Source organism: Denticeps clupeoides, chromosome 7, assembly GCF_900700375.1.
Source record: "Denticeps clupeoides chromosome 7, fDenClu1.1, whole genome shotgun sequence".
NCBI lineage: Eukaryota > Metazoa > Chordata > Actinopteri > Clupeiformes > Denticipitidae > Denticeps > Denticeps clupeoides.
Window position 1 is genome coordinate 12480561 of NC_041713.1, and position 70062 is coordinate 12550622.

Sequence of the window (70062 nt, forward strand, 5' to 3'; positions counted from 1 at the left end):
ATATATACCAGACACTTGAAGGTGCCATTATATTAAATAATAAATGTTATTCACTTCACTGGTCACAATGCTATCACTGATGGGTGTATATTTAAAAAGGAAACCATTGTTAACTGTGCCGTTTTTTCATCAAGATATGAAGGAACTGGTCGCAGATCTGGGTAAAATGCCTATCAGGGCTAGAACCCAAGCCATCCGGACCTTGCCAATGAGTATTGATGACAAGAGGACTGTAAGGTAAACATCATCACAGCTCCAACCAATCGTCCTTAAAGCCACAGTCTTTTTACTGTGATGCTAAATGTACATTTTTTTTGTTCAGGGACCAGGTTCTTGAGGGACCCCCCGTGAAAAAGAGCATCAAGTATTGTTGCACAGACTGCTGGGCACCGATTTTACTGGTGAGGGGGGTCTGTCAGAAAAGCATTATTTGGAGAATTTAAAGCAGATGCGACTTAAACCACTTGCATCAAGCTTTATTGTGTGGGTTTCCCAGTCTTTTTCAAGGTGTCACAGCTCCATGGCGACCTACAGGACCCTGGTGGTTCTGTGGCTCGGGTCCCTAAAGGAAATCCAGGCCAAGTTTGGCACGGCTGTCCTCTCCTACTTTCTCTTCCTGAAGTGGCTGTTAATGTTCAACTTCTTCTCTTTCCTCGTCAACCTGTCCTTCATCGCGGTGCCACAGCTTGTGCACGGCCTGAACAGGACTAGCAGCGTGAGCTTTAGGGGCCTGGAGCTCCTCACCGGAGCTGTGAGTTCCCTTATATATGTGGCCTCAAGCCACTTATTTAAAAAAAAAAGCGAGAAGCTGTGTTTATAAAGCAATAAACCACGTTGCGCGCCTGAAGTGCTGCCTCTCTGCAGGGTTACTTCAACCAGACGGTTCTGTTTTATGGAGGCTATAACGGCGGGGTGATTGAGACGCAGCTTGAGTACAATATGCAGCTTGCATATTTTTTTACAATTGTGACCTATCTGGCGCTGTGTGGAATATTACTCATTTATAGGTAAGATGTGAGCCGCGCCACCGAGCTTCAGCCGCTGCCGTGTGCTGAGACTGTCTCTGTCTTATCTCGTAGCATGGCCCGGTCCTTTCAAAGGAATGTCGTGGAGCTGGGCTCTGTCACCGGCACAGTGTCCCTTCTCTTCTGCAGCTGGGACTTCAGCGTCAGCGACATTAAGGCCATTCAGAGCCACAAGGCCAGACTGCATGTCCAACTAATGGTGCCCATTTTCTTGTTTGCTGTCAAATCGAGGCCTAACTGTTGCTACCGTTGCATCATGTTGTTCCTTACCACATGTCTTCCAGGAGTCCTTGGCAGGGAGGAAACAAACAGCTGTTCTGTCCAGGTCAGACAGAACGAAGCATTTCTCCCTCCACCTTGTCTCCTGGCTTCTCTCACTGGTCCTAACTGCAGGCTCCTGTGCTGCTGTTCACTTCCTGTGTCAGGTTAATCTGAAGGTGAGCCCATGGACCATTTGCCAAGCGTTGAGATCAGTGCTCCGGGATAATAAAAAAAAAAAAGATCTTGTTTGTGTGCGCAATGGATTGGTTGCAGGAAATTGAAGACGTTCAGGCTTCAGGTGAATTGGTGAGCGAGGCCGCCACACTGTTGCTTCCCGTTGTGGTGACGCTCATCATCCTTGTCGTCCCAATTCTGTTCTCACTGATAAACAAGATGGACCCGTTCCCCAGTCCACGCTCAGTGGTTTACATAACCATGTTGAGGTCAGTTCAGGACTTTTAGAGCCACCATATAAACGCATTTAAAACCCATCTTAAACCACAGCATGTCTTCAAGCCCTTGTTCTGTCCCCATTAGAAACGTCTTGCTTAGGATGTCCGTGTTGGGAATCCTTTGCTACTACTGGCTAACGCAAGTTCCAAATAAGATTCCAGTAGGTTTCACCGGAGGTCCTCAGTATCTGTATTACTTCAGTATCTGATTGCTCCTTTGTTTGTCTGTGCCAGCAGATTTGACTCTTGTCTGTGTGTTGCTCTAGTGCTGGGAGTCCTTTGTGGGACAGGATGTATACCGCCTGATTGTAATGGACTTTCTGCTTAGCGCTCTGGGGTTTTCCTTTGTGCGATGTCTGATGAAGTGAGTTACAATTACACGGTGCTTTACAGCTTGTCAGTTCAGGCAAATCGAGTCAATTACGAACAGTGATGATTCTTTCTCATTTGTCTGCGTGGCGTCCAGCTTGATAATAAGCAGGTGTGGGAAGAGCCTCGGAGCCCCGGAGTTTGACATTGCCAGGAATGTCCTTGATCTTATCTATGGTCAGACGTTGGCATGGTAAGTCCAAAATGACTTTCAGGGGTCAGGGACGATCCATTTTCAATTTAGCCAGTTTAGCAAATAATTGAATCAGTTGATTACTGAATTAGAGCAGAATTGACCCTGACCTTAGTTGGCTCAGTGTGTCCAAGTGTGTTATTTTATTTCCCCACAGGATTGGAATGTATTTCTCCCCACTGCTGCCTGCCATTCAGATCATAAAGCTCTTCATTACCTTTTACATGAAGAAGGTACTGTTCTCCTTCTCAGGCATTTGACCATTTCCGCCGTGGCTCTTTATGTAAACTGTGCAACTCCTTCAGGTCACTATTGGTCAGAACTGCCAGCTGTCAGCTCGCCTGGGTCAAGCCGCTCAGATGGAGACTGTCTTCATTGCTCTCCTGTTCTTCCCCTCCCTTGTTGGGTCTCTGGCGCTAGTGGCCTACACTATATGGAGGTATATGCATTCAAACCACTAGAGATTATTATGTAGCTTTTATCATTGAGGTTATGTTTTTCTTTGCTCCTGCGAAGAGGACTTTAGGTCCTGTGTACGTGACAAATAAAATTTGAATTGATTTAAAACCATGTAAAACAGCCTGAAGCCCTCGTTGCAGTGCGGTCCATTCCAGGGCCTGAACACCACCTTCCAGGCTGTTTCCGTGTGGGTAGATGGTTTAGGAAGCAAACCTGGAGGACCTGGAGCAGTCTGGGTCTTCAGGAACGTGATCCAGAGTACAGTCTTCTTCTTCCTTAGCTCTATGGCTGTGATGTAAGTCTAATAAACCTGCTTTACCTGCTCAATGTTATTCGTATCAGAGAAGCCTGAAAAAGATCTATAATTTACTGAAGAGGTTCTAATTTGCAAAGATTTTCTGTACTGGATTTCATGAAATGTTATGAGTTCAGTAGTAAAATGCAGACTTTTAAAAATGCAGAAAGCATCACACAGCCTCACAAACAGCAACATTAATTCACTTGGTTGGTGTTTCTTGTTAATTTGCTGTATTTATCACCAAGTACGCAACACAATGAAAGTTCTTCCATAGTCATCAAGGAAGACGCTGCACTGTCATTAATCAGAAGATGATGCTAAAAGGAAAAATGCTACTTTAGAAGCTGATCATAAAACAACGGGCCCATAACTCTTAAAAGGCCAGCAGTAAACACCCAATTCGTCTTTTGTCCCCACCCTCCAGCATCCTCCAGTATTTTTTCTGGCAAGCCATCCTGGGCCAGAAGCAACACATTGGCTCCCTCCGAAAGCAGATCGTCAGTGTGAGTTTATTTCCCTTCGCCTCCAGGCTCCGCAGCCTGTTCCTTAGCATCTAAAGTAGATCCCGCTCTCCTTTCAGAATATGGCAGCCTGATTTCCTCTCAGGATGCTTCTCTCATCTGTTGTAATCCTTCCTATGTGTTTTGTTTTTTTTTTTTATCAGGAAGCCAAAGACAAGGCTTTCTTGCTGGAGAAGCTGCGTGATGTGCAGGCAGCGAGAGCAAGGCTCTACTTCAACCCCCAGGTGAGCGATATTTATTTACAGGGAACAGGCTGTAAAAGCTGGGAGGCCTTCTAACCTTGAGCTGCAGTGAATTACAGCTTAAAATGGATTAAATGAGAGGCCCTGTATTAAACTAGCCTCGCAGGCAGGTTTTTCAATGAGCACACTGGAAAGCTCACCACCTTTTGCTCTTTCACCGTGTAATCTTCATGAACGTTATTATATATTTATAAAGCCTATAATTATATTAATGTGAATAATTATACTGATAATTACACTGACACTGAATAACTGCACTGATAATTACAGTGAAAATAATCCCTCGTACCTGCAGTTATGACGTTGGTGCTGGATCATTTGACTGTTATTGGATGTTTCGGAATGTCACCTTTGACCTCTGATTATGGAAAATTCACAAAGGCCAAGTGATTGCTCACTTGTTAAAATTCTACAAAAATGGCAGCTCAGCTGTTTAATGAGAAAAGATCTAGAGAAACTGTAATTATGAAAATGAGATTTTAGAGTCGAATAGTAATGCTGATGATGTCTATTCATCAAATGAAAGCACTCAACATCACAAGCCTAATTGTTCAAGCGCACGTGCGCTTGTTTCACGTACATGTGCTAGCTGCTGTTTTGCTGCTCTTTGATCACTTTTCCCAGTTTTCCCAGTGACGTGACATACCTGTAATTATTTTCTTTTTCTTTTGCTATTTGATACATTCATAAAGCGCTGTTTCTTTGCTTTGATTTGCGTCCCTTTCCAGAATGATGTTGTTGGACATGGTTCAGTCATTGATAAGGAGCAGCAGTATGCAGATACATGGTCATTCAGAGAATCAGTGCAGAGCAGGACTTTTCATCAAAGACCCAAGTTCCAGCACAATTAAAAAGAAAAGGTAAGTGCACTCTTGACCCATATATCAGCACTGTGTTTTATGCTGCTTTAATTGCTATGAAGAAAGTGCAAACTGTCAAATGTATAAATAAAACTCATCCAGCAAAGCCAAAGGTTTTTCAAAATGGTCACTTAAAATAGTTCTATGAAAGAGACATCACGTTCTTCTCAAGAGCGTAAGATGAAAGCCAGAAATCTGGTCATTTAAACTAGCAGAACAAACAGGGATTAGACTAACTGCGCAAAAAGTAAAAGGTTTATGGAATACTTGGGACTTTTTCAGACATGAAGGAACGCGCTGCCATCCAACGCCAGTTATAGTGACAGGCCCTTGGCAATATAGGGTAGAGGACGAGAAGCAGGCCTAGCAGACCCCTGAGAATTCCCCAGCAAGATGAGGTCATAGCTTGACCATTGCTGCCAGGGTTGCTGCTAGGCAGTCCTGGGTCGTCTCCCAAAGAACAAGCACTGAACGGACACCCATAAAGCTGAGTACAGAACATCCAGAGGCTCTGTGTGTCCATGTTGCTATGCAATTCCCATGAGGAGCATAAGACAGAAATGGCTAACCAAAACCACTTTCTAAAAATAGCAGGTGTTTATTCCAACAGGATTTCTCAGTCAGAATTACCTGCAGTAAATGTCATGATTATCCAATAGGAGTTTTATTGGACCATCCTGGCTTTAATGACCAAGATAAGAGAAACTTTGTTTTGTGGGTTAATACCGGAATGTAAATTTATCCTGGAATCGGGTCCTGGTTCCGTTTGAATCTCATGTCTGTCCCACTTCATGTTTTCTCTTTAGGAATTTGGTGAATCATCTCAGTTCAACCTTGCTTGGATCATTGGAACAAATGTGAAGTGTTCAAATTTCTTCTTGCCCAGAAGGGGGCAGCATTAGCAAACTGGAACACATGGGGGCCTTGTGGCAATCTACACATTTAAACAAACTACATAGATTTATACAGTATGAAATGTATTCTCTGATTTACACATTGCATCCACAGACAGACAGCTTGTTTATGAGAGGAGAAAACAAATGTAATATTTAAAGTTTATTTAATAGGAATTGATATGACAGAAGGCAGGTTTGCTGAATGTTGTTTTATTGTGAAAAAAACAAAACATTTTTTTCCATACACTAGGAACTGTACAATCAATAATTTAAAAACAAATGTTTGCTTTGTTGTTTCAAGACGTTTTGATCATCATTCCTTATGCAAGTTACTCAGCAGCGTAAACCAAAGAAACTAGTGTTTACAATTCGCATTCCACCATCCGCCCCATTGTCTCTCACCCTCTGTCCTCCTGTACAAACATTCCTTAATGAGCCAGGAATTATTGAGATGAAATATAAATCCCAATAGTCAACTGAATCAACATTAGAGGCATCATATTTAAAAAAAACTGACAATACAAAAAAAAAAAAAGTCAGAACTCCTCCTAGCTAAATCACATAGATTTGCATCATCATATGATGTGCACCACAGCAAAATACGCCTCCCCTGTTCTACAAACTAACAGCTAATGATTCTGCAGGTGCCTGGTGAGGAGCAAAAATAATGACACTTACTTCAAACAATTCCCATAATCACAGACTTAGGTTGTTTTTTTGTTTTGTTTTTTTTTTTTTTTTTCTCCATCTATTTCGGTGGAGTGGAGGGGAAAAGAGCCTTTCAGGAAGCCAGCAACATAGATATAGGTAGCAGGCACTGCAACACAAAGCAGGGTGGCCTAGAGAAAAAGAGAAGGCCCAGCAGCACTAAATAGCTTATTCAACAAGCATTCGGCCCTCCCCAGGGGGACTGGAAGCGGGTGGGCACGTGATTTTTCATGGGGAGCGGAATGTACGCACCTCCACAGGCAGCCCACCTCTCAGCCCGCCAGGCCGGGGGCTTCATTGGGTGTGCCTGTGCCTGCAGACGTGGGGTCTAATCCCTGAGACAGAGCAGTGTAGGGGAGTGAGAGGAGCTACAGCTTGTCTTAAGAGAGGTGGCGGGGTCGGGGGGGATGGGTGTCCGGCTGATTGATGAAAGAAACCTTTTTTGAGCCGTGGAAAGAGCATCCATTATTCAGCAGCCATGAATCATCACGTTTGGAGGAGAGACGCACTGCCGCACGGCGCTCTGGCTTTTAAGGCCGGGGAGAGAACAGAAGTGCCGGAACGTTATAGCAGGGACAATGGCAGCGTTTACAGAAAGATGCGAAACTTTCTGGGATGCTGCAAAACTCATTTCCCATTTGTGATGTTAAAAATCATTGTGCTTAATTCACATTCCCTTATTTCTATGCGTAGGATTTGTGTGTCTGTGAGTGTGCACCCACTTAGTCCTCTGTGGTTGTTATAACACATGTACTAACACTGAATTCATTTCAGTTTGGACTAAAGTGGTAATGTGGAAATGTGCACCCAAAATGGCTGAAATAACACTTTAGAAGACTACAATGTCAAACCCTCTTACAAAACATAGCAGTGGGATGCAAACCTTTGAAAGTAGCTCGAACATGAAGATTGTGGAGGAATTTTAAAACAGAAAAGGGGGGACTATAGCAGACTTATTGTACAGAGCATTTGGCACAAGCAGGTAAAGGGTACGGCCAGAACACAACAAAACATGGAAATGTGCAACAAGGAGAAGGGCCAAGGGGTTGAAAACACTGTCATTTAGTCCAATAACATGGTAGTCTTCGCTATTTAAAACCGGCTTGACTTTAGCCATGAAGCAACAAACTGAATCTTTGTGAGCAGTCTCCCCACAACACACATACACACACCAAAAAAAACAAAAAAATGTTGTTCACATCTGTCTGTGCCATAAACGCCCCCTGAGGAATGAAGTCTTGACCGGGCAAGGAACATCATTCTATGAGTCCCAGGGCTTCGCACTGCTTTCCGGCAAGGACAAAAACAGCGTTCAGCTGCTCTTGCTCTGTTCTGGAAAGTAGAGAGCATTGCTGCCTTTGGGCTAATAAACACTTATCTGAAAAGGGTGGGGGGTTGAAGAAAACAGGTAATGGGGTAAATGTCCCAGACTTCATATGACGAGTGGAAAATACAGAGAACAAATAAAAATATTCATAGAGTGCAAATCACCATCTGCAGCATTGGACTAACATATATTTCTGATTGCAGTCAGTCAGAGTTCATGTTTGAAACCCAACACTAGAACATTTTCCCCACTAAAAAAAAAAAAAAACGTATTTAATTGACTGGTATAGTTAAACATGCAAGATGCAGTGTCCTTTGGACTGGTTATTTCTTCGTGTTGGTGATCGAGTTCATCTGTGGATACTGAGCATCTGCTAGGACCATAAAACAGGAATGACATGCATTTCAGAATACTGAAAACGTCATGTACTGATTGTCCACCTACCAAAAAAATGTAGCCTCAAAAGGACCCCCTCCTCCCCCAGACTTGACTGTATGGTCAAGTTGCAGGTTTCAAAGGGACAAAAAAAAAAAAAAAAAAGATAAATCCCACTTATAATCCCATCTCATTGATAAATGTCAGTCAATTGTATCTCACCACCCAAAAAGGAAGAGGTTGGAAAACACATCAGAGCAGAAGCTGGCATTCTGGGAAAAAAAAAAAAAAAAAGTTTTTTCAAAGTTATTTCTTTTTATGGGCAGCTCTTGAACTGTAGTAGTTGGCCTTTCGAGTGCAGAAGAGAGAGTGGGTTTTTAGATGGATGGCAGGTTGGGGGACGGGATGTCACACCCTGGAACTGTGTTTTTGTGTTAGGAGGGTCAGAACTCTCTTGGTTGGCCAGGTGAGGTGTGCATTAGTTTGTGTGTGTGTGTGTGCGCACGCGTGTGTCTCATGCCCTGCAAGTCCCAGGCTATGAGATTTTGCAGTTGTTGCGGGTGCAGTTCTGGGGTGGGCTCTGTGGGGGCCGGATGGATTTAGAGCGCTTCAGACTGTTGCCCTTGCTGCCCCCAGCGTTAGCCAGGGAGTAGGAGCGTCCGTGCATCATGACGGCGTTCATGCCGTTGGCCATGGAGAAGGACTTCAGGTGGCTCTTGATGGCAACGGGGAGCGGCAGCTTATCGATGAGGTGCACCGGCGTGCAGGAGACAATGGCCCGACAGCACAGGTCCTGCAGACTGAACACTGGGAGCGGAAAAGATGGAGCCATGTTACACAAAACCCATCTACAAGTCCCTTATCAAGACCTACATCATTTTACTGGTCTTAGGTGGTTCACTCATCCAATAAAGCGATTCTTGTGATCCAGCACACAACAGGTTCTGATTGAACATCACAAATTGCTTCATATCAACAGATTCCCTAGAGTACAAATGCGCCTATAACATGCCCAGGAACACCAAAAACAGAATTCTATGATGGCAGTGCAATTTTTCAGTGGGATAACACACAATGTCACACAAAATGTCTCAAGAATAGTTATAGGAACACAACATTCAGCTGCGGGTGTTGACTTGGCCTCCAAAAAGACATGATCCATGGAGGCAAAAAAAAAAAAAAAAAAAAGGATTAGGCGGTGGTCCTTATATTTATTGTGGCTGAACAGCGTATAAACTGACAGCACTTATATAACAAAAACTAGTCAGCACTGCGGCTAGATGATACAGGAAAGAAAGACAAAGCACTTTCATCTCCATCCTAAAGAGCTTCATTAGCAGCACTCTGAGATGCAGGATGTTCGCTGTGCTGCGCACTCATCCTGCCAGGCATTATAAAACCCTCACGGGAACCTACTCCACTGCTGCTGAGAAACGGCAAGGGACGGGGCAGAGAGAGAGAGAGAGAAGTGGAAAAATGCAAGAGAAGGAAAGACAGATGCGTAAAGAAAGGGGGGAGAGAGGAAAAGCTTTACTGAAGGAATTATGTCTGTAATTTTCATGCTGCTGGTTTGGAAGCAGCAGCCGCTGCTGCTTAGTGTGGTTTTCTCAGCTTAATTCGGCGTTTTCCTCTTTCCCCACCACAGCCCAGGGTCGCCTCAGTCTCCACCTTACTGGGCCGGCTGCCGGGGACAGAGGCTACAACTGGGTGGGGGCAGGACGTGGCGAAGACAGTTACCAAGAAAGTCTGCAGATGTTAAACATAACATACCCGCGCACACACATACACACACACACACACAGCACGACCCACCTCTGTTGGGTCTCCAGAACTTTTCCATTCCGTGTCTCATTAGCACAATGCGCGAGAGCTCAGTGAAGGATTCGATGACGTTGAAGTTGCAAAGAGGACTGACTTCAAAAAACGTCATGCCGTTCTTCTCAGCGTATGCCCGTGCCTGCTCCGTCGGTACCTGGCGCTTGAAGGCCAGATGCAGCCGGTTACCCACCAGAATGCGTGGCACACCAGGGGCATGCTGAACAGAGAGAAGGAAAGGAGGGTTAATGAAAGACAAAACATGCATCTGTGTGGCTTTTTCACACAGGGACGTCAGTTCAGAAATTCATCAGTCAGTCTCTCTCACACACACACACAGACACACTGGATGTAGCTACTATCCAACTCTGTGGAGGTGGAGCAGAAAAAAGAAATCAAATCCAACACAAGCCAAAAATACCACCGCACAGAGGAAGAAAAAAAAAAAAAAAAAAAACACAGACACACTTCAGTTCCATTAAAAACTACAGAGGGAGTGAGGGTGGAAAGAAACAGACAGACAGAGCGAGCCTGACTGTGGGCCTGTGGGAGGAGAGGCAGCTGAGTCTATGGGTCTGAGAGCAGAGTCAGTGAGGCATGATGGAGGACATGAGTGTCAAAGCCTCTCACACACACTCCATCCTAACACCAAAAACCAAGCCTTAATAAAGACTCAACAAATAACAGACCTCAACTAAACACAGGCAACACCCACCACACCGACACCCCACCCCCGTCTCAAAGACATAAAACCTTTACTAAGCAATACATACATGAATTAACTAGAAAATGAAATATGCGTGTATTCACCTCGTCAATCTCCCTGATCCAGCGGTCAATACCATCAAAGGACCAGCGGTTGGTGATGTCATAGACCAACAGGATTCCCTGAGGAAGACAAACAAATAGCAGCATACACTGTTTACTTCCTGCCTGGGCTTTTCATACACAACCACTGGCCCAGACAGGATGTGCACCAAACTTCATCAGAATTCACTTACAATACTAAGCACGGTCTAAACTGTTCCAGTTGTGGACAAGAACGCACACAACCGACTCATTAATGAAACAATTAAGCCTTTCATTCCATTATTAAACTTCCCATCCAATCTGGTATAAAAGGTACAAAGTAAAATGGACGTATACAATACTCTACAACAATGGGTAAGGCCTGCACTTTTCTGGAGACTGGTTTTATTTGACTCCAGTGCCATTAGTTCATCTCCTCGCAAAGTATGCACTAAAACATAGTTAAAGACAATCATTAAATGCTTCATTCTCAAGACAACAATGAAACTTGCACTAACTCAGTCCAAATAAAAGTAGCTTGTGAAAAACTTGTTACCTCACCAACCATCAATAAAGTGCCAATAAATTCTGAGCAGATTGTTAGTCTTGTTTGTAGTTTTATTACAGCATGCTACATCTGGACCATTGAAAGAAAGAACTACAACACAAAACCAATAGTGACAACAGAACTCCATTTTTTTCCATTTTTTGATTTTTAAAAGACACTGCAGCAACCCTGTATAAGCTGCATTATCCCTGAATACTTCCCTGTCAAAAGGAAGAGGAAAGGATAAGATACAACAGTATTCTATTCAAATGATCTTCCTGGTACAATCCAGAGCATTTATTTAAGAGGGGTGGGTGGGGTAAACTTACCTGTGCCCCTCTGGAGTAAGATCTGAAAATGGTACAGAATCGTCCTTGGCCTGAAGTGTCCCTGCAAAATATTAATATATTTATAGAAAATAAATGAAATGATCAAGTCAGTCCAGACAGATCCACTCCATGGTGAATAGGATTTTATTTTCCAGCGCAGCCACAGCAGATGTGGACTGGCTGGGGGCCGAGGGGAGCTGCAGTGCCTGGAGAGTCTGAAAGAAACACTGACTCATCCCTGCTGGCTAACCGTGTTCATCAGGACAGACAGGTTTTATGAATTTCGTCCAGTGCGACACAGCATCGTTCTTTCATTTGTTAGTTGAAATCATGATTAATTCAGTAAAAAGGCATTGCGTGTGTTTTAAAATGTGATGTCACGGTCATAGTGATTGTCATTTGGTTCAATTAGTAGACAGATTAGATAGGCTGTTAGTGGGTAACACGCCTCCATATGAACCTGAGGATCACAAAGTCACAGGTTCAAACCCCACTTACTACCATTGTGTCCCTGAGCAAGGCACTTAACCAGGGGGACTGTCCCTGTAACTACTGAATGTATGTCGCTAAGGATAAGGGCGTCTGATAAAAGTAAATAAGTTCAGGTAAAGCATTACTGGCAATACAGAAACCCTTCACTCCTTTACAAGCCCGGTCCACTCTCCACCAGTAGGTTTGTTTACAGAGCTGTAACAAGCTAAGGGGTTATCAGCGCTACCTGCCCGTGATCGGGCTGTGGGTTTGCTCCTGAGCGGTCCAGGGCAAAGATAACAGGCCTGGACAACAGACAGGGCCGCTGGGGGGAAAATTATCTCCCGGTATGCGCACATGTTAAATGCATCAATGGTCCCTCGAGTCCAGCGAGCTTATGGAGCGCTTTCTTGAGTAGGGATTTGTAATGTTGCCAGTGCTTCTAGCCTGTTATTTTCCTAATTAGGCTGTGTATCTGTTCTACTTAGCTTAAGTGCTAATGCTGTAATGATTCTAGTATGTTAATGCATTAATGGGAGTAGGACCATTGTGGTTCCTACTGGACTAAAGATCTGACACTACTACTTTGGATACATCTTTGATGTACGCAGGCTAGAAACTGATAGCTCATCCTGAACTCCACATTATTTTAATACATATAATTTCCATCTGTTTCTAGGAGTAAGGGATGTGTCAAAAGAAGAATGGTGGTTCATTGTGTCTCTTATTGCTTGTGCCACTCCAGCTTCTTGAGAAGCCTCACAATTCTGCCTTTGTGCAAGTGATGAATTTCTAAACAAGCAGAGAGGAAAAAGCTCTCTATTGTATCTCTATTGTCCATTATTCACTACCATAGTCAACTGTATAGCGATTATGGTTTTCAGATCGCAGTTTACGTCTGTAGAGCAACATGTTCAAATATCCAAGATATATATATGAATTAACATCATTGTGAGCTAAGATGTCAATACTTTATATATTAGTTATATCTGTGTAAATAAGGAAGAGGAAAATCAATTACAAAATGTAAAACCTAAGTATTCTGTGATCATTATTTAAACATGGCTGCTGCATAGTGAAAAATTTGCATTCACTTCTCCACACACAGATTAAAGGTCCCATGACAGGATTTTTTTTTCTTTTATACAGGTCTCAGTGCTCCCCTAATCCTGTATCTGAAGTCCCTTTCCAAAACTCAGCCTTGGTGCAGTTACAGCTAGAATTTCCCCAGGACGTGCGCATTTAACCCTTGGTGAGCAGTGGCCAGCCATGGCAGGTGGCCGTGGTGATGGTGGTTCAGGATTCGAACCGGCAGCCTTCTGATTAACTAGGCCACCACTGCCCTAGTGACAGTGTCCTCTTATGACGACATAAATTCCAGATCCCAGCTCTCTGAACAGCGAAGCAGAATGACCAAAGCACTCTTAACACATATCGCCATTTCAAGCCACAGCGTGCTCCTAAACAGGCTAGGGGAACTCGTGTCAAAGTTAAATAATGTCACAAAGTGAAATTTTCATGCCAGGGGACCTTTAAAGTGTTCAACTCTATGAACTGATGCTGGACACCAGGGCACTGATAATGTATCAAAAACATGTCCAACATTCTAACTCCTGCAGTTTTATTATTTGGAGCTGGGACACATACCACAACTCCAGCTTCACTCTCCTGCCATCCAGCAGAATTGTGGTGGTCTTGTAGTCAATTCCTGCAAAAGGTGAGAAAAAGCAAATGAGACGGGGGGAATCCAACCACAATGCCAAGTACTGTCAATAAGCAGCACGCATCATCTGGTTATTGCAGCCTCCGTGCCATATTTGGATATTTCTGTAAAAAGCTTCCATCCACACATCAGGCACATGCAATCATATAAATAAGTGACACTGACTATTGATTTTATAAATGCTGGAGCTGTGCACAGATCTGGGCACAGGCTTGCTGATAACATTGATCATCACCGATAACATTGACCCGTGACGTGTGGCAAGAACATTGCCCCACAGACGGCCCAGGCCCATCCTTAAGATATGATGACAGTAAAATGAAAATCCTTTCAGCGCGATGGGGACTTCTGCTCTTCTGCTGCTGCCCAGCTGCTCCGGATTGTTTTAAAACCTGTTTAGCATTTTAATGGCTTCTCTCCTCCCTAACAAAAGGCCTTTGTGTCTTCCTTTTCCTTACAGTGTGCAGAAACCATCACGCTCACAATACCCAACCCAGCTCATCTTATTTGCTGGATCATCTGTTTGCACACCGCTAATAATGCGATTAGCTATAACGCTGACAACCAAAAACAACCGGGACATTTAGCAAAAAGGCTGGGGATGATGGTGCCGCTGCCCCCACCCCTTGGCACATGGCTAATGTGCAGAATGGTAATTGAGCCCCACTGATCAAACAGCAAAATGCAATAAGAAGGCCCATGTCATCCTTTCTTCTTTCCACCAGCTGGTTCCACGCCCCAAAACTGCCATGAGAAAAAATAAATGTAAGGGTAGGGGGGGGGGTGTAATAAATATGATGATAGAGAGACGAAAACACACACACACACACACACACACACACACACACACACTTCTTTAAAGGGCCGCTTCATAAAGGTTTGATGACCTTGTGACAGAACATGCCTGTAGGGGAAAGTAACCCCTTGCCCTGTACTTTGATCGACAACCAGAGTGGGTCAGAGGAAAAGCGGAGTGGTCCAGACAGAGACGTCCCCCTCTGGCGCTGCCGACAGGGCTGCCCATCTTCCATTATTAACATCTACAGCAAAGCCTAATGAGAAGGAAATGGCACTTCTGCCACTCAGTTAGAAAAGGAAAGTGGGTGGGGGGTCTGGGGGCGGCATTTGATCCAAGCTGTGCCACCTCATCACCATTCCTTTCGACCCAGGAAAGCAAAAAGCAGCTGTGGCGCAAATCAGGGCCCTCCAAAGAGCCTCCATTGTCCCGCAAGCATGTCAACATGTTGTGCTGACATGTTCTCCACCCTCAAGCTGTTGTGCACATCAGTGGCACAGCATAATTACCCGCTCTGGGTTCTGCCACCGAAAATGCCAACGGGAGAGACAGCGGCTAGGTCATCGCCAACCCTTCTGGGGGCTCAAAACACCAGCCTCTCCCCATCAAAGGGCGAAGACTTCATCTTCACCTATAATCATCAGGGGCTAATCTCTGAAGCCATGGTTGCAACGAAACGTCGGCTAAACTGCTATAAAATGCACACGAGGGTGTGTGTGCTCTTGCAGGAATGAAGAGTCACCGCTGCAGGGGTGAGCAAGGCAGAAAATCTGGTTTTCAACCATGCACGCCTTTCCTAAAGGTGCAGACCTCAGCAAGGATGAAATGCTTTTTGTTTTCTGGCCTTACACGCAGACAACCTGGGAGCATGAAACACCACTGCCAGTAAAACAGGAGATCTGGCAGCCTTTACGGAGTTTGTTTGTTGAAAACTGCTTGAATGATTATCGCTGGCCGGAGAAAAATGTGTTCACTGTAAAAGGGAAAAAATTGCACACGCACAAAAAAAAAAAAAAAAAAAATATCTGCCAAAAAGTCCTGCCTCCTCCTTTTCAGTGTTTAAATATTTACACGTGTGCGTCTTCTGCCTGCTGCCAAAAGAGAGGCAGTGCTATTGAGGGAGCCCTCGGCTTAAACATCAATGATGAAACAAACAGATTTGCTTTTCCCATTTTTAACAAAAAGTCTCTAGGTTTTGAGCGTGCCTCGGGTTCCTTCATCGCAGCAACAACTACAGCTCTGTGTTTGGCTGCATTTTTTTGGCAGACAAAGGTGGTCTGCCAAAACGTCCGAGCGAGGATGGAAATGGACGTCTTAAAATGGACACAAAAAAAAAAAAAAAAAAAAAAAAAAAAAAAAAAAACTTTAGACTGCTGTAAAGCAAGTACAAGATGGGTCTACGACAGTTCCAAAGGTGTCTGGAACACAGAGCTCCCTACACAAGGTGCTTCCGCTTCAGGCAGCATGCTACCAAACACCAGAAAAGAGCAAGTGTGCCTTAAGAATCTTTATGGACCCCTGATGCAATTTTTTTTGCATTTATATAGGTCTTAGTGGTCCCCTAATAATGTATCTGAAGTCTCTTTCTGAAACTCAGCCTTGGTGCAGAATTACAGCCACTTTTAGCCAGTCACACAATGAGATCTCCCCAGGAAGCGCCATTTCGATGTGTCTCACTTTAAATGATAATGATGACAAAAAAAAAAATTTTTTTTTACATCCAATCGGCAGGTAACCGCAATGCTATGCACGTTTTCAAGTCATTATGGTCGGTGGAGTTCCTTTTAAGTGGAGGGGTGGGAAATTCTCTGGCCGGAAAAAGCATGAGAAACAGGAGGTAACCTTTCCCCTTATGACGACAAAGAGCTGCTGCTCTCTGAACGCTTTACACCTATCGCCATTTCTAGCCACTGCAGGACCATAGCCAGGCTAGGGGAACTCGTATTAAATGTTAAATAATCTCACAAAGTGAAATTTTCACGATAGGGGTCCTTTAAGGGCATTAAACAACTGCCAGCTTTTGGATGCTTTTTCCCTTTTCAAGCATCAGACATGGTCACCCATCTGAGGCCAGTGTCCTGGCTGAAGCCATTTCTTTGGAAATAAACAAATTAAACTAATGAAATAAACTAATTATCTTCAAAAAGTGAGTGAAAACTGATCACCCAAATGGATCAAAAATTTTATTGTGTTACGTCCCCAAGTACCCCTGGCACCTAACAAGATGGAGGGCCTGGGTGGCTGTCCATGCTGCTCAAATCCTCTGCTAGTAATACCTCTTGTGCAAATGTGATCTCATTGAAAAAGGGTGCTACTAAGCCAAACATGAGAAATTTAATTCAAACGTTCTGATGTGTGATATAGTGGTCGTGATATCTATTTCTCATCCAAACACACTAGCCAAACAGAATAATGATTTCATAAAGTACCACTTTAACTGTGCAATGAAAAATATCATGTGATAAGGGCAGCAGCGTGTTAGGGAGGCATGAATCACAATTCTGTCTCCAGGATCGCGATTCTCACTTCGTTAATCATTTAAGCCCGATTATCCTGTCCATCTTGAACTGTGGGAGGAAATACATGCGCACATGGGAAGACCCAAAAATGAAGCCACTCATTCATATTCATGGACATTCAAGCTGTCGTGCTTTTGTGTCAGCGACCAGTATATATGCTGCTTCTATGAACCTCCATACCAGTTCATTGACACATTAATTTGTTCTGTAATATGATGAGATACCACATGTATTAGATGGACATTTGGGGAGGTTGATTGAAAAATTTTAAAAAACTATTTGCACTGTGCAGACACACACACACACACATATATATATATATATATATATATATATATATATATATGCAAATAATCCCACTACAAACATCTTGAAGCATCAACCAATCAGACTGAGACAAAAGCCTACGAAAATACACCAGGATTCAACATGGATGGTGACCATAGCTTGGGGCCAGGAATGCCCTTGTGAATCTGACACTTCAGAAAGTGCTTGTTTCATCAAGTGAGTCAACACTATGACAAGCCACCTATGTTTACATCACTGACTCGGGCATTTTCCCAACCAGAAACGGACTGGTTTGTCATGAGCAGACCTTACGTGTGACTTCAGGCTTCGCTTAAAAGCCCCCCACCAGCCTTAATTATAATCTTAAATCGGCTCTAGAAAGGAGACAGTCTTAAATCGCTTACCACTACTGTACGCGTAAGGTGATTCAGCAGAGCCATCCTGAAGACTGTCCAGGATCTCCCCTTTCCCGACATCACTGTCCCCCACCAGGAGGAACTTGAGGAGATAGTCGTAGCTCTTCACCGGGCTTCCCTGAGTCCCCATGCCAGCTCACATCTGTGCAAAGTGGGGTGCAGGAGAATGGGTACGCTGTGTACCTGATTGATAAACCTCGACGTCATGAACTAGCCAAAATAAAGCTAAGGCTGTGACTGCACAGGCCTTTTAACTGGTCTATAAACAAGAACAGAACTGCTAAAATGTCTGAGACTACAAAACGCAAACACATATAGGCATAGAGCAACGGCGCTTTAACGCCAAGCGACTGGCAGAGGCAGTAGCTAAGCTAACAAATTTAGCTTGCTAACGACCTAGCTTGTTTACACTTACTAAAAACGCTCAATTTTTACGACTCTAAAATGATCAGACGTAACCAAAAAAACCGGTGTGTATATCTAATAACGAGTCAGCGGAAAATCTTCAGAAATTAACATAGCAGAGGACGGAGGGGTGTTCATTGTTAGCGAGCGGCGGCTAAACTGTCAACACAAAGAAAAGTCTGGCTAAGTAACGACGTTTCAATCGGAGAGTACAGAATATGTAAACGCAGTATATATAAATCTAGACTATTAGAATCTAAACAGATATATTTTTTGGGTGAAAAATGTCAGGCTTACGTTCAGTAAAGACAACCGCGCAGCTGACTTGGCTGGTTAGCCAGTCCGGTGTCGTGCGTGGCTGTCACTTAAGTCCCAAAGTCACTTATAGAGAGGCCAACGCGAGCCCTGGATGAATTTAGACTGGAGCACCTACACTATTCTCAGGTCTGGAACAGAACCACAGACTGCCGAGTAGCTCCTTCATTCGAGGTCCCTCTGTACTGTACAACAAAGATTCCGAACTTCTCAACGAGGATCCGGGTCGAGTCCAGAAGCTGCTGGTCGATCTGCGGTTACGATTCCCGTTTAACAGGTAGCCCCCGCGGTACTTCACCTCGTAGTAAATGCGCTCAAACAATAGATTTTCGGCTGCGTCCGATTCCTCCCTCTCATGCCCCGTTCACACAGTCGGTCGCAATTAGTGTTGTGTCGTTCGCGAACGATTCGTTTAAAAGAACGAATCTGTTAAGGTAACGTACTGAACCAAATCACGTCCTCAAATGATTCGTTCATTTCTCAGTTGAGCTGTCAGCAGTGCATCGACATAAACACTAGGTGTCGCATTTAATGGGCCCGTCTATGGGAGCGATGCGTCTTCACAGCCGCCATCTTGGGACGGTGTAGAGCTCCTTTTAAATGAATGAACGTCTACCAGGGCCACGGTAGAATACAGCATTAAAGGACCATAAGCCGGCAAATTTGAGCGTTTTTTATTGTCATGGTCCGTTTCAAATGTCAGACATGTATTTACGACCAATACATGAATAAATTGATAGAGAAGCATTTTATAGCACAAGTTTATGTTTCAAATGTAATCTATATATAGGTACTTTTTCATTCAAAATAAACTTAAACTACATTCCTATTACATGCAGGACAGTGCAAATAAAAAAAAATAAAAAAAAGGCCAGCAACGTTAGCTGAAAGACCCTAAAAATCTTCATGAAGAGCCCTGTAGTGTTACTACTCATACATTTATATTTACACTTTTATCCAAAGCAATGTATGGAGAACTGTAGACAATGAAAAATATTTCCAGACAAGGTAAATACTTTATTTTTTATATTTAATATGAAAATTGAACATCCATATACCTGTTCAACCTGATCTATAAACAGAGGCATTTTGTATAGATTTATCAAGAACTATACAAATTAACTATACAATACATACAGGTGTCAGAACAGCAGCTGTGCTTTTCCTGTAGGATGGGGTTGGGAAGACAGAGGCTCTGTTCTGTAACATGGATAATTTGTCAAGCACAAAATTTTATAATACACAAGATGATAAAATAAAATCTTACTTATGAAATGTTATGCCTTGATCCTTCATATTACAGCAGTACATATTACAGCTGTATATATGACCTACACTCTTCTTAGTGAGCACCCCATTGATACCCCATTAAACCTCCTTGGATACTTCAATCTTCCACAGGACTGTCCTCCTGTCTTCTTTCTCTCCTCCTCTCATTCAGTCTGACTAGCAACAACTGGTCTTCAGTTGCCCATCATTAACTACAGACTTCATTACCTCCCCACTTCATTTCTCTGCTTCTGTATTACCTTGACATCTCCACCAAAAACCAACAACCATCACCACATCACTAGATGTGATCTCAAATCGGTCTCTACGTCATAAGATCTCAATTTGAAGTAACTTCTGCAATTAAATATATTGTAACAACATAATATGTATAGGTATTTAACATCGTTAATCGTATGAAGGTAAAGAGAACAACTAAATTACAACAACTAAAAAAAATACTCACCTGTGGAACCACGTCTACCGCCATTTTTTCGGTCTGTTCCTTTTTGCGCGATCTGGCACGTGACTACTGTACAGCCAATCAGTAGCGCAAAAGAAACGCCAATTTTAGATGGTAGGCGTTCCTGTCACAGCACAAGAACGCCCGTTTCTGTGACGTCACGGAGTCACGTTGATTTACATTTACAGCATTTGTCAGACGCCCTTATCCGGAGCGACTTACAATCAGTAGTTACTGGGACAACTTAGTGTCTTGTTATAAGTGTCTTGCTCAGGGACACAATGGTAGTAAGTGGGATTTGAACCTGGGTCTTCTGGTTCATAGACGAGTGTGTTACGGGATCGATATTTAGGATCGATCTGCACATCCCTAATACATATCAATGCGGTGGTCACAAAATTGGTGAGAGGCTGATTTGAGATGCTGATAACTACTGCTGCTTAAGTGTTATTTAGCATCTGTGGTACCCGAATTCTAACAACTTTCCGTGTAACTCCTTTCACTATCCGTGTGGTAACAATTCAATTGTTATCACACTTCAAAATGGGTTTTCCTCCTTTATTAAGATTGTTCTGCTGACTGCTGTAAAAACATGCCATAATATTGAAAACATGACAATGTAAATGATGATTTCAACAATAATTGAAAAAATAAAAATATTCCTTAACATTTAGCCACAGTTGTATTTCAAACTGTTCTGTTTTGTCAGGGTGGTAGTAGGCGAGTAACACACCATCTATGAACCAGGTTCAAATCCCACCTACTACCATTGTGTCTCTGAGTGTCTCCAGGGGGACTGTCCCTGTAACTACTGATTGTAAGTTGCTATGGATAAGAGATAAATGCTGTAAATGTGAATGTCAGGCTGGTGGTGCAACTGGTGTACATGTTGGTGTACATGAACACACTTGGGTCGAGGAGATGCAGGAGCAGAGTCATTGAATGACTTCTACAGTAGAAACTGCATGGTGGATGTGAAGGTCTGACCAATCAGTTCACAGCATCAGGTCAGTATTTGAGTTTATTAATACATTTTCTATAAGTTATAATATGAGGACATATTATAGGGATCAGTGGTGAAATACTTAAATACTTGTGTTATTATGTTACACCCCAGCAGTCCTGGTCTACATCTTAATCAAATGGTGAATGGTGAATCCCAGCAGATGCCTGTATCCATTTCCAAATACACACCACTACTTGTGTTTGTTAGGATCACTTGGGAGAAGGGTAAACCCTGTCTGGCATGCAAGACAAAATTTTCCTGTTCTTTCTTCCTTGTCAAGACACTATGACAAAAGCTGTGGAAAGTTTCATGAATATGTGTTGGAAGAACAGTCATATTATAAACCAATCACAAACTACTATTTCACAGAAACCACTAGGAGAAGCACCATCGCGTAGCACTTAATGCTGAGAATCCAAAAATTTGACTTGATTTTTGAGTTTAAGCCTGGCAAACACCTAGTGGTAGCAAATACACTGAGCAGGGCTAGCTTGAATAACAATAGCACCACAGATGCCAGTGTCTGGTGCAAAATGGGCAGAGATAGTGAAAGAAACAAGGAAGGATGAAAAGCGGAGAATAATGGAACAGATACTTCTACAAGGTCAGGTGAAGCTGGATAAGCCATATGAATTCTTCAAACAAAAACCTGACAGTGTTCGATAGAGTTCTGTTAACGGGCACAAGAATAGTCATACCTACTTCTATGAGATCACAATTAGTCAAGTCGGAAGGACATTCAAGAATTAAAAAGTGCAGAAGACATGCATCAACGCTGTGAGACTTGCCAGCTAAAAGGCAATGATTACCTGTTGGTCATGGATTATCATTCAAATGACCCTGAATTTGCAGGGCTGAGTGACACTACAGCAGAAAGGGTGGTCGCACCCTTTGAAAGCCATGTTTTCATGCCATGGAATTCCAATGCCAGTGATAAGCAACAACAGGCAATATGCAAGCAATGCTTTAAAGACTTTGCTGAAAAGTATGGGTTCAAGCATATCACCTCTGTACCCACAGTCAAATGGGTCAGCGGTGAAAGGAGTGCAAATTGTGAAGGCTGCATACAGCAGCAAAGGCAGTGAATGGGGACCGCTGGCCAAAGTGGTCAAAGAGACAATGGCAAGATCATATGAAGTCCTCACAGAGCATGGAAAAACAATGAGGTGAAGCAGACAACATCTACTAAAAGTGCCTCAGAAAGAAATTTCGGTCATGGACACTGATGATGAGTACATAACAACTCCAACAACAGAAACCAGGAACCTTGGACAAACCAAAAAACTGCAGACAATGATGGACAAAGTCAGACAAAGACGAACTAACTGAGATAACAAAGCAACAAGTTCAAAAAGATAAATAGTGAGACCAAGGAGATTAATTGAAGAAATGTAAGAAACAATAGTAAAATTTAATATTTGCTGAGTTAAAACCAGTTAATTTGTTGAATTGAATTCATGATACAACGTACGAGGTTGGACAAGATGATCTTTATTTGAGGAGAGAAAAAGAATATGTAATGTGATGATATGTGATGTCCGTGTGTTCTACCAGTAGAGAGCAGTATGACGTTAGATTAGAAGTAATCGTAACAGGATGAAGCAAGTGAAATATAAAGTGTAAGGGGCTAAGATAGAGAAGAGTCTGGATGAGTGTCTTCCTTGTACCTTCAGTGGTGGAGGGACCAAGGGAGCAGTACTGGAGGGTGGGAGAGTGTGCAGGCTCTGAGGTAGAATGGTGAAAGCCATGTTTGGCTTTGTAGGCCAGCAACAGTATTTTGAATCTGATGCAGGCAGCTACTGGGAGCCAGTGGAGGGAGCGTAGCAGTGAGGTGGTGTGGGAGAATTTGGGAAAGTTGAAAAACAGTTGTGCTGCTGCATTCTGTTTTAGTTGTAGAAGCCGGATGGCATTCAGAGGTAGACCTGCTAGAAGAGAGTTACAGTAATCCAATTGTGGATTTACTAGGGACTGAACAAGTATCTGGGTGACCTGTGTTAATAGATAAGGGCGGATCTGTTTGAGAAGGAATCTACATGAGCGGGAAAGATTGGTGATGTGCGTCGAGAAGATTGTCTGGAGTTTGTTGTCTATAGTTACTCCAAGGGGTGTGTACTAAGTCCACTGCACACGCTGTACACGTACGACGACTGTGTCAGCACCCACCCAAATAATGCTATCATCAATTTTACAGATGATGATGAGACAGCGTACAGTTACAAGGGATGACCTGCAACCCATCTACATCAACAGGGAGGTTATGAAGAGGGTGACCAATTTTAGGTTTCTTAGTCTGTTTTGGATGCAAATCTAAATTGGAAACCCAGTGCCTTGGCGATAGTAAAGAAGAACCAACAGCGACATTTTGATTATAGCAGTGGTTATAAGTTAATAGAGAATTAATTCAACAACCATGAAACATTATTCAGTACTTAATGTAGTTAATTAGGTAAGTAGTCTCTAGTTAAGAGATTTGTATTTGTGTTGCCATAGTCTTCTCTGGGTCTTAGTCCCAGAGAAGTCTGTTAGTCTGTTTTGGTTGTCCTGTGCTTCCATTGATAGATCAGCTCCCCTACAAGCTGTTTTTTACACAGGGCCATCCACGAGTCCCTGGGGTCTCTGTAGGTCGGTGTCCAGTAGTACTGCAGGACCGCGCTGACCTTTATAGGATTAATCTGGGCCAGAAACAAGAGATTTTATTAAGGAGCTCTACAAAAGTAGCACCAAATATCAGATTTTCACACGCTTTAACAGCATCTCACCTCCATCATTAGGTGTAAAGGAGTGCCTTCCTCCTCACACAGCACTCTGAACTTGACTCCCTCTGTGGATCAGATGGAAGACACTCTCTACTTAACACACCCCTCCTCCTTAATCACATTTTATTCACTTTTCTCACGTTAAATATTCGCAAAGCTAGATTAGTTATGGCAAGGGTCCAATCCCATGGTTCACAGCTCACCTGCAAGTCTGTAGGGCCTGCACACACGCAACCCCATGGCAAAGAGTGGGAAGGAGTTGAGGAGGTCGACGGCGAGGTGAATCAGTCTCTGGAACAGCACCACCACCAGACGGAGCTACAGGGGCAACAGGCTAATGAGTTGTGGAATCAGCTCAGAGGTACAGACATTCATGCCTTTTCAGAAAAGTGCACATCAGGAGTTATTAGAACACCACCAGGCGCTGAGACACAGTAACTCGACATTCACACCAGAGGATACCTGAGCGCATCCAATAGACAGGAAGTCGTTAAGTTTGTATGTGAGGTATATCTTGCAGGTATATCTTGGCAGCATATCATGGGCCGAGTGGGCATCAAAATAAACTAGAGCTCCAATTAATATTAAGTTATGAGATGAGTTATAATGCATAAATAAAACTGTAATCAAGCATCTAATAATGTTTGACACATATGCATGGAAAAAACGAATAATTATACTGTTGCAGGACTGAGAGAGTCTAAGAGCAACTTCAGAGCAAAATCAGGGAGCAGCGATGTCCGACCAAGCAGTCTAACTAATTTATTAAATTCAGTCGGGACGTTTTTAAAAGCACAAATGGTTTTAGTAACGTATTAAGGTTCTGAAGCACTCTATCAAAAAAAAAAAAAACGCCAGCTGTAAGGCCCACCATATAAATAGTTAAAGGTGGAAAGCTGCTACTACCCTGATGAACACATCTATTAATCATGCTCAAGTCTGAAATCGCTTCCTCAAAATGGATATGAAGGGCTATCATACGCTGCTTACAAAATCTAAAGGCAAAGGCCTACACAGGCAAAGGTCTCATGCTCCAACCATGCTAAAACTGCAACTTTCATAGACACTGCAAAAGAAATCTAATACAAATTTTACAATCCCTCAATAAGGAAGGAAGGTTGTATCATTATAATTAATTACAACATTGCCTTTATTCTCCCTATAAAGTTTGTTCTGGGATGCATGTTTTATCGGGGCCACAGAGGAAAGTACATTTCCACACACACTACCTGTATTTCCATTTTTTCATGGTGTCATAAATACAGCTGAAGAAAGAGAAAGACTCACAAGAGTAAACACCAGGTAGTACATGGCAGTGGTGGGCAGCAGGAACAGCAAAATAGTGAAGAGCAAAGTCCCAATGAACAGCTGCAGGAAGAAGGAAAGGGGCACATAAATCACTAAAGGGGGGGTCAGGATGAATCATGCACAAAGCTGCTCGGCGTTGGTGAAGGATGTGTCCAGGTACCTGATCCATGTCATAGGAGCAGGAGTCCACGCGCTGTCTCAGCACATTCCACTTTTTCCCCCTGAAGAGGCGCCACAGGGAGGACAGTCCGTAGATCTTCAGACAGTACAGCCTATTGGGGATGGGGAGGTGTGTAAACCCAAGAGATGAATGGAGATTCATGGTATGGGGGTAGTGAAATATTTTACATTAGTTGACAGCTCTGCAAACAACTGACCATGTTTATTATATCATAATAACCCTAAAGTAACCCTAAACTCTATTTTTAATATAAAACAAGGAAACCCTGATGCTTAACATGTAATACATCTTACACCCTCACAGGTAGACCAATATTCAGTACTCTACATGAAATTTGCACTGATTAAAACAGATTTAAAATCCAACACTTTATATTTACAAGGAGCTACGTGGATGAAGAGGCTGCCCTCTGCAGGCAAAACAATAGAATTTCAAAAAATCTATTCATTCTTATGGATTAAGCAATTAAAAAGATGTTAACTCACCTGGCCCCATAAACAAGAAGTAGATGTGGAATGTCAACAAGGCCACCATGTCAGACAGTACTGAGAGGGCAAAAGTCAGACCTAGGCAGGCCAAGGAACTTGAAACATGAAACTTGACTGGAATAATATAATTCATGATATTAATGCATACATTCCAACCAACCCAAATTAATTCATCCACTCTAGGGGTTTTCATTGAGATCTATCACTCATGTTTTGGTGATTCTGATTTAACACACATGATGTCACTTTTCAAGCAGATTTTCAAGAACGTCTGAAAAGCGCAGTGGTTCTGGTGTAATTCAGGTAGAACCTGTAGAATGGTAGGTCATGTGGACCAGGGTTACCCCAGAAAACCTCCCAATCACCTGGTCCAGGGTGCTAAAGACACAAGTCTTGTGAAATGTGTGACTATTTTATACCATGTAATTTTTTGTACCACTTTTCCAAATAAATATTTGTTCTACTACATGACTGCTATGGGACTCCATAATAGAGTGAGTTTTTGGTTTTTGAAGCCAATCCATATGCACAGCAAAAATTTCACAGAATTCCACATCCATCCACAAGATGGTAGCATGCAGCTGTGAGCGCTCATAATCTTATTTTTCTTATATTCACTATTTGGCCAAAGAATTACTCCATTCCATATGCACAGCATTGTGCCCCCTCCGAACCCCAGTGTTTCAGTCTGATTGCATTCCTTGACGCGATTGATCATAAATTCTGGCCATTGCTGTCACAAATGGCCTATTCACTCATCTATACTACCTAACCTTGGGCTTTTCTTAACTTCCATATCAAGTTGCCTAGCAACCACACAGCACAATAAATAGTGGAGGAGTCAAGGGGCCGCCGCCTGAACAGAGAGAGAGATCATGGAGATGACAGCTGATGGCTTTAGAAAGGTAGCAGCAGCACGGAGCTGATGTTGGCAGTGAGAAAATTAACAGTCCTGATACAGAGCTGTGTTTGTATAGAAATTAATTACAGGCATTCGAGTTAATGAATTATAGGTGTATGTGTAGGTTTCAAATTATTAAGAACATAGTAGTAATACTAATTCCTAATTTGGGGAATGCACCAAAAAAGAATATCACAACTAGAAATGTTTGACATGTTCTAGACAAATGAGACCAGGGCACTATTAAGTTAATTTTAGAGAAGCTCTGTTACAGAGCCCTGGTTATTTTTCTATGAACATTACTAGGAATGTACATGCAGCAAAATAACCCCCTGCCACTACACTATTGACTGGGATGTACTTGTTGAAATTTTAATTACCTGGTAATTGTTAGCAATGGGCATTCTTGAATTCTTAAATTTGCATTCAGCCATTTAATTAGGGTTCAAATTGACTCCAAATACAGTATGAATGAATCATAGGTACCATAGATATTTAGCACCAGCTCAAGGTGCATTAATGGGAAAGATAGGCTTTTGTCCATGAACTGAGAACAATGGGTTCATAGCTTCATCAAGAGTCTACCTAATGTTGAGGAATTATTTTGACTCCATTAGAATGGAGTCATAGACGGGACTTATTTCATATGTCACGTTAGTTCCATTAAAGAGTTGAAATTAAATGCAGTTCATTCTGGGTCCTTCAAAGATGTAATTCTATAGTCTTGCACAATTGTGGATTTAAGTAGCTTGCCTATGTATTAGAACCATCAACAACGACCTCCAAGAAGCTCAGATTGGCCATCTGCAGATCACGGTTAAATCATGCACCATATTGTTTGTTCTAGCAATCAAGCTGTATCCAATTCTTCTATCTGACTTTAAAATCAATACCAGGCTCCGGTAGGATATAATTAGCAGGTTCAGATTGCATAGATTCATCATACTCTCATGGATCTTGGGTGCACCCAGTCAGGATATTAAAAATGTCAATTGCTCAACATTTGGATGCAGCTAGAAGGGAAATGAGGACATGAGAAAACACATGCTCATGGGAAGCACTTGATCAGTGGAAGTGATTCATTAAAATGACACGCAGATCAATCATATTTTAGTGAAGAATAGTCAAGAATTTAATTTGTCTTGTGACTCCCAATGTGTTGCCTTTACATTTCTGTTCACATGGTGGGAAACATCAAAGCAGGTCTTCTTAATACTTTGTGTTGACTAATTTCTTAGCGAGTGAAGGCCCACCTCCACATTTAGCTTCACTTTGTTAGTCAATACTCCCTATGGGGTGTCTTCATGATGAGTGGCACCAGCTCTTCTCATATCTTTGTCTATAGCCCCTTGCTGTGACAGGAAGTACCTCTTGCCAAGATAACAGTGAATTCTGGTCCTTTAACTCCAAGGGCCAGGCGGGGCTGGAGATAAAACAGTAATACAGACAAGCTGAGGTAGAAGGTCTGAGAAGATTTCGTGTCTTAAACCTGCATAGTCCTAGTTTGTACAAGTACTAAATTTAAGAAAAGGGGAGGATTATTTTCCATCAGACCATTTACACAGTTCTGAAGTGATCGGCTTATGTGTTTAGCATCTTAGATATTCTTCAATACACTATTGATCACATTTTTAAAAATTCTAATGATCACCATCTCATACCCACTGTTAAATTATATAATAGTAATAAAAAAGCTTGAAAACACGGTGAAATAGGAGGGTTGTGTTGTACATCAATGGTGTGTTGGTTTTGTATTTAAAGCTGTGTTAGAGTATGGTTGTGGATAGATAGAGTGTATATGACTGATACATATTGTTTCTGTGATGTCTGTACCGGAAGACTGGGAAGCTAAAGCCCAAAACTCACGGCATTAGGTCATGTCCGAAGTGAGAGTATCCCAAGTACAGAACCTGTAGGCTGAGTCATTGCCTGATGAGTTCATGCTGAAGGGTGGATGGCCAGCGGTGGAAGGAAGCGCGTCACTCATTTCACTTTTGCCAAAGATGACCCAGAACATAGCTAAACACGTTTGCATTTACTTTAGCAGATGCATGTGATGTTGAAGTACCTTGGTGTGGAACAGCGTGGCAAAGACCGCATAATCATGCATATCATGATTCTCCTCATTTGCTCTATTTAAAAATATGGGAATAGAGCTCCCTGCCATTATCATGGAAATTTCCTTGTGCAGGGGTCACCGCTGCATTCAACTCACGAGGCCCAAATGCTTCAAATAAAATGACTCTTTCCTGGCCTCGCCGCCAACCCAATAATAAGCCTGGTATGTGTATTCCTGGACATACATTGTTTATTGCAACACAGAGCAGAGTTAAAAAATATTTGACACCCACCCCTTCACTCCCCCCTGTGGGTCCACTGTTCCTCTCGTCTAATTACTGGAGGCGTAGGATAAGTGGGTGTGGGTCTCTCTCTCTCTCTCTCTCTCTCACTCTCCATGTGAAGTCAGAGAACTGGACTTGACTTTAAGGGGAAGAGTCTGTAAAAAGGCAGGGGTTCACTGACTCACACAGCACTTCTAATCTCTTTAAGAGCAAGCATTGACGGACAGGTTTCTTTGTGGAAAATGCATTTCTGGGAGCTGTGTTTGGTCTTGCTGGTCTCAGAGCTTCATGTTAGGGCTATACCATCCACCAACATCAAGATCACAAAGGGTGAGTACTGCTGCAGCAGGCCAAGGAATTTCACCCATTCCAGAAAAGGGTAGAGAGTGACATTTCAACTTTCATTTGATCATGTTTATATAGCCTAATCTGCACTGTAAGGCTACTGTGAGAGTGCTGCATGTCTTTTAAGGTTTCAGAGAACTGAGGAACTGAGTATGGTTTGAATTAAGGAAAGTGAGATTCCCTCATGGCTCACATCACTTACAAAATGATTGTGAAAATGAAAACAGTTATTGTGGAGCTTTAAGGAAGAGTGTAAAATTGGAGAGGGAACAACATCTAAATATATCACCTCTTGCCTATTTTGAGTTGTGATTTGAGATTACCAAATTTGTTTTAAATCTCTTTTTTTTTTAGAGAACATTTGATGTAGCTGTTAGCATTCCAGCAACTTTGCCTTCTGAATCCCCAAGCTGTTTAGATGCCAGAAGCTTTGATGACACTGTATTCCGCCTCCTCCCAGCTCTGCCACTGCAGCTGTCTGATGCCACCCAACACGCCACCTGCCCACTCTTCTGGACGGAGTTTGAAGGCCACTGCTATCGCTTTTTCCCACTGAACCGTACCTGGGCGGAGGCAGACCTGTACTGTGCCGAGTTCTCCAATGGTCACAGGTCCGCCAAGCTCACATCCATACACAGGTGAGTACTGTAGAGCCCTTACAGAGGTGTGTGTGGTCTCCGAGGGCCAAATGGCCTTGCTTTGAAATGATAATCTTCTGTGTTGTTGACAGTTGGGAGGAAAATGTGTTTGTGTATGACCTGGTGAACAGTCGTGTCCCTGGAATTCCAACAGATATCTGGATTGGCCTTCATGACCGAAGACAGGTAGTCAAGCCTTTGCCTTCATCCAACACACTGTGTGTTCACACATGCAGCACATTGTATTCTGTTCATGGTTAACATGGCTAAATGAGGCAGCTGCAACCAGCAACAATTACCTGCTCAGTCTGGAGGCCTTACAAAAGCTGACAATGGATCATGTTGAACAGATGACAACACAACACATACTAATAAATTCTGGATTATAATCCAATTTATAATCCAAAGTGCACTTAAATTTGCTCGACTAATTTGTCTTGGAAGTATTGGTGCAAGCATTCATGTATACAAACACTGTAACGCAAAAGTTGTTATAAGATCATATAACAATTGGACTTATATTTGTGCATGTGCTCTGGAGCACTGACTATAGTTTAAAGATCTCAGATTCATGGACAGAAATCTGAATTACAGTGCATTAGAGTGTCAGGACTCACGTTCCGGAACGGAGTTTGTATTTCCTAATTATTTTCACCTTCTGTCTCTAGGATAAATGTACCTCGTTTCCACTGTGTCATTTTATGTAATCTGTAGTCTATATCCATGTACAATGTATTGTCCTGGTGTCAAGTAAACCCTGTCTTGTGAAGTCGAGTAATGGCGTCCTTTTTACATGCCATGTGACCATTTTTTACACGCCATGTGAATTTTAGTTGGAATTTTACTTGAGCCGAATGTTGTTTAGGATGGGGATATGATAAACCCCTGTTGCTGTGTGCTGCATCCACAGGAGGGAACTCTAGAGTGGACGGATGGTTCTCCCTATGAGTACAGCTACTGGGATGGCAGTCAGCCAGACGATGGGATCCACCGCATCCCCGTAGAAGAAGACTGTGTGGAGATCTGGTTCCGCCAGAGCAGTGGTGAGTATTTACTGATGCACAAAATCTACACAGGTTAACTGAGATACATACAGTTATGATCTCTTGCTGCTGTGCAATGGTAATGACAAAAGGTTTCCAGGGACTGGTGAGCTAAATTATATGCTGTTGCTCTGCAGCTTTCACATTATAATGGCAATCTCCTTTGATAGAAACACACTGAAAGAATTGGGTTAAATCTGATGTTTTGACTGTGTAATAATGGTTGAATGATTATGTTTTGTTGCCCTGTAATTTCTGTCAGCTCTGAGATCTTGGAATGACAACAGCTGTGACAAGGCTTTTCCCTTCGTATGCAAGATCCCAACTCTGGATAACTAGCTCTTCTTGGCATCCAACTTTCTGCTGTCACTTGCCATCACCAGAAGCACTACAGACACCATCACATCTCCAGCTGGACCCCCACTTAAAGCAGACATGATGGGCTTTATCTCCCCTCTCCTTCCTCCTCCTCCTTTTCCTCCTGCTCTGCCTTCGATTTCTCTGTCACCAGCCGCCCTCTTCGAACCGCCTCTGCCAGAGCAGACAGAACCAGCTCATTAGGGCAGAGTGCCGCTCGTCCATCTGGGCTTCGCATAGCCGCCTGAGTCATCCAGCTTCTCTCAGCTGGAAGCTGGTCTCTGAGTGCCTACCAGCCTCTAGTCAGTGATGTTACACCTCAAAGAAGCTTGTTGTTGTGGATGCCGCACGGCGTGCCCTGGAAGATTTATCAGCCTTTCGATGTGGGGGGTTCCTCTTATTTTAACCAGCCATCCTTCATGTGCAAGCCTCAAACGAGAATGAAAAACATCAGAGGAATGCATTTGCGAGAGGAGGAATCCAATATTCGGACTGTTATTTGTCAAGTGGAACAGTTGCAATACTCCACCCCGTCCCCAGTGGCTTGAGGACATATTTTTTGGTGAACGTCTGTTAGTATTTGTGCATGAATGACTGTTGTTTTACCACGTAGGACTGATTATCTCCATATAACAACATGACAACAAGGCCTTCATGCTTATGACCTCAGCTAGTGTCAATATCTCACAGTACACTATAACACAATCTCAAGTATATGATGTTGTGATTTTTACCCTGTTTACCCTGTAATATTTATTCATCTGAACAATAAAAATCTTTGATATCTTTTTACTGAGAAACATTATGAGATTCATGCTCTGCAATGACACAATTCCATCTCTGTTATAGGTGTTCTTCAGCAATATAAAGAAGGAAGGAGATGGTCACAATGTGAAAAATAGAATATAATAAGCTGAATTGTGATTTTGCAATTATGGTAGGCATAAATGCATCAAAATAACATTACCCTGATATATTATGACACACAATAGTCCACTAATGCTGGTTATAATGCAAATAAAGTACATACCCCACACTGATTGATACACAGACTTAACAAGTGGGCTTGTCTATATCCTGATGGGCTTCAGTAATAATTGCTTGTCAGAGTCTGCGCGTGAAACCTGTCCACTGAACTGGAAGATGGGGGGTCTTCCATGAGGCATCTTCAAAAGAAAAAAAAAGTCTTAACCTCAGCCTGACTACCGACAGTCCCCTGGGCTTGGATTATTCCAATTAGCTGAATTAAATCTGTGAATAACAGGCAGTCTGGAGTTCTCTCTGTGAAGGCTCTGAGGGAGATGCTGTTTGGGTAGTCAACAGACCTTTTGATCAGAAAGCGTTTTACCACAGCTTTTTTGGGGCGTCATGGGGCGGTTTTTGGGTGTGAGGAAGCTTGAGGTGTTGGAGGGGGTTCTGCCTCAGTCAGTTGTCCAGAACACGTGTAGCACAGACATTTCTGTGCATTAAAATAAATTGTCAACAAACACTTTGTAGTTCCTCATTCCAGCAACAGACCGACAAAAAAACAGTCACACCGGATATTTGAGGGGCTCTGTGGGCACGGTCTGTCTGACCTAGAGCTGGGAACTCCAGCAGCGGGGTTAAGCTGTTCCTCTGCAGCTGAGTACTGCAATTAACAGACTAATCTGTGGCTTTATGATTGTACACAAACAGGAACTGCTGGGTTGGGACTGTGACTAGACTCTCCTCCTGTTGCTGCTCAAACAAATGCTAGGAAAAAATCATGTATTTGGAAATAAAAGTATTTTGGTGAAAACAGCAATAAATGAGCAGTTATAAAGAGCTTATTTATAGTTGGTGGTGCTTTGTGCAGATTTATTTTCAGTTGAGTCCTGACTAATTAAGTTTTTTTTTTGCATTGAGTACAATCTACAAAAATAACTGGTTCTCAAAGAATGACTGGCATTTAAAATACAGAAGTGTATTTTAACCAGTTTACACAGTGGGGAATTCCATTCTTTATATGAATATTATTTATTATTGACAGTCATCAAGCAAGTGAGAATATTGACTGAATATTGACACTGAAGGTATAAAGAATATTAACTGGACTACTTTATGCACACACACACATTTTTTCAGTGATATACACTACTCTCATTAAGTTAGGGATATTGTTATTTACATGAGTGTTTTTCCTATTTGTTCCCTTTGATATTACTAATAATGTATGAAAAGAAACTTCATTTTCATAATTTAAATATGAAAATGTATAAAATTATATCAATTTTATACATTTATAAAAGTGCTACATACAGTTCTGCCAGGTCACGTGGGGGTGGGGTACGATCACGCGGTCAGGGGACATTGATGGCCATACCATATGAGGCTCCCCAACTGCCTGAATTTAAGCTGTGCCAATTCTGTGTTGGAGCATTATCATCCATGAACAGAAAATTGGGGGTGTACTGGTGGAACTGGGGGATGATGATGGGTTCTATGATGTCTCTGAGCTAAGAACATGCAGTGACTGAGCCATGTACAATAACCAAATTGTTTTTACACTGACTGGTGATGCCTGCCCAGACCGTTGCACCTCCTCCACCAAAACAAACCTGTTGGGGAACCTGCTGACCTCAGAGTATCGCTCACGTGTGACGTTATGTGATCATGGCCATTTGAATGATGAACTTGGAATGACTTACTGACAATACCAGCTTTTTATACCCACAGAATGTTGAAATTGATGCCACATTCAGAAAGGTTGTCTCTTGGTATTGGCCCCATTATACATCTGTACACAATGAGACCATTACATGGAAAACACAAAATGAGGTGTGTCTATCACCCCAATACGATTTCCTCCCCATACCAAAAATGTCTGAAGTGAAACGAACAACGTGTGTCTATGACATCCACTAAGCCTCTCACAACATCCCTAACTTATTGTGAGTAGTGTCCAGAATTTTGTATCAGTTATTGAGGTCAGCATTGAAGAGTTTTTTCTTTAGCCTTTTTCAGTTGTTACAACTGTATTAATTCAAGTCACAGCACAGTCCATAGTCACAGGTCATAAAGGCAAAAGAGAACACGTTTTTTATGGCACATTTTAATAAAGATTGCTTCCAAGGATTCCAAATGAGAACTTGGCTACCACAGTCACCATTTATGCAGTTCTAAATCCAATTCTAAACAGAAAACAAATATGCACATGCACAATTAGACAGTAACATAGACAGTGACAAAGATCGGTCAGGGGTGACAAAGACCACATCAATGTATTGTGAGACAGGCTTAGGCAAAAACACAGCATGATTAGCTTTCCCAGAGCAGCAGCTTGAAAGAAGTGAGTCAGAGGTTTATTAGATGGGGTCATTAAAGGGATACTGCTGATTAATTAAAAGTGTAATGCCAAGTCGGGCTGAGGTGAGGGAAGCGCAGACACTCAAAATTGTAAAAGAAGCATTTTAATAAACAGACAGCCATCAATTCTAAAGCCACGTCACCCGGGAAAATATGCAGGACTACATCTGTGTCCTGCTTGTGGTTTTTGTAGGGTCCTGATCTCCTGAGCCTAATGAGCCAAGACCCAACACTCATGTAAATGGGTGCCACCTGGTTGAGCCCCATTGGCACCTAGGCATCACAATAAGAGAGGTTTCTCTTTGTCAAACTGACTTTTTTTACAATATCCGCCACATTCATTTGTTCAATTTCTATTCATTGCACAGAGAAAAAAGTTATAGTTACTTTTTACACACGCACACATATATACTCTTGCAAGAGGTAAATACTGTATATTTCTATAAGTACATTTATGCATAAATAAATCTTCACTGGCACAGTTTAGTTTTTTTCTACATATTTTTGTCTTCTCTTTTAAGCTACCAATAAATATTCTTTAAAGTTCATTCTTCTCATCGAATAATGAGGTTGTCAGAATCATATAGCTTATTCTTAAACATTTTGCACCTACAGACATACAGGCGACAGTGAATGAATAGCATGAATGTCTCTGAACACACTGAACATGCCTAAAGACAAAGTCAAATGTGAAAATGTGGAACACAGCATTGAACATCACTTTACAATCTGAACAAACAGGAGATCAGAATTGACCACCAGATTTGGACATGAAGCAAAGGCTTGGGGGCTGTAATTTAACTGTAACTGTACTTTGCAAGTAAAGCTTTGCATAAAAGCCCAGACACTGTGAAAGAGTGCTGTGCAAGTGGAAATCCTCTTTTGTGTAAACTCACGGCAAAGTGCAAATAGACAGACACACATATTACGGCGTTTGGACACAGAAACACAGGGACGCACACACTAACAGGAAATTAGTGACCATACAGATCAAAACTTGAAGACGATGGTAAAGAGAACCAAAGAAACTTTGGTGAGAGCGTGATGTGTGATCATTGGCAATAAGCATAGCAGAACCAAAACAGCATTTTGGATTTGGAGTTCTAAAAACCTGAAACAACTGATCATCATCAACCTTAATCCTGATAAAAAGAAAAATAATGTGATGTGATCTATATGGCGCTGAGTAAATTCTTAGAAAAACACCCTAGGTCCAGAGGCGATTGCTCCTGACCTGTCTGGGGTTCTTGGCTTCAGCTACACTGCTCCTCAGTGACAGCACTTCACCAGATCTGGCTGAATATCAGATAGGAAGATGAGATAACTGAGGTCTTCTGTACAGTCGTATCAATGTGATAAAAAGAAAGCATGGACACCAGGCATGCGCCTCTGTGTCAGCAATGGAAAAAACAACATTTTTTTCCCCATTTACTAAATCAAACTGTTGATGCTTCCAACTAATAATTTAAATGACTAAAGAAATTTGAAGAAATGTAATCTGTAAACGAGGTCGGCCATTGCTCTTAAAATAAACTTCAACGACCCCCCCCCCTCCCGTTTTTTATTTCTTAAGTATATATTTGTAAGATTAACATCTGAACATCCTAATCTCTTCCCACCTCTGCCAATCACAATATCACACAGCCATCACGTGACCTCAAGAGAGGCAGGGGAGACACGATCACACTCGGCACGAGATCGCAGGCTGTGCCACTGCTCCACTGGTGTACGCTGGGTCTTCAGCAGCCTCCGCCAGTGCGTGGTCTCCTGAGGTCCCGTGGAGAACTGACCTATCACGATGCGGCCCACAAAGTCATTGCTACTCTTCACGTTGTGTCCATACACTGGATAGAGGGAAATGATAAAGAAACCAAAAAATTAGATATCAAGATATCAGTCTTTCAAATACAGTTTTATATTTGAGTGTGTAAAATTTTTATTTCTGCTCACTGGTGTGGATTATGGTTTTTGTGTTACGTTTTTATATAGTACAATACAGAAAACTGCTGTTGTAAGATATGTGGCTTTTTAGAGGGTTTATGAATACTAATAGGCTGCATTCTTTATTGTACCTTTTTATGATAATCCCTTCCTTTCGGTTTGCTTCAAATCCAATTATTCTAATGGACACGGGTCAAGAATGAAGGCCTCCTGTAAATAAGACTGAGGATTTTATGTCAGGGTGCCAAGAAGGGAAGTTCTATTAAAACCAACACATTACTCATACTGCCTTGAGGTGGGTACTATGGGTGAGCTAACAACCACCACCTCTCTACCCCCACCCGGGCCCCACCATGTTACTAAGCAACGCAGGCACTTCAGATGAAGTTAATCCCAACGTAGCACACCAAGGACCGCTTCACCTTGTTGCGGAAGAAGTACGACACCAGCCATAGGGAGACGTGGGCAAGAGAGCAGTATGAAACGTTGCAGGCTTCCACTTCAATCTTTTTTCATTATCGTTTGAGTACAGTCAGGTGGGATGAAGACAAATTGAATGTAAAATGAGATATGCTTAAAGTCTCAATGTCGTATGAAAAGAAATGGTAAAAATTGCCCTAGTTTGACTTCTTCACATGTATTGCATTATTAGTTAAATGTGCATGTCTCAAATGTGCATGTCTCAAACAAGCAATGCTGGACTAAGTACACAAACTATGCACTTGAGATAAAGTTCTAGTAAAATTCGACTTTAATAAAAGCACCAAGACAGAATGTTTTCAAATAGCCCTGATAAATATTAAAATTATCATAAGACCAAAACTTTGAAGGTAAATTATTTTAGACAGAAAGAAGTGGATTTGGAATAACATGATTTGAGAGTTTAAATTACGTTTTTATGAGTTTAACTTCAAAGAAATTGCAGGCTTTTCCCTTTGCTTTATTGCACATGTATGTCTTTAGCCAAACCTGGCCAAATAAGATTTACTATAATAGAAATTGTAGTTTTTGTTTAATTTCAGTCACATCTGTATATGTTTACATATTTTTGTGTTTCAGTAATGAAATTTACTTGCTCCACTTGCTCCATGCATCTTAATTTTGTGTGTAAGTATAAAGGAATGACAAATTTTGCATAATGTAGTTGAGCCAGAACTATAACACTGAAATCTAGTAGAAAATACTTAATACAGTAGAAAAAAAAAATAATACAAGACCTCAGCATTCCAGTATGGCTCATTGACTGCCTTCCTCTTCACATCAGCACTGTGACAGTATTTGTCTCACAATCGACAAAGCATCTTCCCTGAACAATAACAGCATCTGACATGATCCTGGTTCTACATGATAGAACGTGGCTGCCTGGCGCGCACGTCCTGTCCATGCCGGCTCATATCCTCCCATATCATCACCACTGATCTAAAATTGGTCTGACGGGAATAATTGAGAAGGGTGTCCTGCACAGGCAAAGCACTGATGAGAGCCAGGTTTGTACAGCAAGGTCTGAGAGAAAGCAGAAACTTACGTTGCAAGAAAGCAAATGAAAGAAATTTGACCACGTCTCTCCAACCCGGCTGGCGAGTTTCTATCAAAGTGGCAGGAGCTGACCTTGTGGCGACACTGCCCTTAAAGCCTTATTTACTCACATAGTGGCCTCGGTGACTGCGATATATGCGCTGAGACTGGGTCAGGTCAGGCTGCTGAATCACAGTGCTGAATCACATCATTATGACAGGTGAAACAGGGGCTCCTATGCCCCCCCAATGACTAAATATCACAGCGTGGTCATGTACGTTGACTTGGCTGGCGCGAGAGTCCGGCTCAAGTCTGACTGGCAGCACCAATAATCAAGTAAATGCAGTTGACATTTAAATGAAGCTTAACGAGGACCCGAGAGGCAGCCCTAAGATCACCACAGAGATTACTCTAATTGTGAGGACTTTGAGTGCTTCACCCCATGAAGGCTGTCACTGAGATCGAGACGTGTTTCTGCTCCTGCACTGGCTTAAACTGTTGTGAAAACACAGCTCTCACTGGTGGTGGGGTTAAGGTGGGGTGCTGTGCTGTGTTGGTGGTGGAACCATGGTTCAGTGCTGCTCAATGAAATCACGAGCTTTCAGAGATCTGGAGCTCTGCTGCCTCAACATGGAAAAATATCCATTCTCTACTAAGGTCACATAACGTTGGAAACCATATGAATCAAAACAATGTAATTTATGTATAGTTGGTACAGTCATTTTAAAAGGTTCAATGAAGCCTGTATAAAATTCATTTCCATAACATTGGGTATTTTGCCATAAAGCTGTCCACATCCATTGAATAAAAATGCTCAGATCACCATCCCAAACCACTTTAAAACAGATAATATAATGCTAAAAACTCAACTTCCTTCTTGATTCAAACTTCAAAGCAATGAACTTAAGCTCTTCAGCAGACAGAACTGTTTGCATTATCAGTTAGCCCAAAACCATACATTTGGTGTGTTTGTAAATTACATACCTGTGAACACTAAGCTGACTTCACTCAAGTCATCTTGAGGAACGCGAAAGCTGAAGGACTCATTATAATAAGGATCAATGGTGCCCCTCATGCATGATGTCTTCTTGGTCTTCACAAGCTTCAGCCCTATCACAAGCTGCACCTTAACAAAAGGATCTGAGAGACAGAAAAAAAATGTAAATGTGGTTTACCAAGTTGCTCTATATTCCTAATGTAAAGCTATCTGCAAGCACTCAGCAGAATGACATCTCGCTAAATACAGTACCTGAGCCTTGGCACATGTCCGTCTGCAGCAGCTGCTTGGCTCGAATGACATCAACGTTGAGGCGACCAGCGCTTGGCAGGTAGTTTATGGACAGTAGCAGCTCACCCAGCTCCACTTCATTCTGATCCCAAGAGAGAACATATAGTAAGGCATTAATTCTACCTGCCAAATGGCCAAATGGGGTACATAAAAATTCTCCATGCTGCGTTAATTTATCTACTCAGACATCGTGGGCAACTTAACATATTATTTATTCATTAATACACATAGCAACAACTCTATCTAGATCTATCATGTAAGAGAGAATATAAATTAATTAAGACCAAAAAACAGTAAACAGTCATTCCAAATTTGTAATGAATTCAAGCCATAAACATTTCTGTTCTTTCAAAAATCAGGTAAATGCATGAGGAGAGCACCACAACCTGTGGTGCATCACATTAGTTAAGGCTGGTTAGTATTAGTTTAGATAAACAAAGGCATGTTTGAAGGGTAATATCCACTTGTTGTCCACTTTCCAATACAAATCCTACATCAGCATCAGCCCAAAACAGGGCACCCACAACATGCCCCCATATACCTGTAGAAAGTGGAAGGAAATTTCAAAAGACCCAGAGGAAACCTGCAGCAACATGGTGAGAGCATGTAAACTTCACACACTAAACCAATTTAATGACATTTTAAACTGACTGAATTCCACAAGTCGCCTCAGAGTACGAACCTGTGAGCTGGGTACCAGCGCTTTCCACCAGTGGCCTCCTTTGACCAGGTCCACCTCGCTGAGAGGCAGGGTCACTTTGCCAATGACACAATGGCGTGAAAACTTGTCAAAGTCGACCACTGACAGCAGCAGGGTGCGTCTCTGGGCCTCCAGGAAAGGCAGCTCAAAGATGAAGCGCTCCTCAAAAACGGGGTTCTGTGTCTTACGCTTGACGCCCGTCTGTCGAGAGTTCTTGTTATCAGGCAGCAGGCACATTTTCACATAGGGGTTGGAGTGTGCCATGTCCTGTCGTGCCCCATCGCAAGTAACGGGTAGTGGCAGGTCACGGGCCTCGATGACACGCACGCTGAGGTGTCCGTTGATGAGGTCATACTGGGTGCTGAAGTGGAGCATGCCCAGCTGGTAGCGCAGAAGGATCTCATCGTCTGTCAGCGAGTCCACATCGTCGCCACCACTACAGGAGTCTGTTGAGTACAGCCGAGGCTCCAGCTTCCGGAAGTAGTCGTCGGGTGGTGTCTGTGGTTTCCGCAGGGGCTGAACTATCTCCTTTCTTGGACCCATGGCCCAAAACTCAATTGGTTTCACATCCACTAAGGGGGAGCTAGGCCTTCGTGACTCCAGACCTGATGATGTACAAACACGTGAAATCAGTGATGGGATATGATATTAGTTTAGCTGGATTTAATGTCGACCAATCCCTGTGTCCACATGAATTCAATAATAGCCTGGCCCAAACCTTGAAGGTACAACAAAAAAGGGATGTGAACACATGGTATTCTGGGTGGTATATTCTAACACAACATCGAAGCGTTTTCTGGCACTGCTGAGAATTAACCCCAAATTTAGCTGACATTTCAATATACGCACGCAGCCAATTCATCAATAACTATTAGGACCGAGTTGGAAAATGTTAAAGCCACGAAAAAATGAATAAACCCAGGGTCATGCAGTGCCAGAGCAAAGGCTGTTAAACAGTATACATATATTTTCAATTTCTGGAAAAAATCCAATCCAGCAAAAAAACTTCCTTTACCGATCCTTAGGGTTGTTCTCAGAACAATAACATCAACACCATAAAACAAAGCCATGGTTCTTCCATTGAATTTCATTAAACTTGGTGCAGCTCTTGCTGATTACAATTAAAATAAAACATTAATAAATGGACATATTGTCAATGTAAAATGTACCATTTATGCTACACACTGCTGCAACATTTCATAGACATGTCAATATGGCGATCCAAATGACTTCTTTTCTTATCACTTCTTATCACTTGATTCTCAAACAACGATTATTCAATGGAAAAATCCAACACCTTGGACTCTAACCATGTAAGTAAGAAGGTGTACTTAATCAATTCTCTGCACTGAAAATCCTAATGAAGCGGTTATAAACCACACTTTGTCATGGGTTCCCCATTAAATGATTCCTGGCATTGTTTTAATGTAAAGGTTATTGTACTGATTAAAATCACATTTCAGTAGGCGTAAACAGTTCAAAAGATACTTCAAAAGAAGTGTGCTATAGACATGTGCTGTTCTTGTGGTTAGAGCGTGTCATGCCACACAGTGAAATGGAGGCATGAAAGGCTTGACATGCAAAGAAGTGAATTTCAATAAACAGAAACACACAAATAAAGGGGAAAGAAACCGCAGCAACATCGACAATGCAGAACAAGGGAATGATGGAGAAAAGCAACATATAAAGGGTTGTAATCACCCACAGTGAATAAGCTGCAACTGGGGAGATATTAGAACAATTGTGTGTGTGTGTGTGTGTGTGTATGTGTGCGTGTGTGCTGTGCTGTGCAGCACCTGGCTAGTCCAGGACTGCTGTGGCATCACAGAGAGTGAACAGAACATATCTATAAACACATATTACGTGCAAAACCTTTTCTTTCTGCCCTATTGCACCTGAAAACAAGGTTGCCAGATTTAGGGAGTTTTCAGACGTATCCTTTTCACAGTGTGAGCTGATGAAGTCTCATATCAGAGATTTCCCTCCAGCTAATTTCTTGTTACATTTAAAATTTCAGCATTTATCAGACGCTTTATCCAGAGCAACTTATTGTCAGGGACAGTTCCAGTAGTTACAGGAGCGCCCTGGAGCGACTCGGGAGAGGTGGGGTAGTCAGTGGGGTTTGAGTCTGGGTTCAAAAAAGGAAAAGGAAGCCAGACTCACTGGAGAGCTGACGGGCGAGGCTGAATGTGGAGCGAGACATCTCGCTGCTGGAGCGTCTCCGGCCATGGCTGCTGCTGCTGCTACTACTGCTGCTGTTACGGGTTGGAGCACTGGTGGAGTATCTGGCCATGTTCCGAGTGTCTGTGTGTTTCTCATCATTGCTCTGACTGATACTGAAAGGTAAAAAATATATACACAAATTTAAATATCAAAGATTTTTACAAATATTTCTTTTGAGTATGCATGTGTAAGCAAGACAGAGGGGAAGAGGACCAATATTTACCTCTGGGCATTATGCCATTGGGAAGGAATTGGATCTCTCTAATTTAGATTCATTTTATCAACCATCATTGTGCCTGTTCACGCACAGCATGCCTTTGCTATTGCCTATGCAATTGTTTTTGGATGCGAAAGGGGAAAATATTTTGCAGTAGACTTCTTGGAGGAGGCCTCATTCCCAGTCATCCCTTGGGGATCATCAAGGACCCTTTGTGTCCATGACTACAGCTCGCAGGGAGATAGTTGTCATGGCAATGGTGCAATCTGAAACACATGGCCTTAGGAGGTAGGAAGGCATAGATGGCCCAGAGTGGCCTGAAGTGGCGACGGACAAAGGTTTATGTTGCCAAAGGCTCAAATACACATGGTGTGTTCCATTCAGTTACAACGTATATACTGATCATGGATATCATTTTTACACTATACATTTTCAGCTGTGACTGAAAAAGTGTACAGTGGGAAGAAGACGATTGGTTTCACAATTCCGATACGCCATTCTGGCACAATACCTGACTTCTCCTCCATCAATATTCTAACGGGTGCGGAGAGTGGCAGCTACCACTAATTGGAGCTAATACAGATGAGTCATTTCAGTCATGCATGTTTAGTCTCATTTATGCAGGTGCTGGAAAAGCAATCACCGCGGGTCCCGGAGGTGGGCTGAACTGTGAAAAGTCTGCTTTGTTTTCAGGGTGATTTCATTAAGCAGGCCTCTTTATTAATTGCTTGACAGCCTTCTGTAATGAGCCAGCGTCCGCACATCTATTCAAGCTTACTAATGCATCATCGCCATGCTGCTCGCTTACTGCAAAAAGCCCCGCCCCAGACCAAAAGATGAGAATTCTGGGTAAAAGGAGTCTAAAAACATATGATGAGAAAAAATATGAATGTGCCGATTGCTAAGCAGTGGCAATGACTATTAGGTTACAAGCCCTCAGACACTAGTACCGATGATGAGAGGTTGTTTCAGACAGATGTAGCCTCTATGATCTCACCATTTCATCACTGCTCACCATTCATCACCATTTCCATTTCACCATTTCGGTCACTTCTCAGCGTCTCATTAAAGGCTGAACAAGCTCACATGCAGAGTTATAAAACACACAGCAAGGTACACACCCAAGACATACATTAATCCAGACAGATAAAGCTTCTTTTAAAGCATTGCCAGCAGAGGGCACCTCTCACTTCAATCCATTTAAATCTAAAAGGGACCCTTATGAAAGCTAAGTGATGATTTGCATGGTTTTAAACTGATCCAGCATGTCATCAGATAAGACTTTAATCTTTTTTAGTTCAATGCAGATAGAATAAAGGTTCAGGGCAGTGACTCACAGCCAGGATGGGGTCTGGGCAGGGAAGGGTCCCAGGATCTCCACCTCCTCATCACTATGCTGACAGCAGCTGCACTCCCAGCACCACTGCCAACATGACTGGCATGACCAGCGACACAGCAGCAGGTCAGACAACCTGGAGAGGAGACCCTGATGCAGGGAAGAGCGAGGGGGAGAGATGTTTCATGGTTCATATTTAGACATTCTGTCTGTGAGTACAGTGAGTACATTTGCAAGACCTGAATAATAAATCATCATGCTACTGAATCCCAGCCGGAAATGCATGTTATTAATATACATTTAAAGACCTCCTGCTTTTTTTCACAATCTTTTGTGACGCTCTAACCTAAACAAGAGCACAGGCACGATTTCATTTCTGGAGTCATGGCATTCCCTGGAGGATATCGAAACAATAACATCATTCAAAGTTGCACAGAATGAATATATAGATTAAATAAGCATTTAATTAATCACATCATGCATAACCTCAAAGCATTGAGTAAGTCGTGTTGGCTGTAAAAGGGGCGAAGTTCAAGTGTCAGATATTTGTGTTGAGGAAATGTGTTGTCGCATTCAATTATGCAAATTTTCTGCTTCTCTGCAGCTGAAGGTAAAAGAAGGAGGTGACTTCCCTAAATATGCAAGGCATTTCTAAATTATGAATGCAGGATGGTTTTGTAATATATGACATAGGTTTTGTCAAAAGACAAATAAAAATTTATGCCCCAACCCTTCATCTGGACTTTTAAGTATGTATGAAAGAACACTGTCACCATCAGTACTAGGAAGCATCCTTTTCCTGTTTCGTAATGCCCCTATGACACAACATGCATTATTCAGTGAATAATTTAAGGCTGACTATAATTTTATTTTCATCAGATTTGCATGACTCTGAATGCTTACCTGACAACCACTGCCAGATTCATTTTAACAAAAGTATATCCACAATTACCAAACTATGCAAAACATCAAAAGTTGCAACCTTATAAAGAATGCAGAAGTGCTTCATTTTTAGGAGGGGACAGCTGATATCACATACCTGGTTAATGGGTTCCAGCTGTCCTTTTTCACAGGGGGACAGAGGCAAAGGATTGTGGGAAAACATGGTAGAAGGAAGAGAACAGATCCAGAGGAGTTTAGCATCAGTAGAACAAACACTAATCCAAAAGCCTACTTTACACAGTGGGTTATTACAAGTTTATAGAAGTTTGTTAAATGCATAATTCATAATGCATAACATTAAACATACAAAAACAAGCTACCTAAGGAATTTTCTGTGGCATGGCAAATAAGGTTTCTTATTAAGCTAAAAAAGATACTGTTCTGTTCTATTTAGTCAGATTTTCATGAAAGGAACATAGTGTTGCATGAAAACGAACGAACGGCTCATTTTGTAACATCGCAGTCCTGGTGGGTCTTGGCCACTACGGGCCACTACTGGACACAGGATAACAGGACTCATGTTCATGTCTTTCTGTTCTCAATGGGGTCTTGATACTGCTCTCCTTTTATAAAAGCTTCAGTTAACTTTAGTCCTTGCATAATTTTGTGTATATGTACACAATCTGCATCTGTGTTCTTTATATTCTTCTGAATCCTGCCTTTCTGCTTTTTTGAAGCAATAGCCCTATTTGTTTTATTTTAATTAATTTTACTTTACTTTAATTAATGTTAATACTGTCAATTCTGCATTTATATCCACTCATGACACAATTAATTGGTTGTTTCTTCATTTATGTTGTGTTACAGAATACATCTAAAGAATTTTATTCAATAATATATTTCAGCATCTGAGCTCTTCATAACAGATATTTTATCCTCAGTGGCAAAATGAGAATCATTACTAAAGATAACCAATGTCAAAAGGCCAGCTGTTGAGTTGTCAACCTTAAGATCCTCTAGGTGGTTCTCTGTCTCTCTCCCTTAATTGTTTTAGCAAGATCATATCAGCAACTGATTCTTAGAATCAGTCATGTGACTTTGCCTGTGCCTGTAGCGAAACTATTGATTGTAATACCCCTAAGAGTAACATGATGCGGCCCTGTACACATTGTTTTCTGGCACATGCTTCTGTCTGGTCCTGTTGTTGAAAGTAATGAGAATAAACTAGACTATGAGGTCTGCATTTTCTGCTAACAAGGCTTTCTCATCTGTCTGTTTGTGTGTATGTGTTTCTGTAGGTGTGTGTGTGTGTCTGTCCTTCCAGCACTGGCCCCTGTCCTCCTCATCACCCGCCTGATGTTTTCTTTGCAATTAGCTGTGGCTGTAACCATGGCAACAGTGATGTGACCCCCCCCCCCCCCCCCCCCCCCCCCCCTCCTGCAGCCAAACACTCTAGCAGGATGACGAACCAGCATCACCAAACCCCATCAGAGCACATGGCCGGCACAGCCACATCATATGCAAACGCACACACTGGGCAGAAAAGTACAGATGCCTCACATAAACATACATGTGCATGTTCGAAGAGGCACACACTCTTTTCTCATCATTTTAATGTCATGCATTGATAATAGCAATACCAGTAAACAAGAAATTAGATATTTTTATTTTTGTTAATTTGCTTAATGGTTATATAATTCTGTCTACAATTAAACAATCAGTGTAAATATGCAACATTATCTGTTAAGCAGATTTGTTTTAAGTATATAATACACACTTCATTTGTTATAACTCATTTTTTGTGGAATAATAATTATGTTCACTAGTTGTGGAATAAGAACATAAGTTTGAATGAATACAGAGAACTGGAGCAGTAATCCAGTGAGTTAGAGATCAGCAGGTAATGAGCAAAAGAGGGAGTGGGGATGATGGATGGACGGACACCAGGTAACCTGGAGCACATGTAGTACAGAACCAAACTCAGACTTACCTGTGTGTAAGCCATCATCCTTTAGGGTCTTCCCGCTCTCACACCACCTACCCAGAATGACATGCTGCTCCCGAAGAGAATGACATGGATGGAGGGGGGGGGACTAAAAAAATTCACTCAGCCTCACTGAAGTGAGCAGTTTTTCTTTCATCAGTTCTTCTTCCATATTTCATCTGTCTGCATCAAAAGGGACAAGCAGCTCCTCCTCCAAAAATAAAACAACTAAAAATATCTCACCGTTTACTCTATTTTTTTCCTGTTCTGTCTCTCTGTCTATCTACCACCTCTTCCCTCCATCTTCAACCACACCCACCCAGATGCTTAATCTCTCTCTCTCTCTCTCTCTCTATCTCCGCTGCACAGAGCCAACATGCAGGCACCGGCTCTTGTGTGGCGGCCCTCTTCCTCTTGTGTGCTCCCACCCTCTCCTCCTCTACCTCCTCAGCCAACTCCCCCTCCCCTATTTGTGACCTGTGTTGCTGTCAGACAACAGTGACTCATCCAGGTTGAACCGAACCACTGATGAGCTTCAGACCCCGCCAAGCGCTCCACCCCTCGCCTCCGACTGCAGCGCTGTCCAGTGCCGGAGCGCCAGCTGTGGCCACTTGTTGACGTTGGGGGGTGGTGTGTAGCAGTGGTGTGAGAGAGAATATGTGTGTGTGTGTTGTGTAGTGTGTGGTGTGGCAGATGTATGGGATAATTGCTGCCACGGCAACATGTTACACGGGGAGATTTTACGAGAGTCTGGGGCTGCCAGAGACACCTGCGGCTGCTGTTACTGGGCGTGTGAAGAGCTGATCTCCCCTCGCAGAGAGACAGAGAAAGCAACTTCACAAAAAATATGAATTATGCAATTTCTAAAAAGAGACAACTTTTACTGTAGGTCTACTGAGGTCATTGTTTTATAGTTAGGGTTAGATTTAGGGTTAGAAAAGTCTTGTTTATTAATACTTATTTATTACCCAAGGTCCCCTTCAAGGATGTGTATGAGTGCATTTGTGATTGTGTGTATGTAATTTGCATACAACCTTCAGAACGTAAATGTTCTTGCCTTGTTTTTTTTCTAGAGCCATCATATGAGTAGATGATGATGTGAAATCTAGCCAGCAAGCCAGTCAAAGATCAAAAAGCACTGAACATAAGACCTGAACTGGGTGTTTCATAATAATCATGTGGATCCCTAACAGTATTACATAACACAATCACTGACTGGTTAAGAAGAACTGGCATGGGCATCTAACCTACATTTCCAGGGTGTGAAAAATGTACTAGTGCCATAATATAACCATGACAAAGCACAGAGGAGGCCCTACATTGACATCTAGTGGTAGATTAATGTTGGTAGTAGATTTTTATTTCTAAAATAAGAGAAGAGTTTAGGACCCAGAAATATGTGGAAAAACTATTATAGTCCACTCTATTACAATTTAGACTAGATGTGCACCCAGGTCCTTAATCACGATCCACACACACACACATCTGTCTAAACAGGAGGCTCCTTGGGGAGTGGCCGCCACATAAAGAGATTATGGAGGAGAAATGACCAGTCTGTATGCTGAGCAAAAATAAACCTGCAGAATACATTAAAGATCATTGTTAACTGGTTGTTTAGTCTGTGGGATTTTGCTGAGCGTTTTAATTTTTTTATTTGCAAGTGTTCAGTTCTCTAACATGTTTTTTGGTGTAAAGATTAACTTCCCTATTTAAAAGGACCAGCTTCTTACCGTGGTATCTGGATGCTGGGTGGGAGGACACTCGTATGTGCTCGGCGCTGGGATATCATACAGCAGCTTTCCCTCTCACTGTTTCTGCCATTCATCTTCATTTCTTATCTGATGCTATTTTTGAAGCAGCCACCACAGGGTAATCATCACCAATCTGGCATCTGTAATTCATCCTTCTCCTAGGCAGATATAACTCGCACATGAGAAAAGATTAAAACTTAAAAGATTTTGAAAAGTTTTGAAATAGTACCCGTAATTATGAGCAATACTAGACAAAAGTACTTCAGCTTATGAAAAAGTGGAAATGTGAGTGAAATGTCAGCTCTCATTATTCAAAGCAACAACACTGTCTAACACCTCTAGCACACAAAGTTGACCGAGGTATTTAGTCATTAACCCACATAAATTAATTAAATGAACACACATACAGCATCTTTAATAGAAAAAGAAATATAAATTAAAAAGCAATTATTATTATTATTAAGACATACATTATATTGCACAAACAATACAAAAATGTATAAATACATTAAATTCTCGTTCGATAGAAATCGAACGAGAATTGCTGGTGTCTTCCTCTTGTAAGTCGCTTTGGATAAAAGCGTCTGCTAAATAAAGTAAAGTAAAGTAAAGTAAAGTATATTGTCACAAATATGTACAATGTAAACCTCTGTTTATGTACAACTAACCATTTTCACCACGTACAGTTTAACCTTTGGTAAAATACACTCATTCTCAGAAAAGAATAAATCATATGTGTAATAGTCTCCTCACATTGAGGTTTATTGCCAATTTAGGTCAAAGCACAATAGTTCCTCATTCGATTTTCTGTTCTGCTTTCATGGCCGGTCTGCACACAAAAACCACAGCCGAGCTAAAGATGAAGTAGCTGCCTCCATCTCCAGTCTGATTTAATCCAGCTCTGCCAGCCTGCTAAAACACCCCTATTATAAATCCCCCTGGAAGCCCAGACCAGCTCTTTGCTGAAGGTGTGTGTTTGTGTGTGTAATGTGTGTTTTCATGTGTGAACAGGAAGCAGGTCTCTGAAAGCCATAGAAAAACAGCAGTTTTTGAGCAGATCAAGCACCTCCTGGCCGTTTTACTACACTGGGAAATGCAGCCATTCTACTTATTTCATTAGCCATCCTCCTGCGTCCAGTCTATCGCACAGGGTGCCTGACCCTGAGGCTGAGAGGTAATGGGTGGTGGTGCCCAGTGGAGGTGCATCCCTGAGGTCTGTGTGCATGCAGACAGGACGGTAACCCAGAACCCAAAACATCACACAACATCGATACCTATTATTATCCTCTCCTTCTTGCTTGTATCACTTGTTTTTGAGAACCCACAACACATTTGACGACACTAAGTAGGCTAATTGTATATTGATTTGCATAATAAATAGATAGCCTAGTGAGCAAACAGAACTTTTCATCAGCACGTGATGCTGAAAGTGGCATGGAAAACGGTTTCATATGGGTGTCCAGCCTATCTCAACTGGAAACTTTACATCATAGTGGCTGTGAGTCAGTGTGGGCATGCATTACCAGCTCACAACGTTCAAACGTACGTGTGTGCCAAACCACAGACCCTGTCCTGCAGTACCTCTGTATTAATGGAGCTATTTTTCAAGAGAACGGATTTGGTTTTACACCATGGGAGCAGTTCCCATGACACCAGTCCCTACTGGACAAATAAATACGCATAAAAATTTAGTATGTACAGTTTACCAGCAAAACATATCCTTGCATTGACTATGTTCCTTGGTGTACCAATATATATATATATAGGATACATTTGAAAGAATTCTATTTTAGAATTCTATTTAAAAACTAAAATGAAATATCCTGAAAGCAGAAATGCATTGTACCACTGGTCATACCTTGACATAAGTATAAGTATAATAAGCCTTTGACACTGTAAACAGAGGTTATGGATGAATGGCTTGTTTGGTCATAACTGCTTTGACTCAGACTCTATGTGCTTGCAGTGCAGGCCCCTGCCCAGAATGCTTCTCTGAGGTCGACCCAGCCTGATGAGGCGATGGAGGTGAGCCCAGGTATAAACCAGCCGGGCAGACACCAGCTCCAGGGACGTCTGACTGAAACTTTCCCAGAGATTGGATGGTACAGACTCCTTAACAAGTTTGGGCAAAATAAACGATTCAGGCAGAAGTCCTGTGTCACCCCCAAGGAAAAGATGCTTTAACGTACAACCCTGCAGGCTTTCTCTCAGACTCCTCAACAAGTCCTCCAGCCGGGCCACCAGGTGGCGCTCCTCCCATGCCTCTGCAGGTGTGGCCAGCAGCAGCCGCAGCCATGCTGTCTTCAGGGCAAAGGAGGACAGCACAGTCTTCCACTCCTCTCTGGCCTCGTTGTCCAGTGTCTGACCCCCCAAGTCCCGCACCTCTTTCAGCAGCTGCAGGGCCTTCAGGTGACAAGAGCTGGGGGGCAGTTTGCCTTTCAGCCACCCCAGCAGCCTCTGCTCCTGTTTCGGGAAGTAAACTGTCCAAAGGTCCTGGCCGTCCGAAGCAGGAACCAGGAACGCGTGGTCTCCCAGCGGCAGGGCCGGAATGAGCCTGACGGCCATGGAGATGTGGCAGCAGACGTAGTCAGAATGTGGCATGAGGTGGAGCTTCACGTGCTGTTCCTCGCAAAGGGACAGGCTGAGGGAGCAGCGCTGCTCGAACGGGTAACGAATGGCAGTCAAGCACCGCTGGGCAGCAGAATAGAACCATCGCGAAACGCAGTCAGGACTCAGCCTGTGGACCCCTGCAGTTACGTGCAGTCGCAGAAAGCCCTCCGCGAAGGTCCGGTGGCTGCGCGTCCACTGGGACCTCCGGGGTGTGTCCAGCGTGTACAGTGGAGGACCTCCTTGCTGCTTGGCATGAATGGCGGTGTCTAGCTTCAAGCCCCGAGGAAGGCGCAGGGGTACCAAGATGTCGAAGCAGTCCGGCGTTCCCACCTTGTGCTCTTCGTAGGAGCTGCCGAGCTGGACGTAGTCGCCTCGGAACGCCAGCGAAGACTCCGGCGGGACGTCCACTCGACCGACCCTTACCAGCTCGCTCACCAGCTTGGCCACGTGAGCTTTGCTGTGGCCCAGGACGTGAGGGGAGAGTCGTACCTGTTTCTCGTAGTGCTCCTCCAGCAGCTCCCTCCTGGCCCTTCCATGGCCTTCTGACAGAGCCTTCCCCAGGCTCCTCTTGCCATCACCGGGCAGTGAGGCACAGTACCGCAGGAGAAAGCTGCACAGCGCCAATACCACAACATACTTTACAACAGAGACACTGTTCAGGTCCTGGTCAGGGCATCCATCTGCCTTTGGGGTTGGACTCCGGAGGGCGAGGTGGTGAAGAAGCAGCAGGGCGGCCAGAACGCAGGTCAGCAGAGGCCAGAAGACTCGTAGGTTCAGCGTGTATGTGCTCATCCTCCTCCTTAAGCGCCAGGCCTGAGGGCGTGGATCGGCCAAACTGCGATTAGCCCATACCGAACATCAGTTCCAGAAACGGACCAGGCTTCACTTCACTTCTCTTTTTTTCTGCCCCTTCGCACCACCCCTTCAAAGCGCCCTTTCCTTCCTCACCTCTGCAAAAGTTCATACAGCTGCGCCTTCCCACTGATGCAGAATAGCAGTACCACGTTTCCCTCATTCAGAAGATTTGAAAAATCCCCCCCTCGGCTGGGCAGAACCCTGCGAGAGCAACAGAGCGGGCTTTTCACTGTGAGCTCAGAGGAAATGCCAAACTCTTGAGCGAGGAATTTCAGTTTAACTAAAAAAAAAAAAGAAAAAAGTAGAGAGTAGCCACTCTCCTCCCTTTTCCTACCCCCTCTCTCCTCCCACTCTTCTTAAAGAGACAACGAGTCCACAGAGCAAAGCACCGAGAACCCTCAGAAAGAGAGAAGCTCTTCATACTGTTGATACTACGGCACAATGTTCCCAATTCTCTCTGAAAAGCATGACTGGGGCTGCTGATAAAAATCTCACTCACTTACTGAAATGACATTGAATCTATCTACTTACAATGTTTACAGGTCAGACGTAAGTGTGGGTGTGGGTGTGGCCCTTGCACACCCAACGTGAGTCTTGGCTGAATCACATGGCGAACATGTACATGCCCGAGTCCATTCTCACAAAACTCGTGAGACCACAGGAAACCAGCCTGTGCCATGCTTCTCTTACGTCTGACCTTCGCAACCTCTGACCTCAGCACATGGACGCGAGATGCCGCCTCCCTACGTCCATTCCCCGTCTTCAGCAAAGCCCTAACTGAACAAGAAGCCCTCTCAGATGAGTGTCTCTGTGCATTGTAAATGGAGAGTTTTCACAGCAAACTACTGTACAGCGTGTGTACATGTTGTCCTTTATGTGTATCCCATGGACACAGGCCTGTCAGCACAAAGATAGCTGCTAATGAAGGTATATATGAAGGTATTTATCAGTTTAGAACTGACTATAAAGACTAGGCCATATAAACTTAAAGCAATTACAAAAAAATGTGTATCACAAATTAATGAAATTAGCATAACAGTTTAAATTCGAAGACTTGGCCAAATAATCTTAAAGACATTTGAATTTAAGCAAATGCTATGCAGACACCTTGCCAGTCGCATAGTTTTTAAGTTTTCAAATAGGTCAGTGAGAGTTACTTATAGCTGGAGCAGTTCTGTACTCAGATCAGGCATCAACAGTCACTACTTCTAAACTGAAATCACCAAGCAACGTCATCATGATACAATCAATTACATCATTGATGCAGAATCGTCCACATCTGCATTGCAATGCTTTGAATATGAGATTAGGCCTACTTTTAACCAGAATCTCTCTCTCTCGACCTTTAAATAGATCAACAGCGCTGTGTGCATGGGGACCTCAGACACTGTTGCACTTCAGAGGGTTCAGGAAGGAAACGTTGTTTACACTGAGCAGATAGGAGACAGAGAGCGAGCCTCCCTCTTCAGGCTATCAGCGGGACGCGGTTATCAACATGCTATTTCTGAACCGCAGTCAGTCACTCTCACACCACTCGCTGGCGAGTTTTTACCAACGGCGAAGGCTCCCTGCACAGCAGCTGCAGTGAAAGCAAAACTATTAACTAAACCCAGTTTTATGGGCACACAGTACGTAAGTTTTGAACCTTCTAAAGGAAACAGTAATAGAGGCAGGGTCAATATACGTCACCATTATCAAAAACGCTAAATTGATAAAGTATTGAGTTTTGAGATGAATATTTAGCAATGATGAAATCTTGCACATTATATTCATGTAATGTCTCTCCTGAACAGAAGTGGATGGCTACTGAAGACATTGTTGAAGATATGACTAAATCATTGAACATCTCCTAGCACCATTGACTATTTTTTTTATTTCTAAAAAAAAATATCATGAACATACTCTACGTTTTCTAATTGTTCTAATTAATCTACTCAAATTTTTTGAGGATCTAATGACCATTCAAACACCATTTCTGGTGTGATGCTGAGCTTATGTCTTCTGGCAAATGTGTTTGTGGAGCATCAAGTCTCTCTAGACATGATTCAGTATCACATGATTCAGTATCGCCAAGCCTTAAATCCCTCAGGTCACAGTGTCCAGACCAGTTATGACAACACTGCAGTGCCAGATGATAAATGAACGACACGAAATGACATGATATGGACAAAATATGAACAAATGAGGCAAACCTGGCAACACGTCTGAAAAAACAAGTTTACAACCACTTCCAGACTTTTGGAGGGTGTGTGTGTAGCAGTGGAAACTCACTCTGTATGAAATAGGAAATGTTTTGCTCATTCAGACATGTGGTTGTGGATCAACTTAACTCTTGAAGATAAGATCCCACAGCCCCACAATCTATTGGTATACAAACCAGCCAGGCACTTCTTTTACATCAAAGTTTTTTTGTGTGAACTTTGTGTTCTGTAAATATGCTTTTCAATTCAGGAGAAACAGAATACCCTTCCTTGATGTGGGCTCTTCAGGCCGTTTGACTAACATTACCCAGCAGGTACCCATTGTTCATACTGACATTTCCAGTAGGACATTCAGAATTGCACAACATGCTTTTTTTTAATGAATACAGAACCTGAAAAAAAACAGGAAATGAAAAAGTTAGAGCTCTTACAGAGTAGCTTTTATGTCTTTTTCAAGCCTATTTATAATTTATGTAAATATGACAAAACCATAAATGTCAGAGTACACCCAACGATTACACAGGGATTGCATCAGTCTTACTTTTCAAACCGTCCAATTGGACAGCCTGCAGAGACAGAATCCAGCACGGCCTTAACCCTGGCCGTTCATTTCATTGTTCCTCTACAGAACTCAGTTTTACAGGAGGACCAGACGGCAGGCAGGCCATTAGAAGTGGTCCCAACGGACATCTGTAATGGTCAGTAGCAAGCCTTCAGATAGCACTGTGATTAGGTCATGGGAACCAGCGGGTGAGGAGAGACTTTCCAGGATCTCAGCATCAGCTGCCCACCCTCAAAGTCCACACATGGCATTAGCTGCTTCTCTGTACTATTTGCGGCATGGCAGGCTATTCATTTTCACGTACACTGACTAACTGGGGGAACATTAACTCTATGTACAGGCTACATCTGACAACTGGAGTAAACGTAAGCAGGATTTTTTACAATCAGCTTCATAACTTGTCACGTCTTACAGTGCATTAATGAACACGGGACAGATAAGGAGTAGAAGAGAGTTTTAGTTTTTTTTAAAAAGCAAGTGCAAAGCACAAAAGGGAGAAGACACTGCCCTCTGGTGATCAAACAAAAAACAATAATGAAGCCTTGGGCAGACACTCAGATGAACCAAGTTCTTGATTTCTCGATATTATTTTGACATTTCTGATACTTGCCGGTGCCACATGAAATCTGCTAAAAAAAAAAAACATCTGCCTACTTCACCATTACAACCAGAAATACATAAATATTTTTTAACTTGATTCTATTTTCTATAACAAGAAAACTATTTGATATGCATTCACGTGAACATTGTCTAAAAGTTTAGATTAACAACAAGGTCATTTGGTGAACGTAGTTCCACATTCTAGATTCCTGACACATAAACTGCAGCTCTGCCTCCAGCCCATATCTATGATGGGCTGTTTACCCAGACACCTATAATACAAAAAAAAAATCATTTCTTCTGTTCCCTTCACAATAATGGCCGACCTCACAGCACACTAACAAAGCACATCATGTTCTTCATGCTACATTACTCATAATGATACAAAATTATAAGATAGTGTTATGAGAGACTTTGTGGTCATGCAATTTAAAGTAAACAACAGGACCACATGGTCACTCCAACTCACTAAAGAGAGGTTTAAATATTATGAACCATAATTAAGCCACTGGATCAGCCAAATGTTCTAATCCTGTGTTGCGATGGTCAAATTCCACATTATATATATATTGTTTTATATTATATAATAATAATACTAAAAATTATTTATATGTATATTTATATATATATATACACATACATATATATGTGTATGTATGTATGTATATATATATATGTATGTATGTATGTATGTGTGTGTGTATATATATATATATATATGTGTGTGTGTGTGTGTGTGTGTGTATACACACATATTCTTTTATATTAGCATCTTTTTTCCCAACTTTTTTGGATCATAGTCCATTTGGGAACACATATGGTCAAAATGTATGTTTGCTAAATTAATAAATGTAAACAATGTTGTGGTTTTAGCTGGTGGCAGACACAAACATCATTGTAAATTTGCCACTTCTTGGACTAATATAGGATCATCTTATCTTAACTCATCATTCACTGCACCCACATCCAGGGTCTGGGCAGTGAGGCAGTGGAGAGCTACAGATATGTTGGTGTTCATCTGCACAATAAACTGGACTGGACTCACATCTCAGATCAGGCTGTACCTGCTGTGGAGACTCAGGGCTTTTGGAGTGAAGGGCAGACTCTTGAAGATCTCAGTCAACTTTTATGGTGTCGTCTGCTGGGGCAGCAGCATCACTGCTGGTCATAGAAAGAGACTTATCATGCTGATCCGGAGGGCCAGCTCTGTTCTAGGATTCCCTCTGGACCCAGTGGAGGTGGTGAGTGACAAGAAAATGGTGCCTAAGCAGTCATCCCTGTTGCAGGAGAACCTGACAGAACTGAGCAGCTCCTTCAAGGACAGGCCGCGACACCAGTGGCGTAACTATAGCCGGTTCAGCAGGTGCGGTCGCACCGGGGCCCGTGATCTCTGGGGGCCCGTCACTACCTCAGACCCGCCTCCTTAAAAAAAAAAAAAAAAAAAAAACCCAGATGACACTGTCAGTGGTCCAGACCGGGCTGAGTCGACAGTCGGTGGCAGTGCAGAACAGGAGCAGGACAGGACAGGAGCAAGGGAAGACCTTTATCCTACAGACAGGGGACATTTTGGAGCATTAAAATCCAACCATCAAGTATAATCCAACCATCAAGTATATTTGTTTCTACTGAGATACCGCAAGGGTTTCTCAGAAGGCTAAATGTTTTATTGTGATTTTTGGAATGGATGCAATCATCGTGCTGACCAAAACAAGTAGCATGCCCTTCAAAACCCAAGACCGGTTGCAAGAAGCGCCAGGAACGTAGAGAGCTAAAGGAAAGGGTGGCACAACTCCCAAAATTAGACCAATTTGGATGTTTAACCAAGAGTGGTCGTGAGGAGGACAGGACACGTAGCAGCAGTAACTGTGAACTGTCATGCAACAGGTAAGCTCTGGACCAGAAGCTAGCCTAACATAGAACACAGAACATGTTTGATTTAGACTAGGGCTGGGAATTTAGCTCATTAATTAGATTAATTAATCACAGAAAAAGTATGGAGTCCCAGATCGCTGCCGATTTTGACAATATTTTCCTTTTGGAAAAGACGCTCGCGCGTCTCCCGGTTCAACTTTGGAGCGCAGATGAGCGGCCATGCAAGGCGAAAGTGTTCACGAAGCACAAACACACGTTTATTTCAACACTTTGCCCATCGGGAAAGTGTGTGGAATTGGTGAACCTGGTCATAGTGTCTGTAGGAGAGCTGTTGGTCGAGCTAGAGGCAGCAGGAGAGGGAAAATTGGCCTGGAATAGCCGCATTATCCAGACCTCCAGAGGGGCGGCGCTGTGGCCGGAGTGAGAGTGTGTGTGTGTGTGTGTGTGTGTGTGTGTGTGAGCGAGAGAGAGAGCTGGGTGACGTAATGTATCAACATTTACAACTGTCATATACTGTAATCTAATTCATAGGTTTGGTTCAGTCAGTGATAAAAATGCCAGGACCATTATACCCTAAGTTATAGGCTTGTATTCAATAATTAATGGTAAAAAAAAAACTGCTTCTTGTAACATCTGTATGTATGTGCGATTAAATACGATTAATTAGATTAATTAATCGCCACACCATGTAATTAGATCAAAATTTTTAATCACTTGACAGCACTAACTTAGACTTTCAATAGATATTTATGTCTGAGTAATCTTCCAAGCAGACAATAAATTAGTGAGATTGGTCTTAAGTAGAGAGTAGGCCCATAGGATAACTGTGGCTAGGATTTTTAAATGTTAGCATTTACTATACTTCCTATGTCTTTGTTGCAGCCCAAATGTAGAGTCAGAAGCTGGCAGTTCATTTGAAGTCAGTAGCGCAGGTGGCCCGACTGTAGATGACACTGTCAGTGGTCCAGACCGGGCTGAGTCGACAGTCGGTGGCAGTGCAGAACAGGAGCAGGACAGGACAGGAGCAAGGGAAGACCTTTATCCTACAGACAGGGGACATTTTGGAGAAAATGTTTTGGACGCTTCCATTAAACGTTACATCTTAACTATGGGTTCTTGTAAACCGAGCGGCCCTTTCCCAAAAAAAACAGCATAATCGCTGTTTTTCTGATGTGTTTTATCACACTGGAAAATTCTATACAGATGCTCTCTGACTATCGGAGTGCTTTTGACCAGGCCAAAGCTACAGCGCAGATGCTCGCAAGTAAATGGGGTGTCCAAACTACATTTGAAAATGTTAGACCAATGTTTGACAAACTATCAGAAGGTGAGCGTTTAACCAATGTAGAGAAGTATTTCAGAGTGCAGATATTCAATGCCACTCTGGACATCATAATCAGCCAGCTCTCTCAAAGAGAAACCTGTCATGTGTTTGAGGCTTCTAAGATGGCCTTCTAGTGGCCTAATTCACGCATATTGGGGGTTGTATGCATATGAATCATTTTCTTTTTTCTTTTTTTTCTGCACAGTTAAACAAGTTGGATTAAGTTTTGTTTCTGGGCATTGTGAGTTTAAGCAAGCTTTCTATGCTTGAAGTTTCAGCGTTGAGTGTTTCAGTGCTTTGACTGTTCCCATATTTCCATGCGAGTTGATGTTAATGCGGTTATATCAAATTACCCTGAAAATTGGTATTAATAACAAACATTTTTAAAATGTTATCACATGTAATGGATCCTATGTAGTACAGTATTTTTGTATTTATAATTACAATCTATATTAACTACCTCTGTGCTTCAGGTTCTTTGCAGAGAGGATTGTAGTTACCCTTAATGTGTATTGCATGTATCAGAGCTAAAACATCCTCAGGATAAATTTGAAAAAGTATAAGGGCCGGATTGAATATATATATATATTAATACACTCATCCACAGTTATTTCGAGGCAGTTATTTAATTTTATAGTGAACTTTTTATATTACAATGTCAGCATAGTCTTACTGCTATTTTTTATGCTGCTCTTATCTTGTACTGTCCACTTATCTTATTTTATCTTATCAGATGAGCAACATGTATAAACAAAAACACACACTAAGACAGACACTTGGGTTATATGTGATAAATAGATCTCATTTTAGGAAATACAGTAGATTTTTAGAAATGTTGTGGGTAACATCATGAACAACCTACTAGAACAATGCAACCCAGAAGCAGCCGGGCTGTAGGACGCACCCTATTTGCATTTAATAACGTTCAGAACTGCGCTGAAGCACGCAAATTGTCACTTGATACCCCTAAAAAGAAATAACTAGGTCCAAATGCAAAATTCTGCCCCAAAACTTTAGGATTCTATAAACTAGTAATGTATAAATTTTTCTATCGGTCTGTAGGTGTCAGTCTTTCACCAAAGAGAGTTGGTTTAGGATGGCTTGCCTAAAAAATAAGGTAAGCACCGTGAATGTAAAGATAATAATATTAGTTTATTTGCTTCATTCATGTTATCATTATCGGTTCCTTTGATAAGCAATGGATGTTCCTATAGATATGTTGTTGCTTCAAAGTTATGTCAAGTCATCAAATTAAACAGCACTCTATGATTTGATAAACAGCATAAGCATATAAATTCCACAAATGGAACCATTTTATATGTTATTTATTGCTGAATGTTCAATTAATGGATGCATTTCTTGAAAACGTTTGAGTTTAAACATTATTAACGTGTTGCTCAAACGTTTTTTTTAAATTTCAGCGGACAACTGCATTACAGCAGGAAGGGAAAAAAAATGAAGCCTCTAAGCTGTGTTGATAACTATGAAGCCGTCTACACCGCTGTAATAACAACGTGGTCGAGCTTAATTCCAGTAAGCTCCCGCCTGACCTCGCCACAACTCTCTGTTTACTGGCCTTGTGTAAACTCAAGGTGTATAGGAAACCACAGGGAGATGATTGGTTTCTATAAATCTCCGCGGCATTGTCTTGCAGGCCGACGGCCAGTTGTCGCGGCACGGTAATTATGTCCGAGGTCTCGCTGGGCAGCCCGGTGTTAAAAAGAGAGGTCTGTGCTGCGGTGGCCCGAGCGTTTCCCCCACAAATTCAGTAGGGAGAAATCAGTCTGGCCTTTAAATGGGCATTACAAACTGCACTTCTTATCAACCGGCACTTTATCCTGGGTCTGTAGGACAGTTTTATGTGTCCCGACATTTGTAGAGAACGAGCTTTAGGCTTTCATGGGCTTTTTTAAACAATAGCAGCAGCCGGATACAATTATCTTTACCAGTAAGACCTGTGACAGGCTGTCTGAGAATGAGTCTAGCGAGTAGGGACTTGTTGAAGCATGATGGTGGCTTTATGGTATTAAGCCCTGCAATTAAGTTTAATCATGGACCAAAGCTATAGGTGGCCTATGGTCTGCTTGTTTCAGGTCTAACAGTATCACGCAATGGAAGTGTGGGGTCACAGTGCAACTTCGAGCCTGAACAGTGGTTCGATTCAGCATGTCAGTGCGTCCGCAGCTGCAAGAGCATCGCGCGGTACAGAACGCTGCATCCCCGTGTGACACGCCCGCGTTGCTCAGATGAAAAAAACACCAATCCTGATGTCCCCTGGAACAGCGGTGCTCCAGACAGAGGTCTGCGGAGCCTAATCTCACTGCTTTAGGATGCGGAGATGGCACACCTCACACAGAATTCCTTTTGAAGTCTGAACCAATAAGTTGCCACAAACTCCATAAGATCTTGATTAAGGAGCTTATGGGTTGTTAGGGAAAAAAAATTATTATTATAACGCTAAACAGGAGGCAGTACTTTTCCTTCATTACAAGTTAACTCAAAAACTGGCAAGTAGTTTTAAAGCCAGTCTAGGGAAGCTCTCAGTGTTATTATAAAGTGTCTGCCTTCATAAGAGTATAATCTTTTTTTTTTCCCTTCTGTTTTGGTGCTTCCCGGTTGTGACGGAGTCTCTGGGTGGGACTGATCTGCTAAAGCCAGGGAAATAAAAAGTGCAGAAACCAGACCGTTCAACCTTTGCACCAGCACATTTTAAACATAACTCTTGGTAACTCTACAAAAGTTTTCATTATTTAAGACCAGGCCTGGCAAAAACAAGTTCGTCTAAGGGCACAGGCAGCATTTAATGCACCTTCCACTAGACTGCACTTTCTATTTATCAACTGCAAACAATAAAAAAAAATCTTGTCTATATAGGTCACCACAGATGGAAGTAAGCAATAGCATGTGCATGCAAAAAGACATCTGTAAAAAGCGAGGGCACCAGCAGAAATGTTTATCACCACTGCTATAAATGGTTTTAATTAGCCACAACCCAAAGGTTTTTTTTAGGAGTTGATGTTTAAAACTGTTATAAATGCAGTTTACATAATATATCATTTTTAAATTAGCTTGATAAGACTTCTTAAAGAGTACGATTTAACATTTAAAACCATTCTTAGCTCAGACTTATGTAGCCATGTACAAATGATGCCATTCATATATTTTCAGGTAAAAAAAAATCATATTTTTTTTTATTGGGTGATATATTTATGCATATAGTGTGTGTGTATCTGTAATGTGTAAATCATATTTCTGTCTGACAACATGTACAAAAACAAGAAGTAAATTGTGGTTATGATTTAAGAATGATTTAAAAAAAGATATTTTACAGTGTGTAGGACAAACAAACAAACAAACAAGCAAACAAGCAAGTAAAAAGAATGAGGAGCGAAAGTGTCAGTCTGCATGATGTATGTAGCTGCTCCGCCTCCGGTTAACGCTCCCCGGCAACATCTCTCTATATCATCAGCATCGTTTGCACCTGCTGAAAGACCCGGTGACCACATAATAACACTGTGGACAGTCTCACGTCTGAATCTGTTTTCTGCACCCAGCAGGAATGTCGTGACCTCCTGTTTATTTTTAAAGAAGTCAGACAATTTTTTCCCTCAATTTATTTAGCTGCCCCCCCTTCCGTTCTGCAGGGGCTCTATTTACGCGCTGTCTGAGAAGCCAGCGTCTCACCAGGGTTTTTTTTTTCTGTAGTGGGTGAGGCCAGAAGGAAGTGTAGGTGACCTGGTCTGGTTTACCACGACTTGGCCGCAGCTTGCAGCTCCAGGCGGCACTGGATGGAGGCACTGGATGTTTTCCGCGGATGGCAAAGCTGGGCCCACTTCACGTTCTGTGCTGCCCAAACTGTCGGGGTGTCTGCAGCTCACCCATACCACCCAGTTGCCGCTTTAAAAAAATATATGCTTGTTTACTTTCAAATCCATTGGGTTTGTGTGATTATGTGATTGTAACTTACCCTGTCATCAAAACATACACTTCCTTTTTTAGAAGGGCCTCTTGCGTCACATGGCAGAAGTATATTTTTATATTAAAGAAGGTTACCTATGACCTTCTAAACCTCGTCATAAACAGTACATATAGAGTAATGTTTACTATTCCCATAATAATTCCTTACATAAGGAATCCAGACCCACAGAAGAGTGACAAATATATGGAAAATCAACAAATTTATAGAAAACAACGATCATTCCTCCAAAATATTAATTTATTTGGCCTTTTGTACAAAATTGTACCATTACCATTATGCAACACACTCCAAATACAGTGCCTTTGTGGCAGAACCCATCATAAATGGCAGAACCCATCATCAGTGGAGTACCACCAAATGTTCTCACCAGCGTCTCACAAACACACCCAGATGGGAATCATTCGCTACAGAAAATGCTTTTTAAAAGATTTCAAGATGGGGATTTTCTTACCAATGCATCTGCCATGCAAATTCAATGTCAGATGTAATTATAGTAAATCACTGCAGATTGTATCTGTTGTGCAAATGCATCAACACTCAACCATGCTGGATTGGCATCTAAAAATACTGACCAGAATCACAATTTTCACAAGAAACAGAACTAACACAAACCTTTCATTGTCAGACAATCCGAATAACATAATTTATACACTGCCCCAGAGTAATTCCAAATAAAAAATATCCAAATCCCTTACAGCAACTGAACAGAATTTTGTGTTCTTTTAGAAATGTGTCTTTTGAATGTATGGCATATTCTGCTGTATGGTAACAGAAGAAGGTATGTTCATGTGACACCGTTGAACCTGCTGTGAATAGAGGGTCATACAATAGTTTGAGATAAATGTTTTGGGTTCAGTGTGACCATTTCTGCGTTTAAATGAAATAAAAAGTTCTTTCCTCTTCAGTAAATAACAACTACTGTGAGAAGTCGGCCACAAAATGAGTCACAGAATGAGCCTCGGTACGCTGTGACACAGCTTTTTAGTTTTCCACATATTTAATCAAAGTCAACAAGCTTTCTTTTTCAGCTCGCAACGGTCATTTGTGGATGTCACAGATTATCCCATCTGCTGTAAAAAAAAAAAAAAAAAGACCATTATCCCATTAAATTTCTGTCTTGTTTTGACAAGATTTTGCAGAACATCCACACCCTTTATTTTGGCATATACTTAAAGGTAGAGACCATTTTTTAATTCTGTGTCTGGTAAATGCATGTATTTTAGGCACGAAGTGACACATTCATTAGTGACACAATATCATCAATTTTGATCGCATTAAAATATATAGTTGTGTATATTTTGCTGTACCAACATTGCAATACACATGAATTGCCGTGTTGCTCTGATTGTGTGTCTGCATACAGATTGTATAAACTTATGTATATACACCGATCAGCCAAAGCATTATGGATGCTCTAGAAAATCAAGTCCAGTGCACCTTGCAACTTACAGGACATAAAGTGTGTGGTTTTCCTTCCTTGGACCACTGTTGATAGGTCCTGACCACTGCATACTGGAAACATCCCACAAGATGTGCAGCTTTGTAGAAGTCTGGTCCAAGTAACTCAGATCCATAAACTTGTCCGTTTTTTTTCTGCTTCATGGACAAAAAGTGAACTTGCTGCCTAATACATACAACCCACTGCTACTTATGACGTGTCCCCTATCGGCCAAATCTCAAGAAAATCTAAACAGCTTGCAAATACACCATTTTTCCTCACGCATCTCCATAAAAAGCTTGTACATACACTACGCTTTCCTCGCGCATCTCCATAAAAACTTGTGTATGTGCGAGCTTTTTATACATTTGCGTGAGGAAAAGTGGTGTATGTGCAACCTTTTCTTGCTATATGGTCTAGGGGCGCCTCATAGCTATACTTGACATTTATTGTTAATCACCTCATGTCAGTCGTCATAATTTATTGTACATGTGTACTTTTTTTCTGTTATTTCATACACTTGTGTTGTTTTAGTCATTTTTAAGTCATTATGCTATGTCAGAGTGCCAGTCCACCAGGCAGTGTTCTCAGTAGATCAAAGCTTAAAAGTACATGTAATCATTTACCTGGATCATTCTATTCAAAATCTCCTAAAACAGGCCACGGAACCTGGGCCAGTTTATATAAATGTTTTATATTCCTCTTATACATAATGGATCAGTTTATTGTTTATTCATTTTGAATGGTCCTAGACTAAGAGTTTTTTTATGGTGAACTTAACTGAAGTTTACTTTTAGTGTAGGACTAGGCTTAATCCATGAAAAGGAAACCTATCTTATGTCTTTTGACCACATGAAACCACAAAGGTTGGGTTCCTGTTGAAAAAAATCTTAAACATGGTTTTCTTATACATGTCAAATAATAGGCTGGTCTGGACTTGTTCAAATGCTTCTCAGTGAAGGAGAGGTCACACACCACCTCTGCCCAGCCTACATATTTAGTCTGTAGGATGCAGACTGGCTGGGACTAGTGCTCAGTATGGGTGTCTTAATACACAATACCAAGCCTACAGCCCATGTAAAAAAAGCTCGTCTGCAGCACAGGCTTGTCTTACAGTTGTTGGAGAAGATTTATATAACATTTAGCTGCTAGAATACAGTACAGAGACCCAATTACACACAAGGGCAAAGGAACACACAGTCCAGAATGAGGTTATAGACTTGTTGCATTCCCCATATCAGTGCTGTTGGCTCTATGAATGGGTCTACCCTTGCCCAGCAGGCTCAGATCTCACAGAAGCTTCACAGGGGAACCAAGGTTCCACTGAGGTACCCCTGAGCAAAGTATCGTCCCCACACTCTGCTTCACGGATTTACCCAGAGACGACTGTGCTAAAGAAATGAATGTGCAAAGCTCAGGGCAATAACAGTTCTGAGGTAGACATCATCATTGACAGTCATTTTCAACCTCCAAGAGATTTTCAGCAACATACTCAGGGCTCTCATAATGGTTATTTTGGGGTAAACAGTGCTGTAATCACAGCAGTAATGAAGTGATTTAGACAATTGCATCAGTATCTTTAATACTGATACAGCATAATAGTCTAAGCGAATGTACATTTTAATCTACTAATTAAAACTCACACAGAAAGGCTGTGTGAATGACACCTGTATTTACTGAAATAGGGGGGAATAAAAGAGGCGGGGTCAGGAAATAAGAGGAGGAGGCAGGGAGGGGAGGGCCATGGACGCTGGATGTGGTACTGTCATCTTTTACCAGGGAGTGTCTGCGGTGCTTTGACCACAGCACAAGGCAGAGTATAGGAAAGACAGAAAGAAAGAAAGAAAGAAAGAAAGAAAGAAAGAAAGAAAGAAAGAAAGAAAGAAAGAAAACACATACAAACACACACACACACACACACACACAGACTTCCACCCACCTTAGAAAAAGGGGGGGAGATATTCTGGCAGGCCAGCACTCATAAACAAGACAGACAGCCATTCAGAGCCCTGGAGAGCTCAGGGTGTGAGTCTGACTGAATTTCCCTGAACGTGAATCACTGCGTGACACAGACAAATACTGTACAGCTCCCATTACACATCAGCTCACATACATTCAGAGGAGTGTGACTGTATTTCACCTGAGCAAGCCGACCAGCAGCACTACAGTGGGGACCGCCGCGAGACAAGCGTCATTTGGGAGAAAGAGGGACCGGAGTCTGGATGGATGCCCTCTGCAGTGTCAGTGGTTTGGACCCTCTATGGGTGAGTGAGCTACATGGGCAGGAGCTGTGAATAGTTATTTGGAAATTTCCAGATCCCGCTGGGCATGTGATACAAAGACAAAATTAAAAATGTGCAATAGTAGCATAATATTTGCAAGAAATTATTAATACGTTGTCCAAGTGTTTAAGAGATTAGAACCCTGAATTTCTCCTAATGATTTACCCAATTCAACCAAAGTTGAGTAACTCTAAGGAACATGAATAACATTGAGAGTTATTTGCTCTGACCAGGCACAGAGAGGCAATGCACATGTGAAATCAAAATGTATCTATCGTAGCTGAGCACTTTGGACCTGTGACTTGGGCAATTCTTTCCTTGCTGAGGTAATACATCAGGAATTAAGTCTGCACTCACCAAGTGTGTGTCCTTTGTGGGTCTTTAATGCAAACTAACTCAATTCTTGAACTAATTATTGAACTAACTAACTGCTGCTCATCTGGAGACTGTGACGCTGCTGGAGGTCCTGTTGTCAGATCAGGACGGCAAATTGACTGTGAATGTCTAGACATTGTTGGTGGAGTTGGTGAAAATACTGTTGACTTCAAACTTACAATTTTTTATGTATGCACATTTTCATCTTTTTCATCAGGTGAAATTTTAATACAACCTGAACCTTTCCTTTCATGTAGTGTACTCATTGAAGGTGACATATGTCAGTGATCTGGGTTTTGTAGAAATTCCTCACTGCTTTTTGGCCTTTTGACTTTAAATCTGAATGTCTCGTAATTTTTCATAAGCCTCTAACCAGGATCCTGAGACCTAAATCCCATCCAGAGAATGAGGTGAGGGCCAGGTAGGAGACCAACACAGGCATTTTTTGTGAGAGACGGCACACTGACTCACCTCAGCAGCAGTGAGACGGAGAGGTGGACAAGGTTCCCACTGGATGGAAAAGCTCCACAGAGAAATGAGTGGGAAGAGCCGTTTGCCCCACCAAAGCCAGCAACCCTCCTAGGTGTCATTCCAAGTGCACGGCTCTGTGGCCATCAGGGGGAAAAGAAGGGACACACTGTTTTGGGCCACACATTTATACTGACTGTTGTGACAGTGTGTGCAGACGGGCGCAGTTGTTGCCTATTCTGCACGCTGTGAAACCCTTAATGAAGAATCTATCAGTGCCAACTGTTACGGCATCATGGATTTTGAAGAAAATAGTCCTTGCTTTGCTCAATCTAAACACTTTCAATGCATTAGCATGTCATTTTAAATCAATTAAAACTAACTGCATTTAAATTCTGCACAACACACTGTGCTTAAATGCTGCATTTAGTAAACTTCAGCCAACCCTCCCAATAATGCAGAACTGGGAAAAAACAGCTCCAGCTGTGTAATAGAGTCTTTTGTGCCTCTGTGTGCATATTAAGTATTTTAAATGTCACGATGACTCAACAAACAAACAGACTGAGGTTTGGGGCAGCAGACGAGGAGCTCTAGGTTTTGGAAGGAAATTTAGAAATTTCTCTTGCTGCTATATTTGCTTAGTGGTGTAAGCTGTGGATTGGATGAACTCCCACACACGCTGGCACCCCAACCTCACTCAGTCTGTGCCTAGACTCACAGCAGGTAAACAGTCTGGAAACAGGCGACCGCACTGGACCTTTATTAGCAGACGGCATTCACACACCAATATCTCAGCAAGCTTCAGTTGCTCCACTAAATCAATCCACAGACGCCAATCGGGTACCGATGGGAGACACGTTAATGGTAGACACTCACTTATGAGACACGTTGCTATCGTGTTTTAGGTCCACTTTTCCCCTTAGCACACAAAAATCACTGTAGATAGATATAAAGTCTTCTAGGATGATCTTGTCCCCATCCACAGGACAATATTAAAACAACATATAAAACTGTTGCGACCTTGTGACCTTCAGGATAACTTACAGATAAGTTTTTCATTACATTAATTTATTCAGTAGTGACATTTATTCAGAAATCTAAACAAAGGAAAAATAGATCAAAGCAGAAACCATTGGCACTGACGTCTGGCATGTCTTTATTGGCCTGATGAGAAAACCTGCCACAGCTTGAGTGTGGAAGATCACCTGAAAATGAAACAGTCCTGCAGGCAACTGGCAAAAAAGAGATATTTCGTGATCTGTAGATGTCGTGACTTATATAAAAGTTATTTTTCCATACTCAGAGGTTTTGTTAGTTATTTGCATGAAAAATGCAAAATAAGTTTGGCGTTTGGCTGTTTGTTATCCATAGAATTGTACAATTTTTGGTAAATAAGTATTGTACAGAATGTTCTGCCATGTCATGCATCATCTCAAAGGGCTGTCAATGATTGCTAGATATTTTGACCAAATAAGGGGAATGATCTAATCATGTTGGGGGTGGCATGGCAGAGGGTATCAGGTTCACATGTTTTGTCATGAATTGCAGGACTGGAATCTCACGTGGAACACCGCTCATCCTGATCTGACCCAGTGCTTCCAGCACACCGTCCTGGTGTGGTTCCCCTGTTTCTACCTGTGGCTATGCACTCCTCTCTATCTCCTGTACCTCACATTCCACGACCATGGGCGCATATCATTATCCAGCCTCTGCTGTGCCAAGACGGTGAGTCTGCAGACCGGCGGCAGTCCAGACCCCACCTGAAGTAATTACAGGATCAGAAAGGGAAGAGAGAATAACAATTTAGTTTACGCGTACATCTGTAATGCATGCACGGTGGCTTTTGATGAATTATCTCCACCCCTGTTTTGATGCACAAAAATAGGGTGGTAGTAGCCTAGTGGGTAACACACTCGCCTATGAACCAGAAGACCCAGGTTCAAATCCCACTTACTAGCATTGTGTCCCTGAGCAAGACACTTAACCCTAAGTTGTTCCAGGGATGGACTGTCCCTGTAACTACTGATTGTAAGTCGCTCTGGATAAGAGCGTATGATAAATGTTGCGAATGTAAATGCAAAAACGTAATTAGAGAACAAACTTTTTAGAAGGTGTTAACGGAGGTTATCTAAGCTGTAATAAGGTATAATGCACACAAATGGCACATTAGGATAGAGCATCTTCACCCGACATTGAAATTCCTGGTGCCCTGCGTGCACTGAATGTTAAGAAATGTCCCCAAAAATGTTGAAAACGCCCATCCAAGGAACAATTTGTAGAAAGTGAGTGTGTTCCTCTAACGATTCCAGAAATGTTAGGAATGTCCTGTGGACTGTCAGCGCGTCGGGCAGGGCTTGATGCTTTGTCCTCACTTACTGTGTCTTTCACAGGTTCTGGGGCTGTGCTTGGCCTCATTCTGCTTCCTGGAGGTCTTCTATCTGCTGGTGAGGAGAAGCAGAGAGCTGGAGCAGCACATGGTGTTCCTGCTCAGTCCCTCCATTCGAGGCCTCACCATGGTAACAGTCTGCCGACATCTGTTTTGGCCTCAGGGAGTTGCCATGTTGACATGTTGAAAAGGAGTCACTTAAATATATTCTGCACGACCAAAATAATCAACTTTCGGATAACGTGACAGATGCAGCAATCTGAGAGCAGGAGTTTTCAGGGCTTTCGGCAATGCAGATTTAAATACTCAAAAGGGGCCTTTGAGATCCATGACGTGTTAGATTTCCAGATTTGGGTCTGATGAATTAGACACCATCAAGACGGAGACTATTCTGTGTCCTATAGGACTTTGCGTAAATAAACCCCTTTTACCTGCGGTCACCTCAGACAC

The 70062-nt window shown here is 42.3% G+C and overlaps 7 protein-coding genes and 1 long non-coding RNA gene across 12 annotated transcripts in view; 3 read left to right on the top strand and 5 right to left on the bottom strand.

The window, feature by feature from the left end:
- Positions 1–5876, top strand: part of tmc5 (transmembrane channel like 5) — an 8379-nt gene extending 2503 nt beyond the window's left edge. Inside the window, exons 5-21 of the mRNA XM_028987018.1 lie at positions 135–237; positions 323–401; positions 497–751; positions 865–1007; positions 1080–1224; positions 1310–1462; positions 1560–1729; positions 1824–1899; positions 2005–2102; positions 2205–2300; positions 2458–2533; positions 2606–2739; positions 2881–3054; positions 3482–3560; positions 3722–3802; positions 4549–4680; positions 5487–5876. Of these exons, the coding sequence (XP_028842851.1) occupies positions 135–237; positions 323–401; positions 497–751; positions 865–1007; positions 1080–1224; positions 1310–1462; positions 1560–1729; positions 1824–1899; positions 2005–2102; positions 2205–2300; positions 2458–2533; positions 2606–2739; positions 2881–3054; positions 3482–3560; positions 3722–3802; positions 4549–4671 (1985 nt within the window). The 3' untranslated portion in view covers positions 4672–4680; positions 5487–5876. The remainder of the gene's footprint in view (positions 1–134; positions 238–322; positions 402–496; positions 752–864; positions 1008–1079; positions 1225–1309; positions 1463–1559; positions 1730–1823; positions 1900–2004; positions 2103–2204; positions 2301–2457; positions 2534–2605; positions 2740–2880; positions 3055–3481; positions 3561–3721; positions 3803–4548; positions 4681–5486) is intronic.
- Positions 5877–6272: 396 nt separating this feature from the next.
- Positions 6273–18858, bottom strand: rab40c (RAB40c, member RAS oncogene family). Of its 3 annotated transcripts, none has more exons than XM_028987017.1 (7): positions 18698–18858; positions 17668–17821; positions 13585–13645; positions 11467–11527; positions 10612–10689; positions 9799–10021; positions 6273–8793 (listed from the first exon to the last, which is right to left on the bottom strand). In XM_028987017.1, the coding sequence occupies exons 2-7, from the start codon at positions 17807–17809 to the stop codon at positions 8522–8524; spliced, it is 837 nt and encodes a 278-aa protein (XP_028842850.1). In that variant the 5' UTR covers positions 17810–17821; positions 18698–18858; the 3' UTR covers positions 6273–8521. The 3 variants fall into 3 exon arrangements, with proteins under 3 accessions (XP_028842850.1, XP_028842848.1, XP_028842847.1); XM_028987015.1 differs by having other exon boundaries at positions 18518–18858; XM_028987014.1 differs by having other exon boundaries at positions 18382–18858.
- A 4348-nt stretch (positions 18859–23206) lies between these two features.
- On the bottom strand, positions 23207–24177 carry pigq (phosphatidylinositol glycan anchor biosynthesis, class Q). The gene is made up of 3 exons (XM_028987805.1): positions 24097–24177; positions 23897–23958; positions 23207–23809 (listed from the first exon to the last, which is right to left on the bottom strand). The coding sequence occupies exons 1-3, from the start codon at positions 24131–24133 to the stop codon at positions 23660–23662; spliced, it is 249 nt and encodes an 82-aa protein (XP_028843638.1). The 5' UTR covers positions 24134–24177; the 3' UTR covers positions 23207–23659.
- A 1003-nt stretch (positions 24178–25180) lies between these two features.
- Positions 25181–25881, bottom strand: LOC114793334 (uncharacterized). The gene is made up of 3 exons (XR_003750237.1): positions 25868–25881; positions 25362–25473; positions 25181–25261 (listed from the first exon to the last, which is right to left on the bottom strand). It is a non-coding gene; the product is annotated as an uncharacterized LOC114793334 (long non-coding RNA).
- Positions 25882–29234: 3353 nt separating this feature from the next.
- Positions 29235–32257, top strand: clec19a (C-type lectin domain containing 19A). The gene is made up of 5 exons (XM_028987427.1): positions 29235–29443; positions 29919–30096; positions 30189–30282; positions 31007–31139; positions 31402–32257. Exons 1-5 carry the CDS (start codon positions 29356–29358, stop codon positions 31476–31478), a joined length of 570 nt encoding a protein of 189 aa, XP_028843260.1. The 5' UTR covers positions 29235–29355; the 3' UTR covers positions 31479–32257.
- A 2310-nt stretch (positions 32258–34567) lies between these two features.
- Positions 34568–47308, bottom strand: syt17 (synaptotagmin XVII). 3 transcript variants are annotated; one of them, XM_028986701.1, is made up of 8 exons: positions 46916–47308; positions 45083–45100; positions 44045–44193; positions 42431–42603; positions 40250–40872; positions 39529–39649; positions 39264–39419; positions 34568–36667 (listed from the first exon to the last, which is right to left on the bottom strand). In XM_028986701.1, the coding sequence occupies exons 1-8, from the start codon at positions 46931–46933 to the stop codon at positions 36471–36473; spliced, it is 1455 nt and encodes a 484-aa protein (XP_028842534.1). In that variant the 5' UTR covers positions 46934–47308; the 3' UTR covers positions 34568–36470. The 3 variants fall into 3 exon arrangements, with proteins under 3 accessions (XP_028842534.1, XP_028842533.1, XP_028842535.1); XM_028986700.1 differs by lacking the exon at positions 46916–47308 and having other exon boundaries at positions 45083–46311; XM_028986702.1 differs by lacking the exons at positions 44045–44193; positions 45083–45100; positions 46916–47308 and adding an exon at positions 42714–42832.
- A 1901-nt stretch (positions 47309–49209) lies between these two features.
- On the bottom strand, positions 49210–52389 carry itpripl2 (ITPRIP like 2). Its single transcript, XM_028987095.1, has 2 exons — positions 52219–52389; positions 49210–52105 (listed from the first exon to the last, which is right to left on the bottom strand). The coding sequence occupies exon 2, from the start codon at positions 52060–52062 to the stop codon at positions 50590–50592; it is 1473 nt and encodes a 490-aa protein (XP_028842928.1). The 5' UTR covers positions 52063–52105; positions 52219–52389; the 3' UTR covers positions 49210–50589.
- A 13502-nt stretch (positions 52390–65891) lies between these two features.
- Positions 65892–70062, top strand: part of LOC114793540 (multidrug resistance-associated protein 1) — a 17618-nt gene continuing 13447 nt past the window's right edge. The window contains exons 1-3 of the mRNA XM_028985432.1: positions 65892–66365; positions 68775–68951; positions 69617–69742. Of these exons, the coding sequence (XP_028841265.1) occupies positions 66324–66365; positions 68775–68951; positions 69617–69742 (345 nt within the window). The 5' untranslated portion in view covers positions 65892–66323. The remainder of the gene's footprint in view (positions 66366–68774; positions 68952–69616; positions 69743–70062) is intronic.

Excerpts from the sequence above, each read along its gene's own strand:
- syt17 (XM_028986700.1), bottom strand. The coding sequence starts at position 45,148 with ATGTTTTCCCACAATCCTTTGCCTCTGTCCCCCTGTGAAAAAGGACAG. Across the intron at positions 39,650-40,249 it reads CGCTGGTACCCAGCTCACAG|AATGAAGTGGAGCTGGGTGA; the intron begins GTTCGTACTCTG and ends TCTTGGGATCAG. Across the intron at positions 36,668-39,263 it reads AGTCAGCTTAGTGTTCACAG|TGTATGGACACAACGTGAAG; the intron begins GTATGTAATTTA and ends CCCTCTATCCAG.
- clec19a (XM_028987427.1), top strand. The coding sequence starts at position 29,356 with ATGCATTTCTGGGAGCTGTGTTTGGTCTTGCTGGTCTCAGAGCTTCAT. Across the intron at positions 29,444-29,918 it reads CAACATCAAGATCACAAAGG|CTCTGCCACTGCAGCTGTCT; the intron begins GTGAGTACTGCT and ends GCCTCCTCCCAG. Across the intron at positions 30,097-30,188 it reads AAGCTCACATCCATACACAG|TTGGGAGGAAAATGTGTTTG; the intron begins GTGAGTACTGTA and ends TGTTGTTGACAG.
- rab40c (XM_028987017.1), bottom strand. The coding sequence starts at position 17,809 with ATGGGGACTCAGGGAAGCCCGGTGAAGAGCTACGACTATCTCCTCAAG. Across the intron at positions 11,528-13,584 it reads AGAGTGAAGCTGGAGTTGTG|GGACACTTCAGGCCAAGGAC; the intron begins GTATGTGTCCCA and ends AATATTTTGCAG. Across the intron at positions 10,690-11,466 it reads CTTACTCCAGAGGGGCACAG|GGAATCCTGTTGGTCTATGA; the intron begins GTAAGTTTACCC and ends TGTCTTCCTCAG.
- itpripl2 (XM_028987095.1), bottom strand. The coding sequence starts at position 52,062 with ATGAGCACATACACGCTGAACCTACGAGTCTTCTGGCCTCTGCTGACC.
- pigq (XM_028987805.1), bottom strand. The coding sequence starts at position 24,133 with ATGGGGTTGCGTGTGTGCAGGCCCTACAGACTTGCAG. Across the intron at positions 23,959-24,096 it reads CAGGCCCTACAGACTTGCAG|AGGGAGTCAAGTTCAGAGTG; the intron begins GTGAGCTGTGAA and ends TCTGATCCACAG. Across the intron at positions 23,810-23,896 it reads CTTTACACCTAATGATGGAG|ATTAATCCTATAAAGGTCAG; the intron begins GTGAGATGCTGT and ends TTTCTGGCCCAG.